The sequence below is a fragment of the Rhinoderma darwinii genome, chromosome 7, assembly GCF_050947455.1.
Source record: "Rhinoderma darwinii isolate aRhiDar2 chromosome 7, aRhiDar2.hap1, whole genome shotgun sequence".
NCBI lineage: Eukaryota > Metazoa > Chordata > Amphibia > Anura > Rhinodermatidae > Rhinoderma > Rhinoderma darwinii.
Window position 1 is genome coordinate 136,601,015 of NC_134693.1, and position 50,641 is coordinate 136,651,655.

Genomic DNA, 50,641 nt, shown 5'->3' on the forward strand with positions numbered 1-50,641 from the left:
GACAGCGGCGCGTAAATGACAGGTCGTCGGCACAGTACGTCGGCAAACCCATTCAAATGAATAGGCAGATGTTTGCTGACGTATTTGAGCCGTATTTTCAGACGTAAATCGAGGCTTAAAACGCCTCGTTTACGGCTGAAAATAGGTCGTGTGAACCCAGCCTTAGGTGTCGGGATTGTGCAAACGGATAGGACTATATACATCATGTGATTTCCATGTGAGGGACATATACACATAGATCATTTTTGTGAGGGGTCATAATGCAATAAGGGTGCAACCATTTTGTAATTTTTTCGGTATGCTAAACTACAAAAATTCCCAGTGAATATAGGTCCTTAAATTATCCCCAAAAAATCCATTCATGTGTTTGAGAATGCTGAGAGAGAACCAATACAGTTACAGCACCCACAGGGGTTGTCACCCAGCTTTCCCAAACCCACGCAAAGGTACACTGAAGAGAGAAGTTATGTACTGCCTCTTCTTGCCCAGCAGTAGGGATTAATCAGTTTTTCCTGAACTGTTCCTTTAAGAGTGGTGCGGCAGGATCAACATGAAATGTATATTAAAACCTGTACCCGATCCCATGACTGCCTTTGGGGCACTGATGTTTTTAGAAGCGTAGGATCCCTTGTCCATTGTATTGCAGCTCAGCCACAATTAGTGCAAAAGTGATGAGCTGCAGTACCAGCCACAGTACCAGCCACAGCCACATAAACAAGAGTGGCACTGTTTATTTTTTTTTATTTTTTTAAAGAGACATATTTTTCTGATATCATACAACCCCTTTGGAATATGAAGTTAAATGCTGTTTGTGTGCAATTACTTATTACAGGCGCATATGATATTACAATGTGTATTCCTTGAAGCCTATAATATTTACCGGCATACAAATATATAGTTCACACGTTCTCCTTTTGCTTTTAGGGTTGTTTACAGTTATAGAAAAATCATATTGTATTTCCTGTTTTTCATGTGCTTTATTCATTGGCTCAAAAATATTTTTAATTTTATTTTTAATTTTTTTATTGTGTCAAGCTGTAAGGATCCATATTGCATGCAGGTGAAATTGGAAAGCAGACGAATGAAGGAGTCGACAAACTCTGGTCCTATATCACAACACGCAGGAAAAAAAAAAAAAAAAAGTACGACAATACTCATCCGAGGCCGAACTGGAACGCACTGGCAGATAAGGTTCACGTCAGAAAGCCGGCTCCTAATATAATCATATAATCTTTGGAAGAATAAAGTGCAATCATATCAGACATTGTAAACTGGAGAGCGGCCGGAGGGCGATGGCGAGAGCGCGGGCACTCAATGATACCGTGTGCTAATTATACTTCTGTGCTGCTACAGGCCAACAATCCATTGTGTCAACCAATCTAGTTACAGGTAAAGATTGTGAATGAAAAACATTATAACCCCACGTGCCCAACAATTAAGAAACAAAAGGTCGGTTCCACCCGCTGGGATTCGCCCCCTTTGGTCTCTACAGGTGAGTATCTTCTTCCACGGCGTCCGTCTCCTCTTTGCTTGTTTTGTTGATTAACGTCTCCCAGCCGTCCGCCCGGTGAGAGTTGCCGCCATTAAGGCTTGTTTTCTTTTCTTGCATTTCTGAGTGGCCGTCCACTGCCACGTCCAGGGTGGGGTTGTCATGGCAGCCGTTCTCGACAAAATGCAGCTCCTTATTTGAAAGAGAACGGAGAATGACATAAGCGAAGTATTAACACTATATAATGCATGTTGTATGAGCTGCCCGGAAGACTGGGAGAAGAGAAGTGATGACTGCTGTGAGTATATTTCTGACTTACTGGTTGTCAAATCTGCCAATGCACTGACAAACTAATTAGGTACCTTTTAATAAATAAGCAGTAATTATTCTACTACTGCCCCCTATATACAAGAATATAACTACTATAATACTGCTCCTATATACAAGAATATAACTAATATAATACTGCCTCCTATATACAAGAATATAACTACTATAATACTGCTCCTATATACAAGAATATAACTACTATAATACTGCCCCTATATACAAGAATATAACTACTATAATACTGCCCCTATATACAAGAATATAACTACTATAATACTGCTCCTATATACAAGAATATAACTACTATAATACTGCCCCCTATATACAAGAATATAACTACTATAATACTGCCCCTATATATATAAGAATATAACTACTATAATACTGCCCCCTATATACAAGAATATAACTACTATAATACTGCCCCTATATATAAGAATATAACTACTATAATACTACCCCTATATACAAGAATATAACTACTATAATACTACCCCTATATACAAGAATATAACTACTATAATACTGCCCCCTATATACAAGAATATAACCACTATAATACTGCCCCCTATATACAAGAATATAACTACTATAATACTGTCCCCTATATACAAGAATATAACTACTATAATACTGCTCCTATATACAAGAATATAACTACTATAATACTGCCCCTATATATAAGAATATAACTACTATAATACTGCTCCTATATACAAGAATATAACTACTATAATACTGCCCCTATATACAAGAATATAACTACTATAATACTGCCTCCTATATACAAGAATATAACTACTATAATACTGTTCCTTTTTCCTTGAATATAACTACTATAATACTGCCCCCTATATACAAGAATATAACTACTATAATACTGCCCCCTATATACAAGAATATAACTACTATAATACTGCTCCTATATACAAGAATATAACTACTATAATACTGCTCCTATATACAAGAATATAACTACTATATTACTGCTCCTATATACAAGAATATAACTACTATAATACTGCTCCTATATACAAGAATATAACTACTATAATACTGCTCTTATATACAAGAATATAACTACTATAATACTGCTCCTATATACAAGAATATATTTACTATAATACTGCCCCCTATGTATAAGAATATAACTACTATAATACTGCCCCCTATATACAAGAATATAACTACTATAATACTGTCCCTATATACAAGAATATAACTACTATAATACTGCTCCTATATACACAAGAATATAACTACTATAATACTGCCCCCTATATACAAGAATATAACTACTATAATACTGCTCCTATATACAATAATATAACTACTATAATACTGCCTCCTATATACAAGAATATAACTACTATAATACTGCTCCTATATACAAGAATATATTTACTATAATACTGCCTCCTATATACAAGAATATAACTACTATAATACTGCCCCCTATATACAAGAATATAACTACTATAATACTGCTCCTATATACAAGAATATAACTACTATAATACTGCTCCTATATACAAGAATATAACTACTATAATACTGCCCCCTATATACAAGAATATAACTACTATAATACTGCCCCATATGTACAAGAATATAACTACTATAATACTGCTCCTATATACAAGAATATAACTACTATAATACTGCCCCCTATATACAAGAATATAACTACTATAATATTGCCCCCTATATACAAGAATATAACTACTATAATACTGCCCCCTATATACAAGAATATAACTACTATAATACTGCTCCTATATACAAGAATATATCTACTATAATACTGCCCCCTATGTATAAGAATATAACTACTATAATACTGCCCCCTATATACAAGAATAGAACTTCTATAATACTGCCCCTATATATAAGAATATAACTACTATAATACTGCTCCTATATACAAGAATATAACTACTATAATACTGCCCCTATATACAAGAATATAACTACTATAATACTGCCTCCTATATACAAGAATATAACTACTATAATACTGTTCCTTTTTCCTTGAATATAACTACTATAATACTGCCCCTATATATAAGAATATAACTACTATAATACTGCCCCCTATATACAAGAATATAACTACTATAATACTGCCCCTATATATATAAGAATATAACTACTATAATACTGCCCCTATATATAAGAATATAACTACTATAATACTGCCCCCTATATACAAGAATATAACTACTATAATACTGCCCCTATATATAAGAATATAACTACTATAATACTGCTCCTATATACAAGAATATAACTACTATAATACTACCCCTATATACAAGAATATAACCACTATAATACTGCCCCCTATATACAAGAATATAACTACTATAATACTGCCCCCTATATACAAGAATATAACTACTATAATACTGCTCCTATATACAAGAATATAACTACTATAATACTGCCCCTATATATAAGAATATAACTACTATAATACTGCTCCTATATACAAGAATATAACTACTATAATACTGCCCCTATATACAAGAATATAACTACTATAATACTGCCTCCTATATACAAGAATATAACTACTATAATACTGTTCCTTTTTCCTTGAATATAACTACTATAATACTGCCCCCTATATACAAGAATATAACTACTATAATACTGCCCCCTATATACAAGAATATAACTACTATAATACTGCTCCTATATACAAGAATATAACTACTATAATACTGCTCCTATATACAAGAATATAACTACTATATTACTGCTCCTATATACAAGAATATAACTACTATAATACTGCTCCTATATACAAGAATATAACTACTATAATACTGCTCTTATATACAAGAATATAACTACTATAATACTGCTCCTATATACAAGAATATATTTACTATAATACTGCCCCCTATGTATAAGAATATAACTACTATAATACTGCCCCCTATATACAAGAATATAACTACTATAATACTGTCCCTATATACAAGAATATAACTACTATAATACTGCTCCTATATACAAGAATATATTTACTATAATACTGCCTCCTATATACAAGAATATAACTACTATAATACTGCCCCCTATATACAAGAATATAACTACTATAATACTGCTCCTATATACAAGAATATATTTACTATAATACTGCCTCCTATATACAAGAATATAACTACTATAATACTGCTCCTATATACAAGAATATATTTACTATAATACTGCCTCCTATATACAAGAATATAACTACTATAATACTGCCCCCTATATACAAGAATATAACTACTATAATACTGCTCCTATATACAAGAATATAACTACTATAATACTGCTCCTATATACAAGAATATAACTACTATAATACTGCCCCCTATATACAAGAATATAACTACTATAATACTGCCCCATATGTACAAGAATATAACTACTATAATACTGCTCCTATATACAAGAATATATCTACTATAATACTGCCCCCTATGTATAAGAATATAACTACTATAATACTGCCCCCTATATACAAGAATAGAACTACTATAATACTGTCCCTATATACAAGAATATAACTACTATAATACTGCTCCTATATACACAAGAATATAACTACTATAATACTGCCCCCTATATACAAGAATATAACTACTATAATACTGCTCCTATATACAAGAATATAACTACTATAATACTGCTCCTATATACAAGAATATATTTACTATAATACTGCCTCCTATATACAAGAATATAACTACTATAATACTGCCCCCTATATACAAGAATATAACTACTATAATACTGCACCCTATATACAAGAATATAACTACTATAATACTGCCCCCTATATACAAGAATATAACTACTATAATACTGCTCCTATATACAAGAATATAACTACTATAATACTGCTCCTATATACAAGAATATAACTACTATAATACTGCCCCCTATATACAAGAATATAACTACTATAATACTGCCCCATATGTACAAGAATATAACTACTATAATACTGCTCCTATATACAAGAATATATTTACTATAATACTGCCTCCTATATACAAGAATATAACTACTATAATACTGCCCCCTATATACAATAATATAACTACTATAATACTGCCCCCTATATACAAGAATATAACTACTATAATACTGCCCCCTATATACAAGAATATAACTACTATAATACTGCCCCATATGTACAAGAATATAACTACTATAATACTGCTCCTATATACAAGAATATAACTACTATAATACTGCCCCCTATATACAAGAATATAACTACTATAATACTGCCCCCTATATACAAGAATAAAACTACTATAATACTGCCCCCTATATACAAGAATATAACTACTATAATACTGCTCCTATATACAAGAATATATCTACTATAATACTGCCCCCTATGTATAAGAATATAACTACTATAATACTGCCCCCTATATACAAGAATATAACTACTATAATACTGCTCCTATATACACACAAGAATATAACTACTATAATACTGCCCCCTATATACAATATAACTACTATAATACTGCTCCTATATACAATAATATAACTACTATAATACTGCCTCCTATATACAAGAATATAACTACTATAATACTGCCCCTATATACAAGAATATAACTACTATAATACTGCCCCCTATATACAAGAATATAACTACTATAATACTGCCCCCTATATACAAGAATATAACTACTATAATACTGCTCCTATATACAAGAATATAACTACTATAATACTGCTCCTATATACAAGAATATAACTACTATAATACTGCCCCCTATATACAAGAATATAACTACTATAATACTGCCCCATATGTACAAAAATATAACTACTATAATACTGCTCCTATATACAAGAATATAACTACTATAATACTGCCCCCTATATACAAGAATATAACTACTATAATACTGCTCCTATATACAATAATATAACTACTATAATACTGCCTCCTATATACAAGAATATAACTACTATAATACTGCTCCTATGTAATGGCAGGGGGTAGGGAGACGGACAAGTGAGCCCTAATCTACCCGCCACTCTGTCCCTGCCTACTTGCAACGACCCGCCCTAGGCGACGGGGTACAACTGGGCGGCGGTCCCTGCGCTCAGTAAGTGCACGACAAACATACAAGGAACACAAGCAAGGAAAAGGGGCCGTTGCCCACGGCAACACCGTGAGCAACCAGAGTGGTGAACGAGCCGAGTCAAGCCAGGAGTGTGCGAGGTACAAAACGAAAAGCAGAAGAGTAGTCGGTAAGCCAGGGTCGGTATGGAGCAGGATCAAAAATAGCAGGAGCTGTAGCTGGGCCAGGAACCACAAGGAAAGAAACAAAAGCAATAACAAGCACTGAGGGACAGGAAGTGCAGGCTTAAATAGACCGAGGGCGGGAGCTAGCTGAGTCTGGCCAGGTTACGATAGGCTCTCCCACTCCTAAGCCTGCCAGCCTGAATGGTGGAAGCAGGAGTCAGTCTCAGGGATGTATTCTCAGGTGCTGACTGATTAGTTCTGGGAGTTAACCCCGCTGTGCCTGGCAGATCCTTTACATCCTATATACAAGAGTATAACTACTATAATACTGCTCCTATATACACAAGAATATAACTACTATAATACTGCCCCCTATATACAAGAATATAACTACTATAATACTGCTCCTATATACAATAATATAACTACTATAATACTGCCTCCTATATACAAGAATATAACTACTATAATACTGCCCCTATATACAAGAATATAACTACTATAATACTGCCCCCTATATACAAGAATATAACTACTATAATACTGCTCCTATATACAAGAATATAACTACTATAATACTGCTCCTATATACAAGAATATAACTACTATAATACTGCCCCCTATATACAAGAATATAACTACTATAATACTGCCCCATATGTACAAGAATATAACTACTATAATACTGCCCCTATATACAAGAATATAACTACTATAATACTGCCTCCTATATACAAGAATATAACTACTATAATACTGCCCCTATATACAAGAATATAACTACTATAATACTGCCCCCTATATACAAGAATATAACTACTATAATACTGCCTCTATATACAAGAATATAACTACTATAATACTGCCTCTATATACAAGAATATAACTACTATAATACTGCCCCCTATATACAAGAATATAACTACTATAATACTGCCTCTATATACAAGAATATAACTACTATAATACTGCCTCCTATATACAAGAATATAACTACTATAATACTGCCCCTATATACAAGAATATAACTACTATAATACTGCCCCCTATATACAAGAATATAACTACTATAATACTGCCTCTATATACAAGAATATAACTACTATAATACTGCCTCTATATACAAGAATATAACTACTATAATACTGCCCCTATATACAAGAATATAACTACTATAATACTCCCCCTATATACAAGAATATAACTACTATAATACTCCCCTATATACAAGAATATAACTACTATAATACTGCCCCCTATATACAAGAATATAACTACTATAATACTGCCTTCTATATACAAGAATATAACTACTATAATACTGCTCCTATATACAAGAATATAACTACTATAATACTGCTCCTATATACAAGAATATAACTACTATAATACTGCTCCCTATATACGAGAATATAACTACTATAATACTGCCCCTATATACAAGAATATAACTACTATAATACTGCCCCCTATATGTAGGAATGTAAGCACTATAATTTTCATATAGGACTATATAATAGACTAAATAGGAAGAAACCGTAGAATCAGATCGGGTGCTATGCAAAAACATGCTGCAAATGAAGAGATCGTCGCACTCCCAGAAGTTTTATAGCATGTATTTTTACATCGCTTGAAAAGGGCTCGGTGATGGGGGTGAAACGTTGCATTGACCTGGATGAATAAACCACTTTGATACTTCTGGAGTGCTGCGATCTCCGCACTTGCTGTATAATAGACTAGTTATGTTCTGTTTTACGCTCACCATATTTTTCAGTTTTGGTAATCGTCTCTGCCAACATATGTAAATGAGCCCGGCAATGATGATCATAACACAAATGGAGCCGATAATGACCAAAACAATAAAGAGTTTGCCGTAATCACTCCGGGGAGGGCTGGGCCGGGACTGACAACTGACGGTGCTGGAGTAGCTTTCAATCCCAATCTACAGAAAAGTGATAAAAGGGTTAAAAGGTCAGAAAATTCATTAGTTTCTACTATATTCCTGTGATTTACCGGCTTTAACGTGTGACTATTTGCATCTTAAAACGGATGATTGTACAATTTAACGCTTGGTTACAGGTGGGGGGCGCTGTTGCATTGGTGTCTATACAAAGTATTGCCAAAGGCAGTGGTGCAAACCGGTACTACACTTGACATAAGTAAAGATAGTATCCACCTTTAAACTATCACATGCTACTATTGTTTATAATGCTACAAATACACAATGATCTACAATACTGCGTCAATATTGAAACATTTTTATTATGTCTTATATATTAGAATGCAATAAGGTCATTTTTCATTGACTTTCTAGTAACTTTAATGTTAGGTCGCTTGTAATATCCACATAAGAGGTGTGTTGATGTAATGAGAGATAATATATACATTAGATTACACAAATACTAGTTGCATTCACGAGAATGTTCTAATATCTCTATATCTATTAGGGTATGTTCACACAGGCTATTTTCAGACGTTTTTCGGGCCGTAAATGTCCCGAAAAATAGCTGAAAAATCGGAAACAGAACGCCTACAAACATCTGCCCATTGATTTTGCGGTTTTTTTAAGCTTCATTTTTAAATAACGGCGCGTAAAAAGAAGTGCATGTCACTTCTTGAGCCGTTTTTCATTGACTCCATAGAAAAACAGCTCCACAAACGGCAGTAAAAAATGCAGCGAAAAACCAGCGTTTGATTAAAAAATGGCTGAAAATTAGGAGCCGTTTTCGCTTGAAAACAGCTCCGTATTTTGTTAACCGTATGAACATAACTATGTTACTAACTATGCTACCTAATGGATTCATTATCTTGAATTCTGCTTTGGTGACTACTGCCCTCTAGTGGACATCCACTATTACAACCTGATGAATTTTGTAGATAGGCCATCAATACCAGATCGATGGGGGATCAACCACTGGCACCCCTGCCGATCAGCTAATAGAATGAGCTGCAGTGCCCCAGCAGGCGCCATGTGCCTGGTCAGCAATGAAGGGGACAGCGCCGTACATTTTGTAATGGCTCTGCCTGGTTCCAATGTTTCTTCTAAGCCTTTGTAGCTAGTGAGGGAAAGTTAGAGACCTGGGTGCTTTTCCTTCTAAATTTGGTCGATCCAAATATATATTGCTGTATAGCGCCAAAAATGCAATAAACCTTCAGTTGAAGGCTGCCTGCTGCCCATGGATGGGATATGTAAACATCGGAGATCGGTGTTCTCCACATTCATTGGATTAGGATGGTGGAGGTCACGTGATTTATCCACGCGACTGCTTCCTCAGCTTTCCCTTCCACTATTGTGCAGATGCTGAACGTGTCATGAGGATGTGCAGATACAGGCAGCAGAATGGAAGAACAGTGCCTGGTATTACAGCTCAGTCCTATTCAAGCGAGCTGTAATACCAGGCACTGCCACCACCAAATATATGGCGCTGTGCATGGATAGGCCATCAATATTAAAGTCCTAGAAAACATCTTTAATTACTATAAAATAATAAAATCTACCAAGTATCAGACTTGAAGTGGGTGATATTAAGTTTCCTGGATAACAGGTTAGGAGTTTACTGAAAATTAATTTATTATTGAATTCAATGGGATTTACATAAATCCATATATAGTGAGCTCCCCCTAGTGGTGGGTGAAGGCAAAGAGAATTTTATCATTTAACTCTATATAGTTCTGTATCAGAAAAACAAAAGATCCAACCCCTATAAATATTTCTTATTAAATGAGTGAGCACACCAAATAGAATGAATCTAAATAATACAGTAAGTACATAGTTGTATAAACTACTAACCTCTGCAAGACTCCTCTTTATGTCTCCAAGCGCTGTGAAGACGTCTTTTACAGGAACTACACCTTTGGAGAACAGACAAGGTTGTTAGCTGGGAGAAATTTTTAAAGAGTAACTAAACGTTCAACAAAACTTCTAACATGTCACTGTCAGAAGTTTTGTTTGGTGGGGGTCCGAGCACTGAGACCCCCAACAATCGCTAAAACGAAGCGGCAGAAGTGCTCGCGTGAGCGCTGTGCCGCTTAGTTACTGTTCGGCTTTTTCCGGAAAGCCAAATGTAACGGTGTACCGGCTTATAGACGGTCTATTGAACTCTGATACATTGATTTCCGGAAAAAGCCGAACAGAAATGAAGCGGCTCAGCGCTCACACGAGCACTTCTGTTGCTTCAATTTAGCGATTGGTGAGGGTCTCCGTGCTCGGACCCCCACAGATCAAAACTTCTGACATGTCAGAAGTCTGTTGAATGTTTAGTTACCCTTTAAGCTTCACATAACGGTATTCATTTGATGAGGGAAACATTTTTGCTATAACAAACTCATACATCCATGCAGAGATGACTATGACCCAAACACCGCAGCAAAGTCGCATACATTGCCATATTGCAGCGTGGCTTATCCTTTGTATCATTCTACAACTTTCTCATATACTTGTGTTTCAATGCCTCACCATGTTCAAAATCTCTGCTTGTTGCCATTGAATTTAAACTTTCTTGTATAGATTGACAGTCCTGGCCAAAAGTTTTGAGACTGACACAAATTTGCTGCTTCAGTTTTTATAGTTGCAATTTGCATTAACTCGAGATCGTTACGAAGAGTGATCTGATGAATTGCAATTAATTGCATTCATTTCTTGCCATGAAAATTAACTTAATCGCAAAAAAAATAACAATATTTCCACTTCATTTCAGCCCTGCCACAAAATGACCTGCTAACATTATTTTAGTGATCGTCTCGGTAGCTCAGGAGAAACTGTTACAGAGGACAAGGCAGCTGATATCACTCTGTCATGATGATTGAATTATAGGAGCAGAATAGTTGCTTTAAAAGGAGGATGGTGCTTGAAATCAGTCTTCTTCTGTTAACCATGGTTACCTCCAAGGAAACACATGCAGTCATCATTGCTTTGCATCAAAAAGGGCTTTACAGGCAAGGACATTGCTAATCGTAAGGTATCCCCTAAATCAACCATTTGTCGGATCATCAAGGAGAGAGGTTCGATTGCTGTGAAGAAGCTTCAGGGTGCCCAGAAAGTCCAGCAAGTGCCAAGACCATCTCCTAAAGAGGATTCAGATATGGGATCGGTTCAACCCCAGCCAGAGCTCGCTCAGGAATGGCAGCAGGCAGGTGTCAGTGCATCTGCACCCACAGTGAGGTGAAGGCTTTTTGGAGGCTGGCATGGTGTCAAGAAGGGCAGCAAAAAAGCCACTTTTCTCCAAGAAAAACATCAAGGATAGGCTGACAATCTGCAGGAAGTACCGGGATTGGACTGCAGAGGACTGGGGTAAAGATATTTTCTTTGATGAAGCCCCCTTCGGGCTGGTTGGGACATCAGGAAGAATGATTATTCGGAGAAGAAAAGGTGAGCGCTACCATGAGACCGGTGTCATGCCAACAATAAAGCATCCTGAGACCATTAATGTGTGGGGTTGTTTTTCGTCCAATGGAGTGGGCTCACTTACAATTTTGCCTAAGAACACTTCCATGAATAAAGAATGGGATCTAAACATCCTCCAAGAGCAACTTTTACCAACGATTCAGGAGCAATTTGGTGATGAACAAGGCTTTTCCAGCATGATGGACCATGTCACAAGGCAAAAGTGAGAACGAAGAGGCTCGGTGAACAAAACCTTGACATTTTGGGTCCATGGCCAGGAAACTCCCCAGATATCAATCCCATTAAGAACATGCGGTCAATCCTCAAAAAGTGGGTGGACAAACAAAAACACAAATTGTGATAAGCTCCAAGCACTGATTAGGCAAGAATGGGTCATCAGTCAGGATTTGGCCCAGAAACTGACATCCAGCATGCCAGGGAGAAGTGTAGAAGTCTTGAAAAAGAAGAGTCAACACTGTAATATTGAGTCTTTGCATAAACTTGATGTATTTGTTGATAAAAGTTTAAAAACTTATGAAATGTTTATAATTGTACTTCAGTAACCAGAGAAACATCCGACTAAAAGATCTAAAAAGACTGAAGCAGCAAACTTTGTGAAAACCAAAATTGGTGTCAGTCTCAAAACTTTTGGCCAGGACTGTACAGGCTGAAAACCTGTACAGACCAAATAATACTCCTCTCAGCTGTGAGTTTGTTACAATTGTATCCAGTCTAGACAATTCTCTGTGAGCTAAATAGTCTGAACTCCAGACTGAAACATTTTCCCTGCATTAATACATTGTAGCGAACTATCAGGACAGGAAAAAGATTTGTGCTGCTCGTGTTTATCTCACAGAGGATTGTCCAGATGATACAATTGTCACAAACCCTCAGTTGTGAGAATTATTAGGTCTGTAACAGTTTTACGATTTTAAATATAAGCAACAATGGTCCGATTCACTGACAGCAAGAAGAGATATTGATAATTGTGAGAAATTGACTTTTCCTTATTCAATGATCAAGTGTTGTTTATATGTCTGGATGACAGCTTTTACTAACTTATTATGGCACTTTAAGTCTGGCTATGGCATAACTATAATGAACATGGCGGAGGACGCCAAGAACTTGCCTACATGATTGGTCTGATTTAATAGTCAGTCTCAGGGCTAGCTCCAGGTTTATGTGGGCCCTTGGCTGACACAGGCTTCGTGAGCCCCTTTACGAGGGAACTCGTGGCAATAGAATGGCAGAAAACGGCGGTTTATGCCCCCATATAGAAGTTAAGCCCCCAGTTTGTGCCCCCATATAAAAGTTAGTCCCCATATAGAAGTTAGGCCCCCAGATTGTGCCCCCATATATACAGTGCTCTCTGTAAATAATGCCAGTGCCCCCTGTAAATAATTCCAGTGCCGTCTGTAGATCGTGACACACACACCCACTGTAGATAATGCCACAGTGCCCCTTGTACATAGTGCCCCACACACCCTTCCTTGTACATAGTGCCCCACACACCCTTCCTTGTACATAGTGCCCCACACACCCTTCCTTGTACATAGTGCCCCACACACCCTGCCTTGTAGATAGCGCCATCGGGCCTGCCTCTAGGAGTGGAATCCCCAGCCAGGGCATTGCTGACGCTCTGGCCGGGGATTCCTCTCCTGGAGAGCCCCTGATGACACTGTCCATTTATGGACCGTGACGTCAGGGGCTCCATCTAGGAGCGGATTTCCCAGCCAGCGCGTCGGCAGCACTCTAGCCGAGGATTCCGCCCCTGGAGGAGCCATGACTGCAGCATACAGCACTCGGCGGCCGAGTGGGCTCGTCCAAGGGTAGTGGGCCCCAGCACTTGCCAGGGTTCGCCGGGTGAGGACGCCGGCCCTGGTCAGTCTTTATTACTTTTTCCATAAGCGCTTGCCTTGACCTGCTGAAGTCATCCTATAGTGCAGCCTATAAGTGCCTAGCGCAGCGTCATGAGCTCCAGAAACTTACGCTCCTCGTCGGTGATGGTCATTAGTAGATGATTATCATTCTCGTTAGGTTTGCTCAGGAAGATCACCCAGTCCCTCTGAGGCGGGTCTGTTTTCCATGCTAGCGCCCCCTCCAGCAGCGACAGTAGATGTTGCCCCCTCTGCCATCTGAACTCTTCCTATAAAGTAGAGAACAGTCAGGTAATGGCGGCATTTGTACGTCAATTCTCCATTAGCACTCCACCAGAGGAAATTGAATAAACAACTGACAACAACGTTAATAAGAACGATTATTCCTTATAACTTTCAGACCAGTTCTAGTAAAGGCCACAATGGGCATGGAGCGGGGAAAGATAACGGGCAGTTGTATTGCACCACATCGGTTTAAAGGGCCAGTTCACCGTTAGCTGCTTTCCACCTCACATTAGGTGAATAACTTGGTTTTCTTAGGATAATTGCTATATGGGTTCATACATTCCCATGTAAGAGAGTATAGTGCTTTTTAGGGTATGGCTGTACTTATATATCACACATCCTTAGAAAACCAGGCTGTTTACCCATTGGCCATGTAATTGGAGGCAGCTGAAGGTAAACTACCCCTTTAAATATAATGGTGATGCAAGCAATTCTTAGGGCCAGTGTTGCCTATAAGGTGCACGGCTGCGCACCTTCCACGGCCCCCTAGCTCACTCATTTTTAAAGCCTGGGCACTGTCATGGGCGGCGGGCGGATGCAGTGGCGTCGCTAGCACCGGAGGGGGCCCAGATGCTAGCTACAGCCACATTCACTTGTATCTACGTCCTCCGGACGCAGATACAAATGAATACTATAGGCTGCAGGCTACGTTAGGCCTGCAGCCTATAAGGCGCTGGGAAGACACCCTGCGTGATGATGTCACTGCATCACGCTGGTCTGTACACGTTTCCGCTTGTTTCGGGACAGTCTTCACTACAGTCATGTGAATAAGGCCTAAAGGTATGGGCCATAACTGTAAGCAGTGCTGACATCACGGAGTTCCTCACTGGAATTAACATCAGCTCTTCTTCAGGAGTTTCAAGTCAAGAAGTTTTCAAGTCAAGAAGTTTTCAAGTCGTATCAACAATGCACAACCCTGAGATCGGCATACTGAATGCCAAGCGTCGTCTGGAGTGTTGTAAAGCCACTTCCTATGGACTTTAAAGCATTGGAAGTATGTTCTATGGATAGATGAATGGTACTTCTCTACTTGGCGGTCTTCCTCCCTCCTGCCTGTATGCGACGTGCCTACTGTAGAGTCTGCTGGAGGAGTGATAATGGTCTGGGGCTATTTTTCATGTTTTAGGCCCCCTAGTTCCAGGCAGGGCAAGTGGAAGTTTTTTGTGCCCATGGTAACCAATCAGGTTGATGCTTTCATTTTCTAAAAGGCCTCTGAAAAATGAAAGGTGGAATCTGATTGGTTGCCATGGAAAACTACTCCATGTTTGCACCTGTTTTTATAGATCTCCTCCACTGACTGCGATTGGCCTTATCACCCAAATCAGTGGCCGACCTCCGTAATACTCTCCGGACTAAATGGACCTAAATACCCGCAGCCATGTTACACAGTCTAGTGGAAAAGGAGACCAACTCCATATTTACCCCCATGGTTTTGAAAATCAGACATTCAACAAGTGCATATGTTGTCGGGGGGGTGGGGGGGGGGTGCACATACTTTTGGCCACGTAGCATATATGTAAAACGAAGCAAAGCGGACAATGAAAATCCCAGACATGCAGCAATACTACATGCTCCCTGTAAATGAAGGCCGTACCATCGTCACTAGTGATGTCTGACCAGTGAAAGCGCTCTTTTATGTGTACACAGCAACGCTTTGCGGTAATGAAAGGGTCAATGTCTTATGAAAAGGTCACTGAGCGCTTCCACATTCCTCCCTCCTGCCAGGCAGGCGGTCTAATCCCAGCTGCTGTTTCCATAGCAACAAAGAAACCCTGGAGATGGTTAATAAAGACAGTCGACAGTTGTCATGGAGACTGCTAAATCTCAGGGCAGGCTCCGGCCTGCACTTTCAACAATACAATTTGGAGGCAGAATCTGTCACAAAATCCTGTCCTTGGATGCAATAAATCACTATAGATTTGTTTGCGTCTTAAAGTCACAAAACTGTAATTTCGTGATCCATTTGTCAGTCTACGAGCTCAGGAAGGCGGCTTACAGATCTCTATAATGGACAGGTGGGCATTAAAAGCACATCTTAAAAATCGGAACCTAGCTGCCCTGGGAACTCTTCTATCCCTGTTTGCTGTTTTCTTCTTATGTCAGCCAGTTAGGAGTCCTGACCTCTTCTTCCTCTTGTAGCTGGCTCCTGGAACCAGTTAGGTCACAGCAACTATTTTTAGCCACTAAAAAGCTTCCATTTAGTCACAGGGTCAACCAGGCTTCATCGAAATACATAGCCCCTGCTCTGTCCCCTACACTCATTGCTCTGTGGCTCTTCCAGTTAGGTTTTTATACTGAATTTAATGCGGCACCCAGAAGAGAAAATCTCAGAAAATCAAGCAATTCATTCATTTAGTGTCCCGCGGTTATCAGGGTATGCTGGGAGTTGTAGTTTCATAACAGTGGAGACCACTGCCTCACGCTGTCTGCTTCTAAAAATCTTCATCTATAGTCCTTTGTACAAAAAAAATAAGGTTATGAAGACATTTAAAAGGAAATAGTGGGTGTCAAGGTTTACTTCAAGGGTTCGTCCAGTTTAGTAAACACATTTCCATACACCCTATTAGGGAATTCTGAGTTAATAAAAGGGGGGGGTCCTCTGTTCAGGATCCTCATCTCTTGGTCAGAGTGGAGAGGGGTTACAAAGAGCGTCTCTCTCTCTGGAGGACCTGTCCTGTCCTGTATTACACAGACAACCCATTGATATGAATGGACACTGTAATGCTTAGTCTTTCCTGTGGTGGCGCTTCAAGGAAATTGAACATTTACTACTGCTACTGTTTTCCCACGGATTACAGCTGATCGCAGGGGGTCCATCAGGGGGACACTGATCAGCTTATTGTCAAGGGACCCTTCTAACAAGTAGAGATTGTCCAAAGCATAGAACTCCTTTAACCGGTTCCCGACCGCTGGCTGTGTATTTACGGCCAGAGGTCAGGGTCCTTAAAACCTGCGCCATAGAGTATTTACGGCGCAGTTTTTAGCTTGCTGCTCGAGCGATCGGGCAGCTGAATGTCAGGTCTCTGGCAGTCAGTGACTGCTAGGAACCCTTTCGCTGCTTCTATCCTCTCAGATCTCTTGTTTGTTTACAAACTATTTTTATTAGTCATAAGGTACAATACAAAAAGTAAAATAAGATATTAAATCATGTAAAATATTGAATCATACCTACATAACTTATTTTTATATGTAAACAGCAACATAATAATCCAGTATTAGGCTATGTTCACACGGGGTATTTTGCCGAGTTTTTTTACGCGGGAACCGCGTCGCAAAACTCGGCAAAAACGGCCCGAGAACGCCTCCCATTGATTTCAATGGGAGGCGTCGGCGTCTTTTTCCCGCGAGCAGTAAAACTGCCTCGCGGGAAAAAGAAGCGACATGCCCTATCTCCGGGCGCTTCCGCCTCTGACCTCCCATTGACTTCAATGGGAGGCAGAGAAAGCGTATTTCGCGCTGTTTAATGCCCGCGGCTCTCAATGGCCGCGGGCGAAAAACGGCGCGAAAATCGCCGCGAAAATCGGCGTGCAGGGAGAGGAAAATCTGCCTCAAAGTTCCAAACGGAATTTTGAGGCAGATATTCCTCCCCCAAAATACTCTGTGTGAACATAGCCTTAAGCCGATACATGCAAAACAGCAAATGTTTAACAAATAAAAGGTGGAGAAAAAATAAAGGAAAGACACGGAGAAGAGAAATAAAGGGTAAGAGGAAGCATGGGGAAGAAAAGAGAGAGTGGGAGTTAGGAAGGGAAGGAAAGTAAATGTCTCAAGCTCTCAACACAAGAAGCTGTAATAATATATTAATGGCAATGAATGCATGACTGATGTTTCCGTATATCAAAACAGAAGAGAAAATTGTAAATATGATATATAGGAAATACATGCACATCATTGATTAACATAAAAAAAGTTATCAAAGAATGACCTAAACATACAATTGTTATCAAGAAGAGAACCTTAGTGCTATCAAGATAAACATGCCAAGAGGACCATATACGAAGGAACTTAGCCCTAGTACCACGTTCCCAGTGGACAAGCTCCTCCAATCTAAAAATTTCTTGAACTTTGAGTTCCCACTGTTCAATTATGGGAGGTGAAGTTCTCTTCCACCTCTCTAATCTCTTCTACACAGCGTTCAATGAGCGCTGTGTATACGAATAGAGGCAGCTCCTTTGTCTCTATTGGTCCCGGTGATCATGTGACTGGTCACACGGTCGCTGGGATGCCGTTAGTGGCAGACTGCTGGTGGGTCTTACTAGACCCAGCACAGCCCTATTAGTGACAATCGTCACTATGAGAGGGCTGATTTCCCTTCTGTGCAGCCCCAGTTACAGTGGAAAAGCATGGTGTAAAAAGAAAAAAAAAGTCCCCCCAAAGGTCTTTTCTGACCTTTGAGGGACAGACCATAGTAATAAAAAAATAAAAATAAAGAGCAAAAAAAAAATAATAATACACATAAAATACCCACCCCAAAAAAACATTCCCCCCGCCAATCATTGTAGTAACGCTAGCCCTGAGCCAACTACACTAAAACAGACATGTAATATGTTAAAATTTACGGTAGAGAATGACGATCAGAAATAAAAGGTCTATTTTAGGGTAAAACTATGTTATTACCAGAAAAAAATAGCTAAAAAGTAAAAAAAAGCTTATTTTTTTACTATTATTTTCAAACTTTAAGCCTAAAAATTCTAAAATAGCAAAAAGGATGTGTATAAAAATTATAAAAAAAAGAAACCTGCATTGTCTACGGAAAAAACATTGCAAAAATCACATCGCTTGCACAACAAATAAAAAAAAGTTATAGCCGTTTAACTATCGAGTGCTAAAAAGGGCTAAACGGTGTCTGGTCCTGAAGGATCAAAATAGCGCGGTCCTGAACCAGTTAAAAGTGGTAATGGACTATATTAGAAGGTAAGGACGCTGCAGTCAATACTTTGCCACACAATTCAGTAGAATTGGAGGGTATGCAGGGGGAGCAAAAACAATAACCGCTTTCCATTGAATTTGGGGCTACATACTAGGGCCAAAACGTGGGTAAAATTGGTGTATTTTGGAATATACAAAATTTTTGTGAAGTACCTTCCAGAACACCCCCATACAAGGCAGGAGCCTGAACTCAAACTTGTCTACTAGCCTCACGATGATGGCCATTATTACATCACACGGGCGCACAACCTTCCTTCCCAGGACATATAGGTACTTACACAGTCAATATCATCCGACATGTTCAGTATAACATAGTTCTTTCCAGCCAAATTAATCCAATCCTTGCAGATTACCTGGAAATAAACACTTCATATGTAATGAATACTGGATTGAAATCACGTAAATTAAATCGATGTAATGTCAGATTGGTCTGAAAAGATCCTATAGAGCTCATGTACAGGCCATAATAGTAAACCTATGAGGTTATTACTGCATACACAAGCCGTACCATCAAGAAGAACTAAAAGGTTATCTGGAAAATAATCCCCCAAAGGGATATAAACCATCAGAACGGGACCAGCTCCACTGTCAGGTACAGAACTTCTCTAGTGCTGGACCTTATACACCTCTTCTGTCTGGGCCATGTTATTATGTGAGGACCTGAGCTCTCCAGAAGAACCTCTGGTGGGCCAGTCTGCCCCTGAATTGAAGAGAACATCAGACCATACATTCTGGTTTTACACCCAATGTACATCTCACTGCCTTGATTCCTCATCAAGGTTCACCACACATTCGAATGTTATTTCTTCTAGAGTAGGACGACTCTGACCATCTTAGTACCCCAACACTCACTGTACCCCCAATCCTGCACCTGTGATTCCTTAGATCAGGGCTCAGGACACACAATCACAACGGTATTTGTTGTTCATACCTGATGTGACGCCATTGAAACCTCACTGGGGACTGCTGCTATGGTCGGGTGGTTTTTATCTTGTTGGGTGGAGAACCTAATCTTTCCTTCTTCACTGGCAGTATGCAATGAATGGGTTGATAGGCTTTCATCTTCATGATACCCTGGTCCCGCCAGGGAATGTCCTGCAGGAAGACCCCAGGAATCAGCTGGAGGACCAGGCCGAGAGTCAGACTCTTGTTCATGGTTAACATGATGGTTCTTGGACCATGAATGCTTCCTGTTCTTTCTGGAAGGTTTAATCGTTGGGTGAACAGTAGAAGTAACTACGATGTTGGAAAGTGTCCTCTCCTCAATATTTGGTAATGGAGCGATCCTTTCATTCTGTGTTGTCTGGATTGTATCTTCTGGGACCTTAGTGCTTGGAGATGCCTGTTTGGTGGTCTCCTCGATATCTGTAGACCACAACATTGTAGACGTTTCTATAATTTCTTTAGGTAAAATATTGATGCTGTCTGTAGTCTCTTCTTGGTTGACACCATTAATACTTGTGGTATCAGGTCCATCTGAAAAAGTGAACAAAATGTTATTTTATCTTGAGGTTCCTCTCCTCAGTCTTTCAAAGTTAAGGCCCTTTTACACGGGCCAATGATCGGGCAAACGAGCATTCATATGAACAATCGTTCCTGATCATCTCCCGGTTTGAACAATGCCGACCTGATAGTAACGCATGGGGACGAGCGATCGTACTAATAAGAGCTCGTCCCCATACATTACTGATCATAGCTCCTTGTGAAACGAGCGCCGATCAACGAGCTGTCTTGTTGAACGGCGCTCGTTGTTACGGCCAAGATTGGCTGGTGTACAAGGACCCTCACCTTCTCAACAGTAGTTAGCAAGATAGGAGCAGGTTTCTAGTCAAGTATTTTACTAGTGACTAACTTTGCAAAAATACACTCTCTGGATAGCAATCCAATCATAGTAGCTCAAATGACTGCGTCCCGTTCCTCTTCCACTTCTGGTCCCAGCAGCCATCTTTTCCTTTCTGGCTGCGAGGACTGGATGTTATAAAAGAGTTCATCTCTATGGACAAGAGTGTGCAGATCGGGCGTTGTCGTTAGCGGGTAGACCACCGAGGCCTGCACACATTTGGGCAGTTGTTTAGAAGACAACACAGCTTAGCCTATAAGAAATCAATTCTGAGAGTCCCCAATATATAATTACAATGTATTGTACCAGCATGTGTCCTGGACAAACTAGTAGCAGGTTCTTGAAAAAGATGTGTGTTATTAGAAAACAGCTTTTATGTAGTAATGACTGAGGAGTAACTACGCAAGACTACGAGCAACACAATGCGCCAAAAAAGCTCTGTTTTCTGTAAGTGAATGGGGACTGCTTTGGTCTCAATTCACTTGTATTATAGTGCAATTTGTGATGCAGGTCTTTTTGGGCTTATTTATCCACCACACTGTCACTCATACTGTGCAATATAATATCATCACTATGACTGCAAAAGTTTCCGTTTGTAAAAACTTATTATGGTTACCTCCCTTGCAGTAACAGTTGCCCTCCATAGCATCTCATCACTTGTGCGCACAATTGTAAAATGTTTACATAAATAATTATTCGACATAAATAGTTCAGTCACTGTGTACATACATTACATTACTTATCCTGTACTGATCCTGAGTTACATCCTGTATTATACTCCAGAGCTGCACTCACTATTCTGCTGGTGGAGTCACGGTCTAGATACATTACATTACTTATCCTGTACTGATCCTGAGTTATATCCTGTATTATACTCCAGAGCTGCACTCACTATTCTGCTGGTGGAGTCACTGTCTACATACATTACATTACTTATCCTGTACTGATCCTGAGTTATATCCTGTATTATACCCCAGAGCTGCACTCACTATTCTGCTGGAGGAGTCACTGTGTACATACATTACATTACTTATCCTGTACTGATCCTGAGTTATATCCTGTATTATACTCCAGAGCTGCACTCACTATTCTGCTGGTGGAGTCACTGTATACATACATTACATATCCTGTACTGATCCTGAGTTATATCCTGTATTATACTCCAGAGCTGCACTCACTATTCTGCTGGTGGAGTCACTGTGTACATACATTACATTACTTATCCTGTACTGATCCTGAGTTACATCCTGTATTATACTCCAGAGCTGCACTCACTATTCTGCTGGTGGAGTCACTGTGTACATACATTACATTACTTATCCTGTACTGATCCTGAGTTACATCCTGTATTATACTCCAGAGCTGCACTCACAATTCTGCTGGTGGAGTCACTGTACATATATTACATTACTTATCCTGTACTTATCCTGAGTTACATCCTGTATTATACTCCAGAGCTGCACTCACTATTCTGCTGGTGGAGTCACTGTGTACATACATTACATTACTTATCCTATACTGATGCTGAGTTACATCCTGTATTATACCCCAGAGCTGCACTCACTATTCTGCTGGTGGAGTCACTGTGTACATACATGACATTACTTATCCTGTACTGATCCTGAGTTACATCCAGTATTATACTCCAGAGCTGCACTCACTATTCTGCTGGTGCAGTCACTGTGTATATACATTACTTATCCTGTACTGATTCTGAGTTACATCTTGTATTATACCCCAGAGCTGCACTCACTATTCTGCTGGTGGAGTCACTGTGTACATACATTACATTACTTATCCTGTACTGATCCTGAGTTACATCCTGTATTATACTCCAGAGCTGCACTCACAATTCTGCTGGTGGAGTCACTGTACATATATTACATTACTTATCCTGTACTTATCCTGAGTTACATCCTGTATTATACTCCAGAGCTGCACTCACTATTCTGCTGGTGGAGTCACTGTGTACATACATTACATTACTTATCCTATACTGATGCTGAGTTACATCCTGTATTATACCCCAGAGCTGCACTCACTATTCTGCTGGTGGAGTCACTGTGTACATACATGACATTACTTATCCTGTACTGATCCTGAGTTACATCCAGTATTATACTCCAGAGCTGCACTCACTATTCTGCTGGTGCAGTCACTGTGTATATACATTACTTATCCTGTACTGATTCTGAGTTACATCTTGTATTATACCCCAGAGCTGCACTCACTATTCTGCTGGCGGACTCACTGTGTACATACATTATATGTGACTCTGTCAGCACAATAGTGAGTGCAGCTCTGGAGTGTAATATAGGATGTAACTCAGGATCAATACAGGATAAGTAATGTATGTACACAGCGACTCCACCAGCAGAATAGGGAGTGCAGCTCTGGAGTATAATATAGGATGTAACTCAGGATCAATACAGTATAGGTGATATAACTTTTCACAGTGACAACTTTTTATGTCAACTATTTAATCCATATGTAACTGTAAAGTTGTGTTCAAATGTTTAAGATATAAAAAATTAGCGCGTACGGCCCCCTGTCCATTGAAACTGTGAATGAACATTATCAATAAGGGTTTGCATTTGCCAGACCCAACTCATCAAACTTATATAATGTAACGTCTATTATGGAAGCAGAGTTAATCCTATCACGTAAAGTGATGGCATGTTGCATATTTTCCACTCCAAGCTACAATCCTTGCAATGCGATGTGCAGGTAACTGTAGCACAGCCCCATTTCAGGATCGGCGGGTGTCCCAGAGGCCCGTCCCCCACCGATCAGAGTGTTATGGTATATCCTAGCACCATGCCATCACTTTATGAGACGGGAATAACCCTTTAACCATAAAATACATAAATGTACAATATGAGACATTTGCATCCACCTGTCTGAGCTCTGCTGTTATCTTCGCTGCTCTCATTCGTTTTCTTTGCTTCATCATCCCAGAAATATTTTGGTGACTGAAAGATGGATATTTCTTCTGTCTCCTGGCTGGAAAAGCCGGAGCCCTGAGGTGTACTAAGGAGGGTGTGCTGAAAGTCAGTGTCTGGATACCCGTCACTGCCATGCTCGGTGGAATCCACACTCTCCTGATTGGGCAATGATGACACGTCCAGTAGAGATGTGGAAGACAGTCCTTCTGAATGGGGGTCCTCACAGGTGACTAAGAGGAAGCAGGAGAACCCTGCGGAGAAAGACCAGTCTGGTAATACACACCGGCATATAACTTTACTATACACAAGTGTTGCCAAACTACTACTCCCAGCATCCTCTGACAGCCTGTGGCTAGATTAGACTGATGCATTTCAGTCCCATTGGGAGTCCGAAACGCGTCAGTCATATGAAGAATGATGGCTTTTATAAATTCTCCCTCTTATCTCATCTTTTTTATATGATTTTGCAACTTGACTCTAACCTAATATGTATTTAAATAAAATAAAACTCATATTAGAAATAAAAATGTTAGTTCTATAATGGCCAGGTCCAAATATGTCGTGGTCCCAGGACAAACACATGGGGAAGGGGACCTGGCATATTTTTTTTAAAGAGAAAACTGGAAAGCAATACTATCATAATAAGGCCCCTATAGCACTATAGACCACCATACTGAGCTTATTAACAGTACCATACAGTGCCCACATAATACTGGTGCAGATCTAATAGTGGCATACAGTGCTAAAATAACAGTGGTGCCGTGCCCAAATAATAACAATATATAGTAAGTTATAGACATAACTTTAGACCTTGGTGCGGGCAAAACGGTGTCGGCCGCAGGGCAATTGTCCTTTTTACCCATGCTATGATCCAGCCCTGATGATAACTGGAGGGAGTCATTGGTTATACAATGACAAATAATGTCAGTGTCCTAGAAACCACTTCTTCTCAATTACAGGAGAAGCGTTATGCCCCCTAATGGGAGACAGCGTGCAAGTGTCACGCACAAACATTACTAAATTAATTATGTGATCCTCGGGGGCCTGTTTAGCATGATGAATGTCTAGCAGCCGCGACAGATTCTTAATCTCATTACAGAAAACAGAACGGCCGAGATTGTTCTCAAACAGTCTGCCAAATGTCACCTCCCTAATAAACTAGACGAGCCCTTCTGCCAGGTCAGCAAGAGTCTAGCTCGAAGAGCTTGCAATCTAATTAAAGCGCATGACGTTGCAGGATCTTGATGTAAAAACATCTACAATGGCCTCTCTGATACTGGTCTACGGTCACCAGGTCGGCAAACACTACCACTTCTATTCAAAATGCCCCTTTGTCCACGAATACATCGATTTAATATGCAGTAACTGCTAGGCTGGCAGGCAGGCAGGCCTCTTCTGGACAGTACCCTCGGTGCCATTGTGAGACGTGCCCTCCCTTTGCTGCATTAATTTTTAAAATAGTATGCACGGTGTCAGACACTGCGACACAATACCCCAGTGCCATGCAAATAGCAGACTGAAGAATGAAGCAGAGAAATAAGCAGATCTTACCCAACAAGAGGTGCCAGGCTTGCAGCATGTTCACGTTAGTATGTTATGTACACCCTTGGAGCAGAGGGCATCCCTATTAGCCCAGGAATGGATGAAGGGCACCGAAATGCCAGCTTGCTTCTTCTTTTTTTTCACCCTTACCCAGGTCTCTCTCTGCAGGGCGTAAGTCAGGGTGAGTTGAAGAAAAGCTACAGGTGTCGGAGAAGGACTGCCCTTTTCAAAGTGTCACGTTGCAAATTCCTGTTGAGAAAGAACCCTCAAAATGACCAGGATATTTGACATTTACTATAGCACAAGTGCCAGGCAGTGCTGGCATTTACAGCAGCGGGTATGACCTATAGTCCAGCACTGAAAACGTGGGTCAGTGGATAGGATGATGGGCAGAGATCTCCCCTCTGTTGTTATATTTTCTAATATAAGAAGAGCCAGGAGCAATAAGGGAATATAGGAGCAGATGGCACTGGCATAGCCTAATTTGTGCTAAGACCCAATGACCAAGCACAGGGGTCCGTATCCTCCAGCAATAGCCTGCACTGACGGATACATAACCCTGTATCTCCCTGATACACAGTATCCGCTTTCTCCCTGGTCCTCTGAATATTCACTCACCTCCTCCCTGCCGGGCTGGCGCAGTGTCTGGCTGCAGATTTCCTCTCACCCTCATGGTCCTACTGCCCGCATTCTTACAGCTCCTCCTACGTCAACCCTTTCCTCAGCTTAGGGCACTACAAATTAATCTGTGATGTCACAGGAGGAAAAAAAAAAGGGCACATTATTACTTTCCAGGGCAGTAGTGTAATTAAAGATACAATTGTAACTAGACTTATATACCTGGCACATAGCCCCCCCCCCCCCCACTATATATGTGAAAAGTCCTAGGTAGACCGTTATAGCTCACTATATGGTGTTTAATGGGGTATATAGAATCCATAGGAGTTGCATTATGATATTTAGTGTTTGATGAGGTCAGGGTAGAACTGTTACAACATTGGCCCAAAATCTTAAACTTAGGCCGGATTCAGACGAACGGGTTTTCGCGCGGACCAATACAAGTCTATGGGGCAGTGCAGACAGTCCGTGTTTTTTGCGCAGCGTTAGTCCGCTGCGTAAAACGCATGACATGTTCTATATTTATGTGTTTTTCGCGCATCACTCACCCATTGAAGTCAATGGGTGCGTGAAAATCACGCATGCCCCACGGAAGCACTTCCGTGGGACAAGCGTTATTCGCGGAATAACAGTAAAAGAATGAATGTAAACAGAAAAGCACCACGTGCTTTTCTGTTTACAAACATCCAAACGGAGTGTCATAAAGATGGCGGCTGCGCGAAAAGCACGCAGCCGCGCATCCATATGAACAGGGCACACGGAGCTGTCAAGTGCCTTTAGCGCACGCAAAACGCCGCGTTTTTTGCGTGCGCAAAGCGCACACGCTCGTCTGAATCCGGCTTTACACTTGTGGACCAGGTAAAGGCGGCCATCAGAACAGAACAAACAAACAGAAGTTAGTTGTGATATCACAGCAGCTGACAGCCATTTACCTGCCTAAAACACACTTGTGATTTCATAATAGCTTACCTATCAAAAACCCACTTGTGAGGTCACCACAAATTACCTGACTGAACCACGCTGGTGATATCACAGTAGCTTACCTAACAGAAATACACTGATGATGTCACAACAGCTTACCTGACAGAAAATCACTTGTGATGTCACAGAAGCTTACCTGAGGGAATCTCACTTGTGATGTCACAGAAGCTTACCTGAGGGAATCTCACTTGTGATGTCACAGAAGCTTACCTGAGGGAATCTCACTTGTGATGTCACAGAAGCTTACCTGAGGGAATCTCACTTGTGATGTCACAGAAGCTTACCTGAGGGAATCTCACTTGTGATGTCACAGAAGCTTACCTGAGGGAATCTCACTTGTGATGTCACAGAAGCTTACCTGAGGGAATCTCACTTGTGATGTCACAGAAGCTTACCTGAGGGAATCTCACTTGTGATGTCACAGAACCTTACCTGAGGGAATCTCACTTGTGATGTCACAGAAGCTTACCTGAGGGAATCTCACTTGTGATGTCACAGAAGCTTACCTGAGGGAATCTCACTTGTGATGTCACAGAAGTTTACCAGAGGGAATCTCACTTGTGATGTCACAGAAGCTTACCTGAGGGAATCTCACTTGTGATCTCACAGAAGTTTACCAGAGGGAATCTCACTTGTGATGTCACAGAAGTTTACCTGAGGGAATCTCACTTGTGATGTCACAGAAGCTTACCTGAGGGAATCTCACTTGTGATGTCACAGAACCTTACCTGAGGGAATCTCACTTGTGATGTCACAGAAGCCTACCTGAGGGAATCTCACTTGTGATGTCACAGAAGCTTACCTGAGGGAATCTCACTTGTGATGTCACAGAAGTTTACCAGAGGGAATCTCACTTGTGATGTCACAGAAGCTTACCTGAGGGAATCTCACTTGTGATGTCACAGAAGTTTACCAGAGGGAATCTCACTTGTGATGTCACAGAAGCTTACCTGAGGGAATCTCACTTGTGATGTCACAGAACCTTACCTGAGGGAATCTCACTTGTGATGTCACAGAAGTTTACCTGAGGGAATCTCACTTGTGATGTCACAGAACCTTACCTGAGGGAATCTCACTTGTGATGTCACAGCAGTTTACTTTACAGAAACATTCTTGTGATTTCATAGCAGCTTACCTGACCTCAACCCACTTGTGATGTCACAGCAGCGTACCTGATGGTAACACAGTTGTGATGTCACAGTATATCTTGAGAGAGCAACCAGGGACAGACACCAGCAACAGAGGGCTACTGTGCAAGAACAGTATTTGGGCTCCTTGATTTCCAACTGCTAATTTGATATTCATTCATTCATTGGCTTCTCATTCATTGGCTCCCCAGAAAATACCTCACCTCGGTACCAATCCAGCAGTAATTGTGAGACGTGGCTAGGAAGGGCATAGCCGTTTAGGATTTCATTTACTAGAAAGGCCCATTATTGTAAGGGTTTTTACTGTCCGCAAATACAGACCCGACAGCTATGGATACACATCTGTAGCCGTCCGCAATTGTGGACAAGAATAGGACATGTTCTATATTTTGTGGATCATTTCTATGGCACGGACGTATACGGAAAGATATCCGTGGCCAATAGAATTGAACGGGTCCGGAATTTCTTCTGTAATTACGGATGAAAACTACGGTCATGTGAATGGGGCCTAAGGTAGCAACAGTCGGACCCCCTCCTCGTCTGCAGGTTGCACATATGGGATGTCTGTCCTAGTAAGGTGACAGGGCAGTCAGGCCAAGCTGCCCCCCCCCCCCCATACTATACTATTTAATGTGTATAGTCAGCTTTTGTTTTTATGCAAAAGTACAAAACTTCTAAAGGCCCTATAGGGCAGATGAACCTTCATATAACGCTCGTTGCCCTCTGTAAACAGGGCAGCGATCAGCAGATGAACGAACAAACGCTCAATCATCTGCTGGTCGTATCTTTTTAAAAGCACGTGTAAACAGGGCGACGCGCTGCCGACATAATGGATGGGGACGAGCGATCGGAGTAACGATCACTCGTCCCCATCCGTAGCTCCATGTGACAGGAGCAAACGAGCGCCGATCAACGATGTCTCGTTGATCGGCGCTCGCTGCACCGGCCTATTGTTCGGACGGTCTTTGTTATTTCAAAAGGGAGGGCTGATAAAGTTGGGGGAAGGCATTCTACCTTATAATTACAGCACCAAAAACCCCATTACATAGGAGCTGGAGTAGTAAAAGGATCAACACAAGCCATTTGTTACCATGATTTTTATGAGTGAGCAGGAGTCCTACAGTTAGGCCTCATTCAGACTAGCCTGATGAAGACCACAGTGCGTGGTCGAAACGCGTTGCAGCACAGTCTATTTATTGTTTTAACAGTATATCGAATAAAATCGTTGTTTAAACTCTGACGATTTTGTGGAAATATCATCCTATTCACACCTGAGCGCCCGTACAGAGGAGCATTTTTTTTCTTTCAAGTCTGCTTCATTCAGACTAGCGTGATTCTCGTCCATGTGCTGTGTGTTGAAACAACGCACAGCACACGGACCCATTGATTTCAAGGGGGCTATTCACACGTGTGTGAGTTTTCACCCAGCGAGTGTCCGTTGCGTGACACTCACTGCATGCCCTATATTGGTGCGTTTTCACACACCTAGCCACCTATGGAAGTCAACGGGTGCGTGAAAACCACTCAGCACACAGATGCACGTCCGCGTTTTACACATCAATTACATTGTGAAAAAAAAAGGAACAGCTTGCGAGTGCGTGAAAAACACATGCACACAACGCGTTTTATTATGCATGTAAATCTGTCATGCCCGTGTGAACGTAGCCTGAGGGTATGTTCACACGCTTAGCAAAAGATGTCTGAAAATACGGAGCTGTTTTCAAGGGAAAACAGCTCGTGATTTTCAGTAGTTTTTTTTTTTTAGCAACTCGCATTTTTCACAGCGTTTTTGAAGCCGGTTTTCTATAGAGTCAATGAAAAACGGCTCAAGAAGTGACATGCACTTTTTCACGGGCGTTTTTTTACACAGCCGTTTTTCGAAATGGCCACGTAAAAAATCGGCCCATCAGAACGGCGTTTTTGCCATTGAAATCAATGGGCAGATGTTTGGAGGCGTTCTGCTTTCGATATTTAGGGTGTTTACAGCCCGAAAAACGGCCGAAAATAAGCCGTGTCAACATACCCTTAAGGTTATGTTCACACGATGACGACAATGAGCAAAGGAGAAAGCACTTCTCATAGGGGAGAATATGAGGTCTGTACTCCACCCGGAGCCCTGGTGAAGACAAGCAATCAGGCCCCATGCACACGACCATATTTTTTATCCGTAATTACGGACCAATTCATTTTTATTGGCTACGGCCACCTTTCCGTAGCGGAATTACGGAAGCGTTGCTGGGCTACGCCAGGTTTGCAGATGTTGCACATCAGTTGTTCTTCTTCCGTATATACGGATGCATTACGGAGCATATTTGCAGATACCGTTTTGTAAGGCCCCATGCACACGGCCGTAGCCACGTGCACGGCCCGGACGGCCACGGAGTGTCATACGCAAATCGTGAACCGTGCACACATTGATTTAAACGAACCCGGACCGCATAATGCCTGGTCTTATTTTATTTTTTTTGCGGCCCGGGCCCCCCGGCCAATGCACGGACCGTGAAAACCACAGTGGTGTGCATGGGCCCTTAGAAATGAATGGGTCCAAAATTCATCCGCATTTTTGCAGATGAATTGCGGACGCAAAAACACAGCTGTGTGCATGAGGCCTATATGCGGATAAGTTGCGGATGACTACGGATCCGTGTTTACGGATGGATGAAAATACTTTCGTGTGCACGAGGCCTCAGGCTGTACATTGTATTTACAAAGTGCCAAACCCTTTTTTCCCTTGACACTTGTACACCAGTATTATTTCATATGCCTGATCATGTCTCAGATATATGTATAGCATTAACCCTGCGGTATCAGAAACTAAACTTTAGGTCATGAAAACTTGTGCACTGCAGAATTGTTTACACGGCAAGATTATCCTTTTCTATATGCGACTAATATATGAAGCGCTGAGATATAGGCTCCCAGTAGTCACAAGTATGATCCTGATACTACTATTAAGATGCCCAGTATAACAAGGTCAGAAAATACTTGTTACATGAAAATACCTCAGAAAGGTCAGTTACATTCCTTACTGGAAAGAGATGACAATTTATTTTTCACTTTTTTTTTTAAAATAAGTTAATTCACTGACCCCAAGAAATCCATACCGATCATATTTCCTAACTGAAACAGCACCACCTGCTGGCTGATATCTGGTACTAGATCTTGAAATTGCAGTCTGAAAACCTGTGACTCTCCAGCTATTCAGAAACTACAAGTCATGGAATGCTGGGAGTTGTAGTTTAACAACAGTTGACGAACACTCTTCCGGAGAAATGACCAATGAACAGCATTTTCAAATGGTAGAAAACTCCACTGATTCTTGTGATTTTCAAATAATTGCAATTTTAGTTAGTGATGCTGGAGGAATGAGCCTTAGACTCTACCGCCCACAACCATAGCGTAGCTGTCTCACAGCTGAAGGTTTGTTACAATTGTATCCAGTCGAGCAAATCCTCTGAACCAAACAGCAGATACAATGTATCTGTCCAGGAACACAAACTACAGGGACTAAAGACAGATTTTAACTGTAGATGTTTTGCTCAGGGGATGGTCTAAACCTGGAGGCAATTCTATCAGACCCGAATTTATGAGACCTATGAGAGCTGTATCCGTTTTCAGCAACACTTTAACCCTTTCCCCCCACAGCCATTTTTCGAATTTTCACTTTGGTTTTGTCCTTCCCACCAAAAGCCATAATTTTTTTATTTTTCCCATCAATATTGCCGTATGAGGGCTTGTTTTTTGTGGGACAAGTTGTAGATGTTCACAGATAGGTGTACCATATAAGAGAGTGGGAAACTGGGAAAAAATAATATTTGTAGGATGGAATAGAAAAAAATAAATAAAATAATCAATTTTGTGGAATGAGGGTTTATTTTTTTCCGGGTGAGCTATAGTTTATATTGGTACCATTTTGGGGTACACGAGGCTTCTTGATCACTTCAAATTTTTCACGGTGTTCACCATGTGTCCTAAATAATGATACATTGTAATAGCTCAGACTTTTACCGACGCGTCAATACCAGTTATGTTAATATATTTTTTTTTTACATTGTGCAAGAGGGAAAATGGTTTTTCTTTGAACTTTTTTTTGAATAAATAAAAATGAAAACATTAAAAAAAAAAATTTCCACTTGTTCCCCTTAGGGGGCTTGAACCAGCGATCTGGATCGCTTGCACGATATACCGCAATACTAATGTATTGCAGTGTATCAGGATTCTGACAGTCTCCTATGAAGCCCTGCCAGAGTACAAAGATAGTGGGGGCTTTGGATCATTACAGGGGGTCACCACCGCCGTCGCCACCCTCTTTAGTCACTTAAATGCCGCGGTCATTCCTCCTATGGAGCGGGCGCAGCGCGAGCCCACTCCATACACCCTGGATGTCGGCAAGGATTTAAATAGCAAGTTGGAAACGGTTGAAATTCACGGCGGTTTTTACAAGTGGACAAAAAAGTGCGTACATGAAGCAGACCCCGGAGGTCCATTCGCCTGCATTACTTGTCAGGTAGTCTCTGTTCCTTACAGCAAGATTTAAAACATGACCCAATAACCAGACTGTAAGAAAGCAATCACAGCCAGCAGATGCCAGTCTGACCTGATTTAGCAAATCTCTGTTGTAGTTCACCTCTAATTACCCATCTGCTATTTAGACTCTTCACAGCTTAAGCTGCATCAATCTGCGGAGGAGAATCAGACGTCAGCTGTCCGTTATTCTCCACGCCGCACAGATCTTACCGCGTATCGATGGGTTGGCAGGGACTGGGCATTTCTGATATAACTGCAGTGTCCTCGATCCCTGACATTTTTGATGGTTAGTTTAGATCTCACACACGACAGGGACAATAGAGACAACAGCAAAGCTTCCCTCGGCGCGGTGCACGCGTCTGGCGGCGATAGCGGAGCAAACAACATGATCCTGCTCAGCTGCAGAAGCTTTAAAACCAGCGCAGGTTTAAAGGGAAGGTGTCACGAAAACATTTTTTTTTTTATAGGTTATTGCTTTTAGTGTGTCATTAAAAGAAATTTTATTTATTTGTGTTGTACTTTTTTCTCTTTCTTCTCTATGGGGGCTGCCATTTTTTTTTCATCTCTGTATGTGTCGATTAACGACACATACAGAGACAGAATACGGCACATACAACCCCATAGAGAATGTGAACGGGAGCTGCTTCCACAGACCAAAAGGAAGGTCTTCGGCCGAGCGACATCCAGCGCCATTTTCATGTGGACCGGAAGCCACAGCCGGACAGTAACATAACTACTTCCGGTCGCGGCTTCCAGCCATATGTTCAGACGCAAGGACTAGGAGCGGAGACGGCGACAGGAACAGGTAATTTATGTTTGTGTATGTGATGCGTGTATGTTTGTGTGCGGGTATGTGCACACACACTAATTACGTCCGTAATTGACGGACGTATTTCGGCCGGAAGTCCCGGACCGAACTCAGTGCAGGGAGCTGGGCTCCTAGCATCATACTTATGTACGATGCTAGGAGTCCCTGCCTCGCTGCAGGACAACTGTCCCGTACTGAAAACATGATTACAGTACGGGACAGTTGTCCTGCAGCGAGGCAGGGACTCCTAGCATCGTACATAAGTATGATGCTAGGAGCCCAGCTCCCTGCACTGAGTTCTGTCAGGTACTTGCGGCCGAAATACGTCCGTCAATTACGGACGTAATTAGTGTGTGTGTGTGTGCACATACCCTTATACTGTGTGATTACCACTGTATCTAATCCTCCTACACGGTGCATTCGCTCAAAAAAATGGCAGCACACAGTGTAGGTGGTTTGAACATTCAACCCCTTCCTTTCTCCTGGCACTAGCCAGGATATAGGAGGGGGGATTCTGTGAGCTCACTAGAGCGAGTGTGTCTTCTCCAATTTTGCAGCATACATCAATGAGGTTGCTTTACCACATGCCAATGCTGCAATTTTGGGAACTGCTCCCTCTAGTGGCCAGCACATGGAAATGTTATAAATTAGAATCTAATTTATAATATTTCCTAACATGTGAAAAAATTAGAACAATGTCTAATCATGTATTTACTGTTTAACTAAAAAAAAAAAAAAAAAAAAAAAAAAAAAAAAAATTTCTCGACACATTCCCTTTAAAGACTAGACTCAGAGGAGGAACATGTTCACATCTACACAGCCATTCCTGTATTTTTGACGGCAAGAATGGAGCAGCGACATCAGTGGATCCACATTATAATAAGTATGCTAAAATCCAGACATGTCAGTCAGAAAAACAAGTCTGCGCAGACCATGTACGCAACAGCACATCCTTCTAGGAGAGAAAACATCCGCAATACAGCATGTGAAAGAAGAGGACACTTTTCTTTGGCACAGATTCCGTGTGAATAACGGTGCACATGGAAGTACATTATGGGCCCATAGTAGTACAAGACGGATCTGTAACAGGATTTTTTTTTTTGCTTACAGGAGTTCACAGGTAGTGTAAATACTGCGGATTTTCTGCAACGGATTTAGTTGTGGAAAGTCCACAGCATAATACACGAGCAGCAGATGGAGGAGATTCGAACAAATCTCATCCACACGCTGTGCCAGGGTATGTTCACACGGGCTATTTTAAGCTGTTTTTCGGGCCATAAACGTCCCAAAAATGGCTGAATAAATCGGAAGCAGAACGCCTACAAACACCTGCCCATTGATTTCAAAGGGAAATACGGCGCTGTGTTCCGACGGGGCATTATTTTTTTTACGCCTCATTTTCAAATAATGGCGTGTAAAAAGAAGTACAGGTCACTTCTTGAGCCGTTTTTGGAGCAATTTTTAATTGACAATAGAAAAGCAGCTCCAAAACAGGCCGCAAAAAAAACAGCTGAAAATCAGGGGCTGTTTTCCCTTGAAAACAGCTCCGTGTTTTCAGACTTTTTTGTTAAGCGGAAACGCACAGAAATTGACCTGTGCTTATTATTCCGCAGCATGTCAATTGTATTTGCATAATCGCTTTTTATTTGTTGCAGGTTTTCCCCATTGAATTCAATGGGGAGTTAAAACCCACAACAAACAGATCTTTAATTTTTTTTGCAGCTGAAAAGCAGCGGTTCCGCCACAAAAAAACGCAACTCAAAAAGAAAAAAAATAATTCGTACTTACCCAGAGTTCTGTCTCTTCGTCCAGCCCGGCCTCATGGGAGGGCATTGCATCCCATGTGACTGCTGCAGCCAATCAAATGTCATCCCAGGAGACCGGCCTGCAGAGGGACGTGTCACCACAGCTACGTACGTAATTTTTTTTTGTACTATGTGCAGTGAACATTCCAGACGAAAAACCGCACCAGAAGTCGTGCGGTTTTTCGGCCGAAATTCCCTGCGGGCCGCCGGGGCGGATACGCTGTGTACTTTTTACACAACGTATCCACCCTGTGTGAACATAGGCACAGAGTGCCGACCATTGAAATAATCTTACAGCCATCTAGCAAAGAAAGCGCTAATATTTTACTAGAAAATTACAACATGTTGCATCGGTTACAAGTATAGAGGAAGTACTATCGCAGAAGTAACATTCTCAGTTAGAGCACTTGGCTCGCTTGATGTCTAAGGAAGCAAATGTCTAAGGCCATGCAACGGCAAGTGAATGTGAATCACGACGAACAAATGCTGTACTACTACATTGCTTCAGACTTGCCATATAACAATGAAGGTAAACTAGTAGTAATTTGAACTGGTGCAGTATTTTTTTTACGGAGAGTCGTCTCAAAGATGCTATTTTACCACGGATCTGAGATTTCAGTCACTTTGATAAACAAATTCAGCCTTTGGCTCCGGCTTTACGCTCCAGGTACTGCCCTTAATTTGGTGAAAAAGACACAAAAGGTCAAAGCGTCCGTGTGTCCCACATCATGTCCTCGTAGAGCCTGCAGGCTCAAAACTGCTGGATAAGGAGTTTCTTCTTCACATCATGTGAGAATCTGTTGGTCTTGAATAAATCGCTGTCGTAAAATGCCGACAGGTTGTGGATATTAATCTGCCGAGCCTAAATAAAAATGGAAAAAAAAAAGTGACAAAGATTACAGACTGCTTAATTTCTACCGGCAGGATGGAGGTACTTAACCCCTTTAGTGTCCAGCTTTCTGCCAGACGAGTTGTGTTTTTCAAAAGGCACCATTTTTGGGGTACATAAAGTGTGTTGATTAACCTTTAACTTTTTTGGGGAATGGAAAAAAAAACAAAAAACTCCAAAAATTACGAAATTCTATTTTGAGTTTCCAATCAGGCCGGTTACGTGTGGTATAAACAATAACTTTATTACAGCAACACAAAAGGAAGTTTTTTTTTTACATTTATTGGCACAATAAAAACAAAATATATAAAAAAAAAAAAAAAGGTTGACATCAGCCGCTTGCCAAACTTGTAGTTTTTATTGGTACCATTTTTTGGGTACATAAAGATTTTTGGAGTGACAGGGAAAGCCCCCTTTCTCTGAAACCACTTAGATGCTGTGGTCACTTTTGAATGCGGCATCTAAGGTGTTATATGGCAAGGATCAGAGGCAACTTGAAATATGGCTGTTAGGGCTCATTTACACGAGCGTGTTATACGTCCGTGAGACGTGCGTGATTTTCACGGAGCCCATTAAACAGCCTGATACCCAAGTTGGGCTGGCTTAGGACGGTGTTTTTAAAAGGCGGCAATATGTACCCTTAATGACCACGGTAAAAAAAGGCACATTAGTGGTCATTAAGGGGCCTGTCGATATTGGCATCAGTGGCTCTTGGAACCCTTATTAGCCAGGGTGGACAGCCAATAAAATAAGGTGGACTTCTAGCTGTGAACAATAAAATTTCCCTGGAAGTGCAATTATCTACTCCCACTTGCTACCATGTGATCTACAAGCAAAGAGTCTTCCATATAACTTCGGTCACACTTACCTTATCTACAAGATCTTTCTCAGACACTTCTATCGTGTCCTGCTGTGCACCATATCGGTTCCTCTGGTAAGTCACTTGTTCAGCCACCAGCTGCCTCAGTATGAAGAGGAGAAGCTCATTGTTGTCTCTTTTGAATGCCAGATAGCGGGAAAATGTCTGCGGAAAACAAGAGAAATGTAACTCTCCCTCTTACAGTTCTGTGTACAAACGTCTTTTTTAGTCTAAGGCCTCATGCACACGACCGTAGTGGCGGGCAGGGCCCGTGATTTGCGGCTGGGACGGCCGCGGAGCGTCACCCGCAAAATAATGGGCTGTGCACATGGATGTATACGTTCATTTCAATGAGCCTGGACCACAAAATACGGCCATAAGACATGTCCTATCTTTTTGCGGAGCAGGCTCCCGTGGAAACCACGGTCGTGTGCATGGGCCCATATAAATGAATGGGACCGCAATCCACCCGCAGATTTGTGGGTGAATTGCGCCCGCAAGAACACGTTTATGTGCATGAAGCTTAAATGTTCAGTACCATCAACATTATGTTCAGCTAACCATAGGCTCATTTATGCCCGGATATGGACATGGTTAAGCAAAGAAAAGGCTGGACCTATGGCGTGATACATTCTGTGATGCAGCTTTGTGGTATGTATTAGGAGAACTAGAACATACCTTTCTCATGCTTCTCATAACACTGAATTTTTGTGTGTCAATGAAACTCTCCAGCATAACTCTTATGGCCATATTTACATCATCTTCAACCACGTAATCCCTCAAATGCATACGTGCGTGCGCCTCTGCCATACGAATCATTGATTCAATGTGTCGTACGGTAATAGGGATACTGCCAGTAGCCTGTAGGAGACGAGAGTTAAAAATCAGAGAATTTAAAAATGATTTTGCCAATTCTTAGAATTTAAATGGTAACTACACTTTCAAACTTTGTCAGGCATCAAAAGTTTGGATCTGCAGGGATCCAGGTGCGGAGATCCCCACCGTTGCTTAAACAAAAGGTGCCAAAGCGCTCAGCTGAGCGCCCTGCACCTCCAGCTGCGATCAGCGCTCCATCAAGCTAAAGACAGCTCACATTAGATATTCTATGTAAGCAGTCTCACTGAGAGCGACGATCACAGCCGAAGGAGCAAAGCACTCAGCTAAGCGATTCGGCACCTGCGTTTAAGCAACGGTGGGGGTCTCAGCACCTGGACCCCCACCAATCCATAAACTTATGATGTGTCTAAGACACATCAAAAGTTTGATGAAAGTGCATTTTCTATTTAAGGGATGACAGTGCCACCTAGTGGAAGAATAGCAGAATACAGTAGTACCACAAAAAATCTCCACTCGTGTGATCTTTACTTCATAAATGTAACTAAAACAAAAATGCCGTAAAATACGAGGCTTACCATGGATTCTTTCCTGAGATCACTGTACATCTTTGCCACTTTATCCTGATCCATCTGGTTAAGCTTTGGGCGGACCTTTTCCTTGGCATATACAATGTATTTCTTCAGCATCTCCTGAGGCAGCGGGTCCACACCAAATGTATTGGGCAGAACGATTTCTTCCACATCTCCGTTGACAGCATCCTTGTTGCTTGGATGATGCTTAATATGGCTACCAACAACAAACCTTGCCAGCATTTCATCCTAAAAAAAACGACGACAAGTTTATCCTTTCTGTAAAAACGTAAAACAAACAAAATAAGGAGTACAAGATGACGAGATAGTGCTTGATAAGTAGTGTAAAAAAACAGCATCTTGACCACTAGGGGGAGCCAAGTGCATTACTGCTATAAAGATGCTAAAGTATCTTGCACTGTTAAAGGGAATGTGTTAGCAAAAAATGTTTTTGTTTTTTTTTTAAACAATTAGTTTGTAGATGATTAAACATGGTTCTAATTTTTTTTACTTTTTTCACGAGTCAGGAAATATTATAAATTAGATTCTAATTTATAATATTTCCCAGCACTGGTCACTAGATGGAGCAATTCCCAAAATTGCAGCATTGTATGTGGTAAAGCAACCTCAATGCTTTATGCTGCAAAATTGGGAAAAAATCCCTCGCTCTAGTGAGCTCTGAGAATCCCCCCCTCCTTTATCCTGGCTAGTGCCGGGAGAAACGAGGGGATTGAACGGTCTAACCTCCTACACTGTGTGTCGCCATTTTTTGAGCTAACACACAGTGTAGAAAGTTTACATACAGTAGTAAACACACACTGAAACACAAACATACATAGAAATCCCTTACCTGCTCCAGTCGCCGCCGCTCCCTCCGCTCAGTCTGCTGCCGCTGCTCCAAGTGCACAAGTCCGGAAGTAGTAATCTTACTACTTACGGCCGCGACTTCCGGTCTACAGGAAAATGGCGCCGGATGGCGCTCAGTTCAACTTGGACTGTGTGGGAGCGGCACATGCGCCGTTCCCACACAGACGGCGTACAGCATAGTGGATGGAACGGGCCCCGTTCGCATTCACTATGGGACTGTAGCTGCCGTATTCCATATCTGTATGTGTCGTTAATCGACACATACAAAAATGGAGTAAAAAATGGCAGCCCCCATAGGGAAGAAAAAGTGAAAAAATAAAAAAAAAAGTAACACACAAATAAATACAAAAGTTATTTATAAAACACGAACATCAAACTGATATAAAAAAAAATTTTTGGGGCGACACTATTCCTTTAATCAATATGGTTTACATTAGATTAATTTGAGAAAATTAAATACAGAAAGTTCTTTACCTGAACAGGATCCACTGTGTCTCTCACTACACAGAGAATGTCAAATCGAGACACAATGGGCTCAGTTAGATCCACGTTCTCAGAAAAAGTTAATGACGGGTCATAGCGTCCACCTGGGAAAACACACCAAAACAAACCACCTGTGAAGATCTTGTCTGGCGCAATGTTTGCAAAGAAAAATATTTGATATAAAAAAAAGTTGGTTTATTTTTACCAATAGGGTTGGAAGCAGCAATGACAGTGCAGCGAGCTTGTAGAGAGGTCACAATGCCGGCCTTGGAGATGGAGATACTCTGCTGCTCCATGGCTTCATGGATACTTGTTCTGTCTTGGTCATTCATCTGCAAAAGAGACAATTGCATAGAATAAAGTACACAAACTTTGCTGCAATTACACAATCAATTTCCAAAAGGAAGGGTCTGCTAAGCACTACTGCATAGCCAAATCTCTTCTGTGCCAAAGCTCCTTCCCTTTAAACAAGTCCAATACTTTTGCAGAAATACCATTTAAGTGGTAGAACCGGAAAGGAGATACGAAGCTACCGACCTTATCAAACTCGTCGATCAAGCACACTCCCCTATCAGCCAATACAAGCGCTCCTGCTTCTAAAGTCCATTCTTTGGTCACCGGGTGGCGCTGGACATAGGCGGTCAAACCCACAGCAGAAGCTCCCTGGCCAGTCGTGAATACAGCTCGACTGGCAACTTTCTCCACATACTTCAGAAACTGGGATTTTGCTGTCCCTGGGTCTCCGCATAGCAAGACATTGAGGTCCCCACGGACTTTGTGCTTCCCACCTGAGAGAAAATAAATAAATAAAATCTTGATACTGGACAAATCATACAGTTGCAGTGAGAGCTCAGAGTGGTGTACGTAAAACCAGGTCATACTCACCGGTCATTAGGACTTATATTTGTACATTATTGAGCAGTTTTCGAAAAAAAAATTTTGGGCTGCCCAAAACTCTTAAGGAAGTAATAACTCCACTAACTTTATTAGGGCAAGTTTCAAAAACAGAAAGTGAAATCCATTTACACAAGCCATCGTTTTATGTACACACCCGGGTTCTTCGGCTCTCCTCCAAATAAAGCAAGAGCAAGGCCTCTCTTAATGTCTTCATGTCCATAGATGGATGGAGCAATGCTAGCAAAAATCTGCAATGAAACCAATGCAGATTTTATAGACTGGTACCGGATAATGAACTGTAGAGAGACTTCAATAACTACCTGTCCCCCCCCCCCTCCTCACCTTCTCTCCAATATGCTCATCTTTGGAAAGTGCCACAATGGTTTTAACGTCCTCATCAGTCAACTCTCCCACAGCCAGCTTGTCATCTTTTTTAGTGATGTGATTGGCGAGAATAACAGTGGCAAACACCGGGAAGCCATTGACCATGTTGAGGGATCCATCGTAGTTGTTGTGGTAAACACCAGTAAGTTCCTATTAGAAAAAGAACATGCAACATCACTTAAGCGTTACTCCAAAGTTAGTCACAACAAAAAAAACAACCCAAACATGGCTGAATCATAATTGAAAACACAATTCTAATGAGATTATAAACTGTATTTCTACCTTACTCCTGTCTGGCGCTATTGCCCATGGTCCTATTCCAGCCATAGATGTAAATTCTGCAATGGCTGCCTGTGTAAATTGACGGTTACTTACTGGTTGTGACGTCAACTCAGGGACCCGTGCCTAAAGCAGTTTCCATGCTGCTGCGCACAGGTGCTCATGAAGGCGCCGGGCAGCTCATCCAATCAGCTTTCAGAAGCTCCTGCTTTGGTCTGTCCTCAACATGGCTTTGCGGACTCCTTTGGCAAAGCCATGTAGAGGAATGACAGCGGCGAGAGAACTCATTGCTGGATCCCTAGTTACGCAAGTATGCTTTGTTTTTAAACGACTGACACCACCAATAAAATAATCTCCTCTGGTACACCAATGATTTCTCCGAGGCATTAGACGGGTGCTAACAAGGCACGCTAATCGGAGCAGACGAGCGCCAGGTTCTTCCTGCACAATTTAATGGCTAAAAGCCTATTCAATGTTTCCAGCAGCGACCGCTATTCTAGTCTCATTGCAGACGGCATCGTTGATTACTCCCAAGATGCAATTGTAATCCCTAGAAGCCGTATTTAGCGTCGGTCATAGCTGGATACGGATTCCACTTCACAACGAGTGTCAAATACTAAAGTAAGAGCGGACAAAGCAGAGGGAGATACAAGTGAACGGACCACAGGAGGAAGAGCATAAGATAAAGGTAAGTAGAATACATTGTGAATATACATATTTTTTCATGTTGAAACCAGAGATGGAAGTCGGAAAATCTTTACAGGTGCACTTTAAGGGCGGGGTCACACGTAGCGTAAATACTGACGATTTTCCGCAACGGATTTCACTGCGGAAAATCTGCAGCCTAATACAGTAGCAGCAGAGTGGATGAAGCTTGAACAAACCTGCGTAAATAAGCAGAGAATTGACCTGCGGTCAAATGTATATACGTAATCGGTGTTTTTTTGTTGCAGGTTTTGCCCATTGAATTCAATGGAGGTAAAACCCGCAACAAATGGCAGATGCTGCGATTTTTGCAGGGGAAAAGCGGCGATTTAGCCAAAAAAAAAAAAAAAAAAACTTCTATACTTAGCCAGAATCCTGTGCTTCTTCGTCCCGACCGGCCTCCTGGGATGACGTTTCATCCCTTGAGATCGCTGCAGAGGACCCATGGGATAAACACCATCCCTTGAGACCGGGCTGCAGGATGGCAGAGGGTTGCGTCACCATTGGGGACATTCCGGCCGACAGACTGCCACAAAATTTGGTGCTGTTTCTCGGCCGGAATTCCCTGCAGCGACCAGGGCAGATACGCCGTGTGTTTTAACGCAGCGTATCCGCCCTGTGTGAACATACCATAAAGAGGCCGCAACGTCAAGCTTATGTATAAGGTAGTCCTAAAAACTGATATGATCTCAGTAACCTAACTTTAGGGAATACTTACTATTTCATCCCCTGGTTTACAGCTGTCCACCAAATCAGCCAGGAGGATGGCATCTTTGGAACGGGGAAGCCTGCCAGCTGCTATTTTTCCTGGGCTCTCCTGAATGGTAATACGCTGGTAATTCTGGTATACAGTCTGAAATAGTAAAATAAAAAAAAGTTTTTAAAACAATGACAAGGAATTAAGCATGAGAAAGACAGTATTCCCCCAACACCTATAGAAAATATATATATAAAAAATTAAGTCTAGGGCTATACGACAACTTTGGTCAAAAAAAAAAAAAAAAGTATAGGATTGAAGTTGAAGACTTTCATAGGGTGTGATTGCTTTCAAGTGGCATGTGATTTTAGGACATGCAACATTAACCCCTTCCCCCTGCTGGCATTCTGGGCCCTAATGTCCAAGCCATTTTTTAGATTTTTCCATTGTCACATTCGAAGAGCTGTAACTTTTTTATTTTTGCGTCGGCATAGCTGTATAAGGTCTTGTTTTTTGCGGGACGACTTGCAGTTTTTATTGGTACCATTTGAGAGTAGATGCGACTTTTTGATCACTTTCTATCACATTTTTTTTAAGTCAGGATTAACAGAAAACAGCAATTTTTCCATTGTTTTTTATTTTATTTTTTATGGCGTTCACCGTGCGGGTTAAATAACGTAACAGCTTTATAGTCGGGGTCGTTACGGACGCGGCGATACCAAATATGTGTAACTTTTTTGCTTTATTGTAGTTTTTTTTAATAGTAAAGCATTTTGTAAGGGGAAAAGCTGGGTTTTTCATTTTTTTTTTTCACTTTTTTTTTTTATTAACTTTATTAAACTTTTTTTTACTAGTCCCACTAGGGGACTTCCCTATCCTCCGATCGCTATTATAATACACTGCAATACTTTTGTATTGCAGTGTATTACTGCCTGTCCGTTTAAAACAGACAGGCATCTGCTAGGTCATGCCTGCGGCATGATCTAGCAGGCATTCGCTGCAGGCAGACCTGGGGGTCTTTATTAGACCCCCGGCTGCCATAGAAGACACAGACACTCGGCGATTTTATCGCCGGGTGTCAGTGAGATGAGAGGGAGCTCCTCCCTCTCTCCAAAACCATTCAGATGCGGTGCTCGCTATTGTGCACCGCATCTGAAGGGTTAAACAGGTGAGATCGATACTAATATCGATCTCACCCGGCAGAGCAGGGACGCCCCCAGCTGCTTCTGGCAGCTGAGAGCAGGGAGATTTCACGGCTCCCTGCTCTGTTTACTTTATTCTACAGCAGCGACGTAGTTTGGCGGCGCTCTAGAATAAAGCCCACTAATGACCGCCGTAAAAAGACGTATCGGCGGTCATTAAGGGGTTAAAAGATAGCCGAAAGGTTGCAAGAGCGTCAGACCCGGCTTACATTTAAACTATGCTGGAATGTTCGCCACAATCGTGTGTGTCACGTATGGTAATGGGACGATATTCACAAGCAATCTTCTCGCGTACAACCAAAGTAGCCATGTAGCCCTATTACAACGGAGTATTTATTGTCAAAAATAATAACGTTATACCTCTTCCATGTTAATTTCAAATGGTCCAAGGGATTGACACTCAGGACAGGATCCCGGCTTCACCTCTTGGTTCTGAGACTGGAAGAAAGGTCCCAAGACAAAGTTGCACTTGTTACAATTGTATTTCACCATGCTGAGCTGCGGCAATACCCCCGTACAACAGGTTACCACACCACTGGTACGGATCAGCTGATTCAGATGTAGCTGCCTGAATGGGAAAATAAAAATTTAAAAGAATCCACCATCAGAAAATTGCACACAAAACTTCTACAGAACAGAACTCCAATGCTAAATCATCGATAGCATCCCCCATGTGAACGGGACTGACCTTAGGGATCGCAGCTCTTCTACCAAAGGGAGGTGAGAGATGCGGACATGAATTTCATGGGCAATGCGATCATACTTGGGGTACATCACCAAAACAACCTCCTTCGCAGCCTCATCAAAAATTTTTAACATTTCCGCAGGAGCTTCCGGCAGAAAATAAGCCAAGACATGTTCACGGGCGGCCAGGTCTTCATAGTTCACCACCAGGCTCTCCTTGTTGTCTAAGAGGTGAAAAATATTATATAGATTACGGTTCTCAAACGTTGCATTTTATATCCCACCTCTAGTATAGGAAGCAAACACTTTGTATTAAAAAAAAAAAAGTTGTCTAGTCATGCTAACTCCTATTAGGGTGTGTAGATGTCAGAGGATATCCCTCCCCCCATTAAAGGGAAGGTGGGCCGCTCCAACACAGTCCAAAAGGAAGGTCTTCGGCCGAGCGACATCCGGCGCCATTTTCATGTGGACCGGAAGCCGCGGCCAGACAGTAAGACGACTACTTCCGGTCGCGGCTTGCGTCCATATGTTCAGAAGCAAGGACTAGGAGCGGAGGGAGCGGCGGCAGGAGCAGGTAAGTTATGTTTGTGTTATACTGTGTGATTACCACTGTATCTAATCCTCCTACACTGTGCATTCGCTCAAAAAATGGCGGCACACAGTGTAGGAGGTTTGAACATTCAACCCCCTCCTTTCTCCTGGCACTAGCCAGGATAAAGGAGGGGGGGATTGTTTGAGCACACTAGAGCGAGCGTGTCTTCTCCAATTTTGCAGCATAAAGCAATGAGGTTGCTTTACCACATGCCAATGCTGCAATTTTGGGATTTGCTCCCTCTAGTGACCAGCACATGGAAATGTTATAAATTAGAATCTAATTTATAATATTTCCTGACTTGTGAAAAAATTAGAACAATGTGTAATCATGTATATACTAAAAAAAAAAAAAATATTTCTAGCGACACATTCCCTTTAAGGACCCCCCCTTTATTAGCCATAGCAAAGACCAGCAGGAGATCCAACTCTGGAGGGCTGCGCAACCAATTACCTTTGCACATGTCGCTGATCTTTTCTTTGAAGACATTGTGTCCGTGCTCGTCCACATGGGTCCTCAGGAAGTTTTTGAACCGATGATAGATCTCCAAGCGTGTGGCCGCCATTAACACCCACTCCCTCACTGAGTGACCCTTCATATCTTCCAAGTTTTCAATACTTTCAATCATCTCTTCATCTTCGTCTGGGGCTCCTTCTGCAGCGCGCTCCGCCAGCCTACGTTTCCTTGCAGGACGATCTTCTTCCTCTTCGTCACTGTCTAATTAGGAGACATAAAAAGAGTTTACTTACACGTTATAATCATGCACAACATAAATTTCCGTCTTCTACCAACACAGATTACAATAGTTGGGGTTCCAGAGTTGAAAGCCCCCAATGATGGCATGAACAAGATGGGTACAGCACTGTGCTGCTCACACAAATGCAGGGCTCGTCAAGTGTACCAGCACTTTCCAGCTATGTCTCAAGCGCATGATCGGGACAAGTGATTCCATTCAGTGACAGCAAGCAAAAGTCTCAAAAACAGAGAAATTGAAATAACGTAGATTAGGAAATATATTTTTATCATACAATTTAGCTCTCTTTATACCATCTGTAAAACCTCTTTAGACATCAGCACTAAACCTACCATAAAGAAGACCTCTGCGCATACGACCCAAATCACGTCCCGTCTCTCTGTCCCGCATTCTCATGGCTTGTTCAGCCGCATCTCTCTGACTAGCGGTTAGTTCTTCAAGGTCTTCATCGTCCAAGCCCTCTGCCTCATACACGTCCAGCTCAGAAATCGGCCGGTAATCCCTGAATTACACAGAAGAAAAGGATTATGTTGAACGCATTGAACTTAATGGACAACCAATCGTATCGGCGCTGCTCGGAAGGCCAATTTTAAATACTAGAACCCGATACCTTTCCATGCCATCCCCAATCAGCTCTTCTCCATCTTCCTCCTCATCCACTGGAAGACCCTCATCTCCCAGGATGCCTTCTGACTCATCCTCAAAGGGCGGCAGATCTCGCCCAGGACTGGATGTGAGGGCATCGCCACGCCTGGACCCGGTTCTGGGGCTTGTGGCAATAATTAATGATTCTGAGGAATCCTGAAATACAACCGATAATAAGTACTTTGTCTTTCAAATAACAGCATGATGCGACTTTTTTTTGTTAACACAGTTTAACTTAGATGTGATTGATAACAGGTGGATCACGCAGGACCCGCTGTCAATGAACTTGTCCGATACAGCTGCTCTATGTACAGGATACAAAGCAGCTGTATCTCAAACAGTCTAAATTATTTTGAATAAAATGTAATTACAAAGTTGCACCAATCAACATTTAAAAAAAAAAAAAAAAATGGTTTTCAAAAGGTGTACATAGCGTAACTTTATAGTGCGGGTCAATATTGTTACAGCAATGCCATATTCTGAGAGCCATAACTTCGTTGTGAGGGCTTGTTTATTGGGGCGAGCTGTAGTTTTCATTGGTACCATTTTAGGATTGTGATCACTTTTTATTCCATTTTTTTGGATTTTGCGAGGTGACCAAAAAACAGCAGCGCTTGCATTGCGAAGTCTTTTTTCCTACTGCGTTTAACAGTTAGATTAAATAATGTGATATTTTAATAGTTCAGACTTTACGGATGTGGCGATGCCAATTAGGTTTACTTTTTTAATTGCTTCAATTTTTTGGTGAAAAATAAGAAATGGGGTTGTTTTTTTTTTAACTTTCCGTTATTGAATAAAAATTACTAGATTCTGAAAAAAAAAAAAAAGTTACTTTCAAACTTTTGAAATTTCAGAGACCTATCAAAAGTTTGGATCGGACAGGGGTCCGGGTGCGAAGACCCTTACCATCGCTGAAACAAAGGCGCAGAAGCGCCCTGCACCTTTGGCTGTCATCTGCACTGAAGATGGTTCTCATAAAACATCTATATAAGCCGTCTTCAGGCTGATCACGACCGACGGCGCAGGGTGCTTCTCTGCCTTCGTTTCAGAGACGGTAAGGGTCTCTGCACGCGGACCCCCACTAGTCCAAACTTTTGATATGTCTACGACATATCAAAAGTCACATTAAAGTGCAGTTACGCTAAAAAAAATGTGTCCCTCTAGTCTTTATCTGTGCTCTACTATTAAGCCTTGCTTAGTAGAGGGGCATTGATGGCAGACCTGTAGGCCTCTGGCTGCCATGGCAACCTGCATTGTCATCTATTGACCTATTGAACGTGGCATCCGACGGGCTAAACGGCCCGTATCAGAGTTCTGTGAACTTCTCCTGAGCCATCTTGAGGTAGGGCACATCCAACGTAGCTGTACGTCAGATGTCGCTGAGGGGTTAAAGGAGACCGAATGGCGAGGTGGTTGCACTTTCAATTCTACGGGAGTTACAGGAACAGCCAAGCACGCTCGACTGTTTTCGTAACTCCCAAAACAGCATGGCGAGCGCCAAGCACATGAGCAGCCATCTCTCCCTCCTCATCGGGGTTCAGGTGTCTAAAATGGGATTAACCCTTCATGTTCTCACCTCGCTCTTTAAACTAAAGTGCAGAATTATTAGAATGTAATTTTTGCACCGTTTATTGAAATCGCATTATTTTATTAGGGCCGGTTCACATCACCGTTCACTTTCCGTTCCGTCTGAGGTTTCCGTCGGGTGAACCCGACAACGGAAAGTGAAACTGAAACCACAGCTCCTGTTTCAGTCACCATTGATATCAATGGTGACGGAAACATTGCTAATGGTTTCCGTTCGTCACCATTCCAGCAGGTTTCCGTTTTTCCGACGGAATCAATAGCGCAGTCGACTCCGCTATGGATTCAGTCGTTAAAACTGAAACCTGCCGGAACGGTGACGAACGGAAACCATTAGCAATTTTCCGTCACCATTGATATCAATGGTGACGGAAACGGAAGATGTGGTTTCAGTTTCCGTTGCGGGGTTCGCCAGACGGAAACCTCAGACGGAACCCCGGAACGGAAAGTGAACTGTGATGTGAACAAAACCGAAACATAAGACCGCTCCACGTGAATACATACTAAGGGTCAATGCACACGATGCGTCATAAATGTCAGATAGAAGCGGGTCCCACTTCTGGAACCTGCACCTACCTCCAGAATGGGCCCCCTAAACCCTGTTCTAGCTTTTTCTGCGCTCGCTGCCTCCCGGACACTTCCGGATTACACGGTCGGAAGTTACGGAAACAGCGCAGCAAGTTTAGGGGGCCCCGTTCTGGAGAGATGACCAGTCGAATACTGTACATGACTCTGTTCACACCTGCGTCGGTCATTCCCATGGACTTTAATGGGTTTCAGTAATTTTGCCGGACAAAATTGCGCAGTTTTGTTCAGGATTTTCTACGGAATCCGACGCAGATGTGAACACAGCCTTACCAGTGATTGCAGTCTGTTGAAACGTCAGGGAATGCCTGCCACAACACACTGCAGGCATCACAACTCTCAGCATCCGGAAAAAAACAAGAATGATGGGTGTAGTAGTCAATCACATCCTTAACTGTAATTGTGAAACTCAATACTAGTGTATAGGCTTCAACATTCTAGTCAGAAATTCCCTGGCTAGCATGCAATGATGGGAGTTCTAGCCCTACAGAATACAACCCACATTTAACCCTTCCATAGACTGCAGCCCATCACCAGAGTACGACCAGTGCCTCCCCCCGTTACAATGTCCGTGTATAATCCCCTTGCATCCCCCGCTCACCGCCATGTCGCTGCTGCAGTCAGACTTTCTCCTTCCCGCGTTTTGGCGCGAAAATACCACGTGATCGGCTGAAGCCCGCGAAATTGTCTTCGTTTACATAAACCCCGCCCCCTCCGTTATGAATATGCAGAAAAACTATGCGGGCTCTCGCTGGTACGCGCTTCCAGTTGGTTGTAAGAAGAGGCGGTGTTAAGCAGCTCATGAATAAGTGAGCGATATGGTAATGAGAGGAGGTGAGGGGAGGGGAAAGTTGTATGTGGGCGGAGCATTATTACTTTGGGATCGTTCTAGATTTAGATTTCTGACTCACATTGTATAGGAATGTATCAAATCACACAATGGAGCTTGTTTATCGCACTTACATCACAAAATGGCGCAAAAAAGAAAATATATAGATTGAAATCAACGCCATTAGTACAAATCTATTGCGCCATTTCACTTTCCATTTAACCCTGGCTATTTGTTTTCTAAAAAATGAGGCTGTGGCAGGAAGGTTTAAAAATGTTAACATATTCATCAACCAATTTTTTTTTGCGCCATTTATGAATTTAGCTACTCTAAAATTTATTGGGGTTCTCTGGTTAAGGCCTCAGGCATACGAATACTGTCATGTATTATGGCACCCGTAGAAGTTAGTGGACTGATACTGTACCTCCCTCCGCCAACGATGTCACATAAAGATATATAGAATGTGAGAGAAAAACAATTGCGCCATTGGCTGGCGTATTACCATGACGTTGTTT

At 41.7% G+C, this 50,641-nt stretch overlaps 2 protein-coding genes across 3 annotated transcripts; both read right to left on the bottom strand.

The window, feature by feature from the left end:
• Nucleotides 1–724: 724 nt before the first annotated feature.
• On the bottom strand, nucleotides 725–26,621 carry PODXL2 (podocalyxin like 2). 2 transcript variants are annotated; one of them, XM_075831793.1, is made up of 9 exons: nucleotides 26,517–26,621; nucleotides 25,908–26,147; nucleotides 24,308–24,607; nucleotides 20,503–21,047; nucleotides 19,850–19,924; nucleotides 14,470–14,626; nucleotides 10,888–10,949; nucleotides 8,860–9,039; nucleotides 725–1,681 (listed from the first exon to the last, which is right to left on the bottom strand). In XM_075831793.1, the coding sequence occupies exons 2-9, from the start codon at nucleotides 25,933–25,935 to the stop codon at nucleotides 1,487–1,489; spliced, it is 1,542 nt and encodes a 513-aa protein (XP_075687908.1). In that variant the 5' UTR covers nucleotides 25,936–26,147; nucleotides 26,517–26,621; the 3' UTR covers nucleotides 725–1,486. The 2 variants fall into 2 exon arrangements, with proteins under 2 accessions (XP_075687908.1, XP_075687907.1); XM_075831792.1 differs by lacking the exon at nucleotides 26,517–26,621 and having other exon boundaries at nucleotides 25,908–26,498.
• Nucleotides 26,622–36,087: 9,466 nt separating this feature from the next.
• MCM2 (minichromosome maintenance complex component 2) lies at nucleotides 36,088–49,977 on the bottom strand. Its single transcript, XM_075831794.1, has 16 exons — nucleotides 49,899–49,977; nucleotides 47,094–47,284; nucleotides 46,816–46,985; nucleotides 46,183–46,446; nucleotides 45,142–45,361; nucleotides 44,814–45,021; nucleotides 43,273–43,407; nucleotides 41,529–41,720; nucleotides 41,341–41,434; nucleotides 40,827–41,077; nucleotides 40,495–40,621; nucleotides 40,281–40,393; nucleotides 38,946–39,188; nucleotides 38,212–38,394; nucleotides 37,543–37,698; nucleotides 36,088–36,647 (listed from the first exon to the last, which is right to left on the bottom strand). The coding sequence occupies exons 1-16, from the start codon at nucleotides 49,902–49,904 to the stop codon at nucleotides 36,537–36,539; spliced, it is 2,664 nt and encodes an 887-aa protein (XP_075687909.1). The 5' UTR covers nucleotides 49,905–49,977; the 3' UTR covers nucleotides 36,088–36,536.
• Nucleotides 49,978–50,641: the final 664 nt, after the last annotated feature.

What these genes read in the sequence shown, in the direction of transcription:
- MCM2 (XM_075831794.1), bottom strand. An exon ending in GTAAACCAGGGGATGAAATA is followed by an intron (nt 41,721 to 43,272) that starts GTAAGTATTCCC and finishes TTTTTCTAATAG; the next exon opens with GAACTTACTGGTGTTTACCA. An exon ending in TGCTGCTTCCAACCCTATTG is followed by an intron (nt 40,394 to 40,494) that starts GTAAAAATAAAC and finishes GTGTTTTCCCAG; the next exon opens with GTGGACGCTATGACCCGTCA.
- PODXL2 (XM_075831793.1), bottom strand. Translation starts at nt 25,935, where the DNA reads ATGCTGCAAGCCTGGCACCTCTTGTTGG. An exon ending in AGCCTGGCACCTCTTGTTGG is followed by an intron (nt 24,608 to 25,907) that starts GTAAGATCTGCT and finishes CTTTCTCCGCAG; the next exon opens with GGTTCTCCTGCTTCCTCTTA. An exon ending in TAACAGCAGAGCTCAGACAG is followed by an intron (nt 21,048 to 24,307) that starts GTGGATGCAAAT and finishes TCACTTTTTCAG; the next exon opens with ATGGACCTGATACCACAAGT.